This window comes from Leucopleurus acutus (assembly GCF_964270905.1).
Source record: "Leucopleurus acutus genome assembly, chromosome: 7".
Taxonomy (NCBI): domain Eukaryota; kingdom Metazoa; phylum Chordata; class Mammalia; order Artiodactyla; family Delphinidae; genus Leucopleurus; species Leucopleurus acutus.
In genome coordinates, this window is record NC_139150.1 from 44,280,229 (window position 1) to 44,352,317 (window position 72,089).

A 72,089-nucleotide genomic window follows, 5' to 3' on the forward strand; every position below is an offset into this window, starting at 1 on the left:
AGAGAAGAGCTAACACCTATCCTTTTCAAACTCTTCCAGAAACTTCAGAGGAAGGAACACTCCCAAACTCATTCTACGAGGCCACCATTACCCTGATATCCAAAAACCAGACATAGATGTCACAAAGAAAGAAAACTACAGGCCAATATCACTGATGAACATAGATGCAAAAATCCTCAACAAAATACTAGCAAGCAGAATCCAACAACACAGTAAAAGGATCATACACCATGATCAAGTGGGATTTATCCCAGGGATGCATGGATTTATCAATATACGCAAATCAATCAGTGTGATACACCATATTAACAAACTGAAGAATAAGAACCATATGATCATCTCAATAGATGCAGAAAAAGCTTTTGACAAAATTCAACACCCATTTATGATAAAAACTCTACAGAAAGTGGGCACAGAGGAAACCTACCTCAACATAATAAAGGCTATATATGACAAACTCACAGCCAACATAGTTCTCAATGGTGAAAAACTGAAACCATTTCCTCTAAGATCAGGAACAAGACAAGGCTGTCCACTCTCACCACTATTATTCAACATAGTTTTGGAAGTTTTAGCCACAGCAATCAGAGAAGGAAAAGAAATAAAAGGAATACAAATCGGAAAAGAAGAAGTAAAGATGGCACTGTTTGCAGATGACATGATACTATACACAGAGAATCCTAAAGATGCCACCAGAAAACTACTAGAGCTAATAAATGAATTTGGTAATGTTACCGGATACAAAATTAATGCACAGAAATCTCTTGCATTCTTATACATTAACAATGAAAGATCAGAGGGAGAAATTAAGGAAACAACCCCCTTCACCATTGCAACAAAAAGAATTAAATAGCTAGGAATAAACCTACCTAAGGAAGTAAAAGACCTGTACTCAGAAACGTATAAGACACTGATGAAAGAAATTGGAGATGACACAAACAGATGGAGAGATATACCATGTTCGTGGATTGGAAGAATCAATACTGTCAAAATGATTATTCTACCCAAAGCAATCTACAGATTCAATGTAATCCCTATCAAATTACCAATGGCATTTTTTTACAGAACTAGAACAAAAAAAATCTTAAAATTTGTATGGAGACACAAAAGACCCTGAATTGCCAAAGCAATCTTGAGGGAAAAAAACAGAGCTGGAGGACTCAGACTTTCTGACTTCAGACTATACTACAAACCTACAGTAATCAAGACAATATGGTACTGGGAGAAAAACAGAAATATAGATCAATGGAACAGGATAGGAATCCCAGCGACAAACTCACGCACCTATGGTCACCTAATCTATGACACAGTAGGCAAGGATATACAATGGAGAAAAGACAGTCTCTTCAATAAGTGGTGCTAGGAAAACTGGACAGCTACATGTAAAACAATGAAACTAGAACACTCCCTAACACCATACACAAAAATAAACTCAAAATGGATTGAAGACCTAAATGTAAGACCAGACATTATAAAACTCTTAGAGGAAAACATAGGAAGAACACTCTTTGACATAAATCACAGCAAGATCTTTTTTGACCCACCTCCTAGAGTAACGGAAATAAAAACAAAAATAAACAAATGGGACCTAATGAAACTTAAAAGTTTTTGCACAGCGAAGGAAACTATAAACAAGACAAAAAGACAACCCTCAGAATGGGAGAAAATATTTGCAAACGAATCAATGGACAAAGGATTAATCTCCAAAATATATAAATAGCTCATGCAGCTCAATATTAAAAAAACAAACAACTGAATCAAAAAATGGGTGGAAGACTCAAACAGACATTTTTCCAAAGAAGGCATGCAGATGGCCAAGAGGCACATGAAAAGCTGCTCAGCATCACTAATTATTAGAGAAATGCAAATCAAAACTACAATGAGGTATCACCTTACACCAGTTAGAATGGGCATCATCAGAAAATTTCCAAAGAACAAATGCTGGAGAGGGTGTGGACAAAAGGGAGCCCTCTTGCACTGTTGGTGGGAATGTAAGTTGATACAGCCACTATGGAGAACAGTATGGAGGTTCCTTAAAAAACTGAAAACAGCATTACCATACGACCCAGCAATCCCACTCCTGGGCATATACCCAGAGAAAACCATGATTCAAAAAGTCATGTACCACAATGTTCACTGCAGCGCTATTTGCAACAGCCAGGTCATGGAAACAACCTAAATACCCATCGACAGACGAACAGATAAAGAAGATGCCGTACACATATACAATGGAATATTACTCAGCCACAAAAGGAATGAAATTGGGTCATTTGCAGAGATGCAGATGGACCTAGAGACTGTCATACAGAGTGAAGTAAGTCAGAAAGAGAAAAACAAGTATCGTACATTAATGCATATATGTGGAATTTAGAAAAATGGTACAGATGAACCAGTTTGCAAGGCAGAAGAGGGACACAGATGTAGAGAACAAACGTATGGACACCAAGGGGGGAAGAGTCAGGGGGTGTGGTGGTGGTGGGATGAATTGGGAGATTGGGATTGACATATATACTCTAATATGTATAAAATAAGTAACTAATAAGAACCTACTGCATAAAAAAATAAATTAAATTTAAAAAAATGTTTTCTTTTATTTGGTCTGCATACCAGTAAGGTATTTTGTCTCTTTTCCTGTCTGTATCTAGAAATAGGTCTCTTAATTAGTTTTGCCTGGAGTGAGCTTGTTCAATATATAGCTGTTCCCTCAACACAGGAAGGACTTTTTTCTGCTATTGCATTCATTCTAGGCTCTACCTCTTCATTTTTGTACAGTAGTCCCTCCTCCCCCCACAGCTTCACCTTCTGTGGTTTCAGTTACCTGTTGCCAAGTGCAGTCTGTAAATACTAAATTGAAAATTCCAGAAATAAACAATTCATAAGTTTTAAATTGTGCATCATTCTGAGTATCATGATGAAATCTCATGGTTTCCCGCTCCATCCTGCCCAAGACGTGAAATCATCTCTTTGTCCCACATATCTGGTCTGTTAGTCACTTAGTGGCTGACTTGGTTATCAGATTGACTGTCACGGTATTGCAGCGCTTGTGCCCAATTCACCCTTATTTTACTTAATAATGGCCCCAAAGCACAAGAGTAGTGATGCTAGCAATTCAAATATGCCAAAGAGAAGCCATGAAGTGGCTTTAGCAGAGGTTAGTGTGCTCTTGAATTCTGTTTACCATTCTTCTGGTTTTTTTAATTAAACTTTTTATTTTAGAATGGTTGTATATTTACAGAAAAACTCTCTGGATAGTACAGAGAGTTCCCACATAGCCCCTTGCTATTTTACCTAACATGCAGCAATTTGGATTCTCTTTACCTAGTTTAGGTTTCTTTTTCCTTTAATAGAGTTTATATCTATTCATATTTTACAAAGGATGCTAGACAGTTCACCAAAGTTTTCATCTGTGCCTTTCAGTGAATTATTTTTAGAGTATGCTTTTCTTCTGAGCCCTCTGGATGGTGATATTTTCTTTTAAACGTGGTAGTTGCGACAGTAGACTTTTCTTTTGAACCTTGCTCTTTAGAGTCTATACTTTGCATTTTAATATTGTTGGTAATTTGAGAACTAAGAGTTTTCTTCTTTTAAGCAGCCGTCAATTGGGAAAACGAATTAGCATTATTAATGCCTTGTAACAAATTATCACAAAATGGGTGACTTAAAACAGCAAAAATGAATTCTCTCCCAGTTCTGAAGGCCAGAAGTCTGAAATCAGTACACTGGCCCAAAAGCAAGGTGTTGGCAGGGCTGTGCTCCCTCTGGAGGCTCTCGGAGAGAACAGTTCCTTGCCTCTTCCAGCTCTGGCGACTGCTGTCATTCTTTGCCTTGTGGTCGCATCATGCCAATCAATTTCTGCTTCTGTCTTCTCATCTCCTTTTCCTCTGTTTACGTGACATCTTCCTCTGCCTCCTTCTTATAAGGATAGCAATTACATTTAGGACCTGCAGGATAATCTCTCCATCTCAAGATCCTTAATTACATCTGCAAAGATTCTTTTTCTTACAAGGTAAAATTCACAGGTTCCAGGAGTTAGGACCTGATATCTTTGGGGGGCCTTTACTCTACCTACCTCAGGCATGATCTACTATGATTCAGCAATTCTACACACACACACACACACACACACACACACACACACACACACACACACATTTTTTTTTCTACCAGAAGACATGTAAAAAAAAAAGTTCATAGCAGCATGACTTGTAATGGTCAGAAACTAGAACATCCATCAACAGTAGAGTGGATGAATAAGCTGTGATAGTTGTGCAGTGGAATACTTTACATCAGTGAGAATGAAATTACAGAAACTACGTGCAACAACATGATGACTCTTGCACACAGAATAGGACTGAAAGAAAGCAGATAGAAAAGCAGATAGAAAGAAAGCAGATAGAAAAGCAGATAGAAAGAAAGCAGATAGAAAAGAGTACACCCTAGAAGAGTCTGTCTGTCTGTATGTATGTATGTAATGTTATGTATGTTATGTCTGTATGTCTGTATGTCTGTCTGTCTGTATGTATGTATGTATGTATGTATGTAATGTTAAAAATAGGCAAAATTAATCTGTGTGCTAGAACCTAGGATAGTGGTTACCTTGGAGGGGGTAATGACTACAGGAGGGTGAATTGAGGTGATAGTAGGATACAGGGGTGATAGAAGGATTTTCTGATCTAAATTCTGAGTGAGAATTCATTGAGCTGTCTACTTTTGATTTGTGAACATTACCAAAACAGGATATTCAGTGAAAAGAAAGCTAACAGTTTTCTTAGGGCCAGGCAGAATCTTCAGGACAATGTCCAGATGACTGGAGCTGGAAGAGGAAGGGGTCCCAATTTCCGGTCAAAGTCAGGCTTTCAAAGTTTGAGATGATAAGAACTTAAGAACTGGTAGGTGAGGTGATGATATTTAGAGGAGTGTCAGCTCCCTCACATTCTTGTATAAATGAATATTGTATAAATAAATCAGTTGATAGAAGGGACAGATGGATCAATAGATAAAGCAGACATTTGGTCTGAGTTCAAGGAGTTGGGTCAGTTAAGCCAAGTCGTTTACTCTCAAGAACTACACTGTCCAATATGTGGCCATCAATCACTTGAAATGTGGCTGGTCCAAACAGACATTCTGTACATCAGATTTCAGACACAGTACAAAAAAGAATAATTTATTTGTATGTCGATCATATATTGAAATGATAACCTTTGAATTATTGGGTTAAATAATATCTATTATTAAAATAAATTCCATCTGTTTCTTCTTAAAGTACGGCTACTAGAAAATTTTAAATTTATTATATGACTAGCGTTTGTGACTTGCATTCTATTTTTATTGGACAGTAGTGATCTAGACCGTGATAAATCTGCTAGGCAGTTACTAGGCATGCGAGCTATCAGCTACTTACTTTTCTTGCATATGCAAGACTTGGATAGGGCCTGATCGAGTTTGGTCTCATGACAGGAAGAATGAAGTGACTGAAGTTACAACTGAACTATTACAACTGAACTATTATTTCTGAGTTTTCAAGTCTATGGGAAACCTAATTGTTCTAAACAATGAGTTCCAAATTAAGGTACCACTGCTCATCTGGTAGTTACATAATCTCTTAACAGACCCAGTGTCTAGTACCATGTAAGTGGCTTTTTGGGCGATGGTGGTATGACAGAGTGGGCAGAGAACAGGCTTTGGAGTCTGACATTCCTGAATTCAAGCAGGAAGTCTGTAACTTATAGGCTGGGTGGCCTCAGTTCAATGACATAATTTCTCTGGGCCTCAGTTTCCACAGCTATATAATGGGCTTATTAATATCCACCTAGTAGGGTAGGTGTTAGATTTGAAGTAATATATAAAGTATACAGTGCATAAATGACACTCAAAATATGGTAGTTGTTGTCATTCTTGAGTTCATTAAGAAGTGTGAGGAAAACACTAAACATTTTATAGGCTTTGATGAGAAAAATTCTAAAGATTTTTCTTTGTACATCCTTATAATACTTCAGACCAACTCAGGCCATTCCACACCTTTGGTTTCTATAGCAAATAATGAGGACAAGCTCACACACATGGAAAGCCAGGCCACAGGAAGCCTCCTCTTTCTCACTGTGTACATTTAGCTTCAAGGATGTAATGCCGGGATCACAAAGAATTACTCTGCATTCAAAACACTCAGCAACGTCAATCTGCTCCTTTTAGTACCAGATGCTGGCGGGCCACCCCATCAATCATTCTCACAGTCACCCATCAGCGTGTCATCGCTGTGTCAGAGATATGTTTCGGCAGGCTCGCTGCACGGTACACGTAATCAGCGGAGATGCCACACTTAACTGTGATTGATGCCTGTCTTTTGACAATTTCTCCTGCCAGACCCCTCCATCACTCCATGGCAATGTTTTCCTGAATGCTAAATAACTTCTCTGAATTATCACAGACGCTTTGTAGACTGACTTGCAGAGATTGTCTTTTTGTCACAGCTGCATTTGGAAGGATTTTTATTTTGTATGTCCTTTTTTTTAAACCTCTGATGATTCTTTCCATGTTTCTATCACTTTCTTCATTCATCACAGCAGGACATTTTTTTGAGGTAAATAAAAAGGACATTATATGCTGGAGAGGGTGTGGAGAAAAGGGAATCCTCTTGCACTGTTGGTGGGAATGTAAATTGATACAGCCTCTATAGAGGTTCCTTATAAAACTAAAAATAGAACTACCATATGACACAGCAATCCCACTACTGGGCATATACCCTGAGAAAACCATAATTCAAAAACAGTCATGTACCACAATGTTCATTGCAGCACTATTTCCAATAGCCAGGACATGGAAGCAACCTAGGTGTCCATCGACAGATGAATGGATAAAGAAGATGTGGCACATATATACAATGGAATATTACTCAGCCATAAAAAGAAAGGAAATTGAGTTATTTGTAGTGAGGTGGATGGACTTAGAGTCTGTCATACAGAGTGAAGTAAGTCAGAAAGAGAAAAACAAATACCGTATGCTAATACATATATATGGAATCTAAAAAAAAAAAAAAAAAGGTTCTGAAGAACCTAGGGGCAAGACAGGAATAAAGACACAGACATAGAGAATGGACTTGAGGACACGGGGAGGGGGAAGGGTAAGCTGGGACAAAGTGAGAGAGTGGCATGGACATATATACACTACCAAATGTAAGGTAGATAGCTAGTGGGAAGCAGCCTCATAGCACAGGGAGATTAGCTCAGTGCTTTGTGACCACCTAGAGGGGTGGGGTAGGGAGGGTGGGAGGGAGGGAGATGCAAGAGGGAGGAGATATGGGGGTATATGTATATGTATAACTGATTCACTTTGTTATAAAGCAGAAACTAACACAACATTGTAAAGCAATTATACTCCAATAAAGATGTTTAAAAAAAAAGGATATTATAATCAGTCTAGTTGGGCAGATGTCTGAAATCCATTTTAAATTCTTCATTTGGCTGGCAGCATGACCTTGAAAATATAATTATTACTATGCCTTTGCTTAAACTATGCCCTTGTTATTACTATGTCTCTTCTATTAGAGGTTATGATTTTTAAGAATCTGAGATGTCAGACAAATCTAAGTAAGGGTCCCACACCTCCCTTATAATCTGGCATCTGATGTTGGGCACAGAGGCCCTTTTTGGCCAAATCTGCACTTGTGTGAGGTGACCTCATTGCTCCCTGTCCTCCTCCTTCCTCTCTGCTACCCGCATCAAGCCCTAGCTCTAACCCAGATGCATAACTGTCATGGAATCATTAGTAGGTGACAAATACAGATGGCCCAAGAAGCTCCTCTGTTACAAGAAGACACCTGTAACTGAAACCTAACGTTATGCCAAATGAAACACTTACTTGATCCTCTTTAAGGAAAAATGAACAGCACTTTCATTTGATGATACCCAAAGCGTCATTGAAAAAGAGGAATAGTCATGTTCAAATTCATAGGACACATTCTAAAGACGAAAAGGCAATAGGTGGTTAACTTCAGCTTCCACTCAAGATCAGCCATGGCTCCTCTCTAACACACTCTTCCTTGAAATGGAAAATATCCTAAAGGATTATTTCCTACAAATGCCCAGTTAGTGACCTTTTCTCTTGTATGCCCTCCTGTAAATCCCAACGAATAAAATAATACCAATAAAAAATTTGGGGGAAACATGGTCTTATCCGTTTAGTTACTTTAAGGAATAAGTAAAATCTGTTTTCTGCTCTTCTTATATATTTACCCAGTTTATTTGTATTCTCACCATCATTTTTGGAGAACTGGGCATTTTAGGTAATACATTGTAGCAATTTTGGATACTAATTCCCTTCCCCCATCTTCAAGGCTTGTTTTTCTTATTAGCTTGTCTATTACTTTAGTGACTTGGCTGGACTATTTTAGGGAAATCTGTTTTCCCTACAGTGTGAAGCCTTTGATGTTGTTCCTTAGAGAACACAGTTGACTGTGTACAGTCAACCTGGGATAAGAGTTATATTAGGGCTTTCATTTTAGAGCTTTCTAGACTGCCTCTTCCCCCGACCTCTCTGCTGTCTGATAGGTTTGGTATGACACTCAGCTATTAAGTTGCAGTAACTGCCAGCCGACAATATTCACTATTTGACAACACCCTGGCATACACTGCTCCACGGTGTGATCCAATTAATTTCAAGGCCTGTTGCAGGAACAGATCTTGAGGCCAGTCTCGCAGGTCTGTTCTGATTCCAGGAGGGCTTTTCCTAGCTGTATTTTCCCTTGGTTCTCTCTGGTAAATTAGCAGGCCTGCGGCTTAGCTCGTTGTTCTCCTAGAGCAAGCAGCTTCCTCTTAATTGTATGCCACCAAAATCTCCGTTGTTTTTGAGACTGCCCTTATGCTTGAACTTCTCCACACTCTGTTTCAAATAAAGTAAGCTTTTGGAGCATGCCAGAGCTCTATGTTCTTACGGATTGCTTCTCCCCTTGCACAAAGCTCAGAGATGCTGTTTTAGAGCTGGGGGCAGGAATAATACTTGTGCTTTACAATCAGGGCTCTGGGCAGTGATGGGAGCCTCTGGTATTTCAGTTTGTCTCTTATGGCATGGGAGCTCTGCCCCAGAGGTGAAGTGGCCTAACATGCCTGGGGCCTGGGCCCTACGAGTGGGGACTGGGTAGAGAAAGGGAGCCCTGACCTCTTAGCCACCCTTACCAGGAATTTAGTCTCTGCAACATGGATCTGGAGGAAATGAGAGTTACTGATGGCCTGTCCCTCCTGGAGAGAGATTGTATCCCTTGATTGATGAGGGGAGAGGGACTTGTCTTCTTGGCCATAACCGCTCAGAAGGAAATGTCCATCAAGCTGAGCTGGGGGTATGGAAGGAGGGTCATAGCTGAAGTGCCATAAGTTCTTGCTGTTTTTACTAAGATTCAGTAGATTTTCTTGAATAAATGCCCATCCATTTGTTGTATGCCCTTAGGATAGTTTCCAGCAACTTCAAAGGTTTGGGGAACAGGTCCACGGAACTCCTCATGCTACCATTCTAGACATGCAATCTCCTAAGAGCCTCATTTTCACTTTATATACAAAAATGGAAAAAAAACAATCCTTAGCTCACAGGCCATATAAAAACACACGATGGGCTGGATTTAGCTTGTGTGCTGAATTTGCCAATCCCTGCTCTATGGTAATAATGCCAATTTACATGTCACATGCCTCAAAATTTTACACTCATACATTACATTTGGAATTTTAAATATGTTTTTCTGCTGTGCTATTGGTGATGGATTTCATTCACCTGGGCATATACTCTGTTTGTTATTCTTAGGGTTATACAATTCTGGCCTTACTAGCTGTACCTGTACTATTCTTGGTATCTTTTACTCCTTGATGTCTGGGTAGGGAGAAAGACAAAGGAAGGTAAAAACTAAGTCCTTACAGGCCTGTTCTGGCAAGACTGATGTTCTGCCGATCATCACTGTTGATCTAGCTCATTGTCTATAAACTCTACAAGACTTAGTCATTTCTTTGACAAGTCCTGATCACTGAGGACTAATTCTCAAATGGTTCTCTTAGGGACTGGTGGTCCCCTGAGAACCCTGATATCCATCTGGAGGATTTACATCATTGTCCGCTGATGCTTGCACCCCCCCTTTTCTATGCTATGGAGGTTCTGAGCACTCTGCAGCCTCCACACTCGTCAATCCTCTGTGGCTCCAATTCTGGAAAGCATGAAGGAAAAAAGATTTATCTTTTATACTTCTCGAGAACATAATTTATCGAGAACATAATTTATCTTTTATACTTCTCGAGAACATAATTAAATTTGCAGAAGGCAGGCATCTGCAAGCCAAGGAAAGAGACCTCAGGAGAAGCCAACCCTGCTGATACCTTGGCCTTGGACTTCCAGACTCCAGAAACGTGAGAAAATAAATTTTTGCTGTTTAAGCCACCGGTCTGTAGCATTTTGTTATGGCAGCCCAAGAATACTACAATAGGTAGCACTCACTGCTTCATTTTCTGTCCATACTACCATCCCACACCCTCCCCAGTGTTCTTTGCACTGCTCTGGAAAACGTTACCAGTCCCACTAGTTAGGAAGACATAACATCATGGAGTAAGAATGTACCTCTTCCTTGAAGCAACTATCAAACGTTAAAACCAGTTATCTTGTGTGTCCTTCCCCTTATCTTCAAGGCAAGTGTGTGTGCTGAGGTGTGGGCGTGGTTACTGAGAATTCACTCACAGCCTGTGAAGAAAGGAGATGCTGCACTTTCTCCAAAAGCTGTTTTACCTCCCCAGCCATTCTGCATATTGACGAGGTTGTTGGCTCTGGTTGTAGTGGGAGTGCTCCTTCTGCCAAAATGACATCTCTTGATAAAATCTCTGAAGCAGTGTCTCATAGCCCAACTTGAGGACTTATCCGGAATTATCACGAGGTATTTATTCCTTGTTGTTTTCAGCGGCAGGACTGAGTCATTTTCCAAAACAACAGGGATGATCTTTCTCATCTACCATATCACCCTGTCTCACAGAATTCCTAGCATTTTCCTAGAAACATGGTAATAAATCTATCAAAATTACTGAGGGCTGCTTTGGTATAAAACACATATGATAGAAATTATCTCTGTTGTCTGGTTAATCATTAATCAAAGCAACAAGGTAAAGTCCTTTGATAGCCAGATAAAATATCTAAGGTTAATATATTTCAATGACTAAACTAAGCTGAGCAAATCTCTCTCTTAATCATCTGGTAAAGATTTCTTGCCATCTGATTAGGAAACAGATTGTGCTCATATTACTGACTGGTTCCGTATCATTGTTCACTCCTCGGCCCTGGATCACTTCTTACTTTGCTGCCAGTCACCTCATGGATTTTCAAGACATCAATTTCTCCCTGAACAGCAGCCACAATAATGGTTTCAGAAAAGGTGGAGTTAAGGAATGGAAGTGAGGGTAGGGAAAACTGTTTCTGCCTTTATCCACATGCTAAGCATGGACACAGCTAATTCCACACTATGCTGCCCAAACCAGGCCAAAACCTTTAGCAAACTTTACTGAAAACTTGGGTATAACAGGAGAGAATTACATTTCATAGATGCTCAAGCTCAGATACTAGATATGACTGATCTCATACTCACAAGGGTCCAACCCCTTACCTTGTGATCCTTCTTGGACGCTTCACAGTCTAGCTCTGAGCCCGCTTCTACACAGAGGAAGTCCGCCATACTCTCTAGAACAGAGGGAGAGAGAGAGAAAAAAAGCGAGAACCTGAGTTCCAGTGCCTCCTCCCTACGGTGCTCTAGGCCACAGTCACCTGCTCCAGGTCTGCTTTCGAGTCTTCATGTTGCATCCCAGATCCCTCACCTTCTGAGATGATTGGCTTTTGGGGTGCTTGATACTTTCATTAAAAAAAACAGCACTTCCTACCCTTGGCAGTTACCCTTGGCCTTGCCCTAGAATCCCCTTCAGGATTTTCTGTCATATCACAAATATCTACTATCAGCATGTTCATCAATATCTAGGACATTCAGTCTATAATAACACTGCTGAGACCAACAACTTTAACATATGTTTCTTGTTGGGTGTCAGCAATCAAAGTCTGGTGTCTTTATGCATCTTCCACTAGCATGAAGTGAGATTATGTCCCAGAACTCTTACTCTCATCTTCTGGTTTCCAATCCTATTTGTCTGTGGATAACTGCTTGAATGAGAAAACAAGCACACACTCACACACACACACACGTTTTCAAAAGCAATTTTCAGGTGAAGTGCAATCTTAATCTATAATTTTGGGAAAAAAATTCTTAAAAGAAGTGATATCTAGAGATCAAACTTTACCACAAATAAGATAAATTTGATATTTTAACGGAATTAGACTCTTTTTTTCTCCTTGCTTTCCTTTTTACCACGAAAAGTTGATAGAAATGGACTTTTCAGAAAGAACTATTTGTCCTAAAGAGCAAATCCAAGCCCCCAACGTCTCATAACACTTGAAAGTTTGAGATTTCAATTTTTTCTGTTAAGATTTCAAAACTCTAATTCATAAGGGTACAATTTCAAAAATGCCCTTATCCTTAGCGGTCTCTGTAAGAAGAAAGTTTCCCAAATGTAAGAACACTGAGTCCTAAGATGCAGACAGTAGATCAATCTCCACCTTCCACAGCAAACCCCAGGGGAGAGAACCCTCCACTGGCAGCCTGGACAGAAGTAAGATCCCTTTCAGCTACAGCCAGATTCTTCTGCCACCCTCAATCTTCAAACTTAAGAGAAGTGGCCAGCATAGAATGATCCAGGCCCAGCCTTCTAAATGTATTATAATTGTTAACCCTGTAAACCAGGCTTGCGTAGAGAAACACGATCCAGTGCATGAAATATTTCTCTAACCATGACACCATCTCTTTAAAAAATAACTTAAACGCCAAAAACTGAGATATTTTAATGAAGTGAGTCCAGGCAATTTTTTCCAAGCCTGTTTAGCCCAGCATCAAACCCTGAGTCTGACAGCACCAAGCTACATGGCTCTTGAGGGACCTCAATGCCTGAGTGAGTCTCCCAAGGTGCCTCACCAACTCCCAGGGCAAGACTCAGGCCCAGGGGATGAGAGCTCCATTATTCCAAGTCCGCACAATCACACATTTTTTCCATAAGTCCTTGGTCTCGAGGGACTACCTTGCAAAAAGGAAAAGCCAATTTACCATTAAACATTTAATAAAGAAAAGACAACAAAGAAAATCCTCTTTTCATCACACCGTATGCTCGAGACACCTTTCATGGTGAGAACTGCTAAACTGAAACCACAGATAAAGAGGTCTTAAATTTTTTCTTTATGGAAGTAAGGGATTTGTCCATTTTTTCCCCAGTAAGCATCTAATAAGTTTCCACTCTTCACCAGACACTAGGCAAAGCTCTGGGGCTACAGTCAGGAAAGAGCCTTGCTCTCTGCCAGCAGTGCACACTGCTCTGGAGGAAACGCACGTGTAGTTTCCTCCAGTATCGGGCAGAATAAAACACACATCAAACATAAAGCCCAAGCAAAATACTACAGGCACCCAGAGGTAATAATGACAACAATAATGATGCTAGGGGTAATAATAAAATATTACTAATATAACAGCTCCATATTTTTTTTTTATTTTTTGCGGTACACGGTGCCTCTCACTGTTGTGGTCTCTTCCATTGTGGAGCACAGGCTCCGGACGCGCAGGCTCAGTGGCCATGGCTCACGGACCCAGCCGCTCCGCGGCATGTGGGATCTTCCCGGACGGGGGCACGAACCCGTGTCCCCTGCATCGGCAGGCGGACTCTCAACCACTGCGCCACCAGGGAAGCCCTAACAGCTCCATTTTTAAAGAACAGGTCCTCTGCTAAGTGATTTATATACATTGTAGTAGAGTCTTCGTGACAGTTCTATGTGACGGGTACTGTTTTTGCCTCCATTTCACAAATATGGAAACTGAGGCACGCAGAGCAAGGAATGCCCAAGTGGGTTTCAAGCAGGCAGGACAACTTCACAGAGGATATAAGCCCTAGCCTAGGAGGATAAATGGGATTTAGATAGATGGAGGAGGAAGAGGGGAGAGACGGAAGGCAGCTCAGGATGAGGAAAGAAAGAGTACATGAAGAACTAAGTTAAGCAAAATTAAAGAGATGGTTGTGCTGAAAATGGAAGGAGGGCAGTGTTAAAAGTGACATCCAGTATTTAAAACAGTTGGAACCGTACCACACACCCAGCAGACCCTCAGCAAATGCAATGTTGTGAGGTGAAGCAATGAATGCACTTATCAGCACGAGCCTCACTTCCAGTTCTATGGGGCTGCGTTAAATGACACTTGCTTCTTGCCCATGCTGCAGGCAATTTTATTATTATTTTTGATTTCTTAACCTGTCTCATAATTCCTTTCCTTTCTCCTCTAAGCTGAAGGGAAATGCAATCACAGGTGAGCAACAGGCTAGGATACGAAACAAAAGTTTTAAATGTGAAAGAGGAAAAAAATCAACCTTGTCAGCACATCGGCAAAATTGAATGAAAGTTGGCATGCAGTGACAGGAAGAGAACGTGGAGGGTAAATGAAAGACATAAAACATCCTTCCAGTGACAGGAGAAGTAAACTAGTCTTTGGTGAACATCTACTTCATGCCAGCACTTTCCCTACATCGTCTCTCCAAACTCTACCTACAAGGCACTATGATTCCTATTTTACAGACGAGAATACTCATACTTATAAATGTGAAATTCTTACCTGAAATCACTGCAGTTAGCAATGGCAGATTCCACTTATGAAACCTTGTCTACCTGATTCCCAATCCTATGTTCTTTCTACTATGATGTATTGTATCCACAAGAACTAACAGTCAATCAGGGTCTTATTTTAATTATCTCAATGTCTCTCTCTCTCCCTCTCCCCCCGCACCTAAATATATTATATAATATGATGCATTTGATAAATATTTTTTACTTACTCAAAACCATGAATAAATATTGCATCAGTCAAGCTTTATGATCCCATAGCAAGTCTTCATGCGTAAGTACCTGAGAAACAGTCATGAGAAAAACAGAGATATAAGAATGGCTCTGAATGGCTCTATTTGCCAATGTGTTGGTATATTAAAAGTATGAAAACAATTGTAAACACTAATAATAATTAAATAATTTTAGTACTTTCAGTATTTTAAAGGGTTGTCTTTAAGTTAAAGTGGTTAATCTTTCAAAAAACTGGAAAAGGTGTTTGATGGTGGGGAAAGAACCAAAGATCAAAGCTGAGAAATACAGAATTTCCTGACTACATGCAAGCCTGCCTATGACCTTCCAACCACTGCCTTCTGAGCTGTCACTCTTCCTACAGATTCTAGTGATTAGCCAAAATGTTATTTTCAGAAGATAGAGAAAACTAAGACTTTATCTAAATAGAAAGCTTTGCCACTGTTTGATTTAAAATTTCACTCAAAAGCATTTAGAATTGGTTTAACTTTGTAACTGGAAAAGCAGCAAGAGTGTGATGCGATTGATTAACCATATGAACAGAAATGATAGATTTGCGCCCTTCATCTGATACTAATCATGCCTTATGTCAGTGCAGGGCTCTGTAAATTTCAGAGCGGTTATATATATTTATCTTTGCAATGGATTTGGTCAACATTCCTCTGGAGTAAATAATATAGGAAAAAGAATCAGCATTTTATGTTAAGAAAACTTGAGGCCTGGAGATATTAAGCAGCTTTCCTACAGTCTCAGAGTTTGGGAGAAGTTAGTAAGGACTGAACTTCTTGTCTCCATAAATCCTAGCCTGGTGTTTGTTCTGCTGCTCTAGTATCTCACGACACCAGTAAATGCACTACAGATCCCACATTCCTCTTGGGGATTCTATAGCAACAGAGAGGATTAGGACCTGAGACTCTGATTCCTTAAATGTGCCAGGGGATTCTTTGATCAGAAATTTGGGGAAACTCCAACCATTTGGTAAATATGGAGCAATATATTGCAGAATAGTTTTCTTTGGAAATTCAAGCCCACATTAATTGCAGTTAACATTTCTTTAATATTCCTAGAGATAGTGTAAACAATTGAATCAAAAGATGAGTTATTTCAGCTCATGGTTCCAGGGCAAATAATAGAATATGATTAAAATGTTGTTTAAGAGTAATGTTTTAAAAAACAACATAGTGTGATCATAACTGCAATAGGTAGAGAAACAAGTCAAGAGAAAAGTATTATTCTGGGTGAATGGATTAATACTTTACTTACAGTGAGTATACATATAATTAAAAACACAGTTACCTTTAATTAAATACCATCAAGCAAGAGAAAAAAGTAGGACAGATAGCTACAGAACTGTAAACTCTCCTAGAGCGACACTTAAAAACTCAGTTTCCACCCTTGGCACCTCCTGACGTGATTCTCTTGGTGACTGCCTAGATGTTTATTTGATAATGATGAAAATCAGGGAGTCATGAGTTGTGCATAATGGCTTCCCACAATTCACTTATTCACTCATTCAGCAAGTATTTGTTGCATTCTTACCACATAGCAGGCCCTGTGCTAGAAGCTAGTTTTACAAGGTGATGCAAACTCAGGATCTTTTCTCCCAGGGTTTATAATCTAACGGGGGTTGTAGAAGAGTAAAGTGATAACAGGAAATAAAGGAGCTATGAGTACATAGGAGGGGAATCTACTCAAATCTGGGGGCCAGATTTCAAGTACCATTTCAACTTAGAACCGAAGATAAATAGGAGTTGGTCAGGTGAAGAGTGAGGGAGAGACTGCTCCAGGTAGAGGAGATATTTGTGCAGCATCCTGTAAGTGAAACAGAGCCTGAATCTTTCATGGAACTAAAAGAAATTTAGTGTACGAACAGCAGTTCGTCAGGAGGAGAGTGGAATGAAAACAGGCTTAAAAGATAAGCAATGCTAGATCATTAGTATTCTGGACATAAGGATTGTAAGCAGTACAGAGAGATATGATCAGGTTTGTGTGTTTCAGACACATCACACTAGCTATTATATGAAGAATGATTTAAGGAAGGAATATATGGAGTTTCACCAGGAAGATTTTTTCATAGTTCAGGTGAGATATGGACTGGAATAGTAGGAGTGAGGATGGAGAGAAGTAGGTATTTTCAAAAGAAACACCAGGACTTTGTGAGTGATTATACATAGGAGTAAGAGAAAGGTGGGGACCAAGGAGAATGTTTAACTTTCTGGCTTGAGTAACTGAGTCAGTGATTGTTCCATTTCCTATTTCTTGAGTAGGGAACATAGAAGAAAAGCATGTTTGAGGAAGCCGATAGTGATCTTGAGGGACTCATGGTATATCCAAGTAGAATATTCAGCAGGCCGCTTTATATATATATGAGTCTCTGGGCTGGAACCATACAATTAAGAGGCATCACAAGAATTCTATGCTGCAGCTAAAAAGAGATAAGTTTCACCCTTTTAAAAATTGTTGATCAAATGGAAGAGGCTGCAGTAGACACATGGTTGTACAATCTAAAAATAGGCCATCCCACTCCCAGATTAAACTCATCAACTAGAAAGGGGAAGTTTCGTTTGAATAGCTTGACTTTAATCAAAGGGCCCAGGCTGATGGAGGGAGAGCTGGTCCTGAGTATAGGGTCTGGGTCTCTCCTGACCCCATTTACCATGGCACTCTAGGTATGTCTCTAGGGAAAGAGCTGCATAAAAGCTTGAAATGGAATTGTTGGTTATTAATAGCTATAGAATGAAGATCCCAGGCCTACTCTGGCATAAGGCTCCTGAGACTGAGTGTAATGCTAGGAAGAGTAAAGACAGTCATCAAATTACAAGAGAAGAGAAAAAAGAAACAAAAAAGAACTACAAAAACAACCAGAAAACAGTTAACAAAATGGCAATAAGTACATACCTATCAGTAATTATTTTTTTATTTTTTCACATCTTTATTGGAATATAATTGCTTTACATTGTTGAGTTAGTTTCTGCTGTATAACAAAGTGAATCAGCTACACGTATACAAATATCCCCATATCCCCTCCCTCTTGCATCTCCCTCCCACCCTCCCTATCCCACTAGGTGGTCACAAAGCACCGAGCTGATCTCCCTATGCTATGCAGCTGCTTCCCACTAGCTATATATTTTACATTTGGTAGTGTATACATGTCAATGCCACTCTCTTACTTCGTCCCAGCTAACCCTTCCCTCTCCCCATGTCCTCAAGCCCATTCTCTATGTCTGTGTCTTTATTCCTGTCCTGCCCCTACGTTCTTCAGAACCTTTTAGATTCCATATATATGTATTAGCATACGGTATTTGTTTTTCTCTTTCTGACTTACTTCACTCTGTATGACAGACTCTAGGTCCATCTACCTCACTACAAATAACTCAATTTCCTTTCTTTTTATGGCTGAGTAATGTTCCATTGTATATATGTGCCACATCTTCTTTATCCATTCATCTGTCGATGGACACCTAGGTTGCTTCCATGTCCTGGTTATTGGAAATGGTGCTGCAATGAACATTGTGGTACATGACTGTTTTTGAATTATGGTTTTCTCAGGGTATATGCCCAGTAGTGGGATTGCTGTGTTGTATGGTAGTTCTATTTTTAGTTTTATAAGGAACCTCCACAGTGGCTGTATCAATTTACATTCCCACCAACAGTGCAAGAGGGTTCCCTTTTCTCCACACCCTCTTCAGCATTTATTGTTTGTAGACCTTTGGATGACGGCCATTCTGCCAGTGTGAGGTAATACCGCATTGTAGTTCTGACTTGCATTGTTCTAATTATTAGTGATGTTGAGCATCCTTTCACGTGTTTGTTGGAAATCTGTATATCTTCTTTGGAGAAATGTCTATTTAGGTTTTCTGCCCATTTTTGGATTGGGTTGTTTTTTTGATATTGAGCTGCATGAGCTGCTTGTATATTCTGAAGATTAATCCTTTGCCAGTTGCTTCATTTGCAAATATTTTCTCCCATTCTGAGGGTTGTCTTTTCGTTTTGTTTATGGTTTCCTTTGCTGTGCAAAAGCTTTTAAGTTTCATTAGGTCCCATTTGTTTATTTTTGTTTTTATTTCCATTTCTCTAGAAGGTGGGTCTAAAAGGATCTTGCTGTGACTTATGTCATAGAGTGTTCTGCCTATGTTTTCCTCTAAGAGTTCTATAGTGCCTATCCTTACATTCAGGTCTTCAAAGCATTTGGAGTTTATTTTTGTGTATGGTGTTAGGAAGTGTTCTAATTTCATTCTTTTACATGCAGCTGTCCAGTTTTCCCAGCACCACTTACTGAAGAGGCTGTCTTTTCGCCATTGTATATTCTTGCCTCCTTTATCAAAGATAAGATGACCATATGTGCCTGGGTTTATCTCTGGGCTTTCTATTCTGTTCCATTGATCTATATTTCTGTTTTTGTGCCAGTCCATACTGTCTTGATTACTGTAGCTCTGTAGTATAGTCTTAAGTCAGGGAGCCTGATTCCTCCTGCTCTGTTTTTCTTTCTCAAAATTGCTTTGGCTATTTGGGGTCTTTTGTATTTCCACACAAATTGTGAAATTTTTTGTTCTAGTTCTGTGAAAAATGCCATTGGTAGTTTGATAGGGATTGCAAAGAATATGTAGATTGCTTTGGGTAGTATAGTCATTTACACAATGTTGATTCTTCCATTCCAAGAACATGGTATATCTCTCCATCTGTTTGTGTCATCTCCAATTTCTTTCATCAGTGTCTTATAGTTTTCTGCATATAGGTCTTTTGTCTCCTTAGGTAGGTTTATACCTAGGTATTTTATTCTTTTTGTTCCAGTGGTAAATGGGAGTGTTTCCTTAATTTCTCTTTCAGATTTTTCATCATTAGTGTATAGGAATGCAAGAGATTTCTGTGCATTAATTCTGTAACCTGCTACTTTACCAAATTCATTGATTAGCTCTAGCACTTTTCTGGTAGCATCTTTAGGATTCTGTATGTATAGTATCATGTCATCTGCAAAGAGTGACAGTTTTACTTCTTCTTTTCCAATTTGGATTCCCCTTATTTCTCTTTTGTCTCTGATTGCTGCAGCTAAAACTTCCAAAACTATGTTGAATAATAGTGCTGAGAGTGGGCAACCTTGTCTTGTTCCTGATTTTAGTGGAAATGGTTTCAGTTTTTCACCATTGAGAATGATATTGGCTGTGGGTACGTCATATATGGCCTTTATTATGTTGAGGTAAGTTCCCTCTATGCCTACTTTCTGGAGGGTTTTTATCATAAATGGGTGTTGAACTTTGTCGAAGCTTTTTCTGCATTTGTTGTCATATGGTTTTTATCCTTCAGTTTGTTAATATGGTGTATCACACTGATTGATTTGCGTATACTGAAGAATCCTTGCATTCCTGGGATATACCCCACTTGATCATGGTGTATGATCCTTTTAAAGTGTTGTTGGATTCTGTTTGCTAGTATTTTGTTGAGGATTTCTGCATCTATGTTCATCAATGATATTGGCCAGTAGTTTTATTGTGACCTCTTTGGTTTTGGTATCAGGGGGATGGTGGCCTCGTAGAATGCGTTTGGGAGTGTTCCTCCCTCTGTTATATTTTGGAAGAGTTTGAGAAGGATAGGTGTTAGCTCTTCTCTAAATGTTTGATAGAATTCGCCTGTGAAGCCATCTGCTCCTGGGCTTTTGTTTGCTGGAAGATTTTTAATCACAGTCTCAATTTCAGTACTTGTGATCGGTCTGTTTATATTTTCTATTTCTTCCTGGTTCAGTCTCGGAAGGTTGTGCTTTTCTAAGCATTTGTCCATTTCTTCCAGGTTGTCCTTTCTGTTGGCATAGAGTTGCTTGTAGTAATCTCTCATGATCCTTTGTACTTCTGCAGTGTCAGTTTTTACTTCTCCTTTTTCATTTCTAATTCTATTGATTTGAGTCTTCTCCCTTTTTTCTTGATGAGTCTAGCTAATGGTTTACCAATTTTGGTTAACTTCTCAAAGAACCAGCTTTTTGTTTTACTGATGTTTGCTATCGTTTCCTTCATTTCTTTTTCATTTATTTCTGATCTGAAAGTTATGATTTCTTTCCTTCTGCTAACTTTGGGATTTTTTTGTTCTTCTTTCTCTAATTGCTTTAGGTGTAAGCTTAGGTTGTTTATTTGAGATTTTTCTTGTTTCTTGAGGTAAGATTGTATTTCTATAAACTTCCCTCTTAGAACTTCTTTTGCTGCATCCTGTAGGTTTTGGGCCATCGTGTTTTCATTGTCGCTTCTTTCTGGGTATTTTTTGATTTCCTCTTTGATTTCTTCAGTGATCTCTTGGTTATTTAGTAGCATACTGTTTACCCTCCATGTGTCTGTACTGTTTACTATTTTTTTCCTGTAATCGATATCTAGTCTCACAGCGTTGTGGTCAGAAGAGATACTTGATACGATTTCAGTGTTCTTAAATTTACCAAGGCTTGATTTGTGACCCAAGATATGATCTATTCTGGAGAATGGCCCATGAGCACTTGAGAAGAAAGTGTATTCTGTTGTTTTTGGATGGAATGTCCTATAAATATCAATTAAGTCCACCTTGTTTAATATGTCATTTAAAGCTTGTGTTTCCTTATTTATTTTCAGTTTTGTTGATCTGTCCATTGGTGAAAGTGGGGTGTTAAAGTCCCCTGCTATTATTGTGTTACTGTTCATTTCCCCTTTTATGGCTGTTAGCATTTGGCTTATGTATTGAAGTGCTTCTATGTTGGGTCCACAAATATTTACAATTGTTATATCTTTTTCTTGGAATGATCCCTTGATCATTATGTAGTGTCCTTCCTTGTCTCTTGTAACATTCTTCATTTTAAAATCTGTTTTTTCTGATATGAGTATTGCTACTCCAGGTTTCTTTTGATTTCCATTTGCATGGAATATCTTTTTCCATCCCCTCACTTTCATTCTGTATGTGTCCCTAGGTCTGAAGTGGGTCTCTTGTAGACAGCGTATATCGGATCTTGTTTTTCTATCCATTCAGGCAGTCTGTGTCTGGTTGGAGCATTTAATCCAATGACCATTAAGGTAATTATTGATATGTATGTTCCTATTACCATTTTTGTAATTGTTTTGGGTTTGTTTTTGTAAGTCTTTTCTTTTTCTTGTGTTTCCTGCCTAGAGAAGTTCCTTTAACATTTGTTGTAAAGCTGGCTTGGTGGTGCTGAATTCTCTTAATTTTTGCTTGTCTGTAAAGGTTTTAATTTCTCAGTCGAATCTGAATGAGATCCTTGCTTGGTAGAGTAATCCTGGTTGTAGGTTTTTCCCTTTCATCACTTTAAATATGTCCTGCTACACCCTTCTGGCTTGCAGAGTTTCTGCAGAGAAACCAGCTGTTAACCTTATGGGGATTCCCTTGTATGTTATTTGTTGCTTTTCCCTTGCTGCTTTTAATATTTTTTCTCTGTATTTAATTTTTTATAGCTTGATTAATATGTGTGTTGGCATGTTTCTCCTTGGATTTATCCTGTATGGGACTCTCTGTGCTTCCTGGACTTGCCTGACTATCTCCTTTCCAATATTAGGGAAGTTTTCAACTATAATCTCTTCAAATATTTCCTCAGTCCCTTTCTTTTTCTCTTCTTCTTCTGGGACCCCTATAATTCGAATGTTGGTGTGTTTAATGTTGTCCCAGAGGTCTCTGAGACTGTCCTCAATTCTTTTCATTCATTTTTCTCTATTCTGCTGTGTGGTAGTTATTTCCACTCTTTTATCTTCCAGGTCACTTATCCATTCTTCTGCCTCAGTTATTCTGCTATTGATTCCTTCTAAAGAATTTTTTTTTTTTTTTTTTTTTTTTTGCGGTACGTGGGCCTCTCACTGTTATGGCCTCTCCCGTTGCGAAGCACAGGGTCCAGACGCACAGGCTCAGCAGCCATGGCTCACGGTCCTAGCCACTCCGCGGCATGTGGGATCCTCCCGGACCGGGGCATGAACCCGTGTCCCCTGCATCGGCAGGTGGACTCTCAACCATTGCGCCACCAGGGAAGCCCCTAAAGAATTTTTAATTTCATTTATTGTGTTGTTCATCATTGTTTGTTTGCTCTTTAGTTCTTCTAGGTCCTTGTTAAACGTTGCTTGTATTTTCTCCATTTTATTTCCAAGATTTTGCATCATCTTTACTATCATTACTCTGAATTCTTTTTCAGTTAGACTGCCTATTTCACTTGTTCGGTCTGGTGGATTTTTGCCTTGCTCCTTCATCTGCTGCGTATTTCTCTGTCTTCTCATTTTGCTTAACTCATGGTGTTTGGGGTCTCCTTTTCGCAGGCTGCCGGTTCGTAGTTCTCATCGTTTTTGCTTTCTGCCCCCAGTGGGTAAGGTTGTTTCAGTGGGTTGTGTCAGCTTCCTGGTGGAGGGGACTGGTGCCTGTGTTCTGGTGGATGAGGCTGGATCTTGTCTTTCTGGTGGGCAAGACCATGTCCAGTGGTGTGTTTTGGGGTGTCTGTGAACTTATTATGATTTTAGGCAGCCTCTCTGCTAAGGGGTGGGGTTGTGTTTCTGTCTTGCTAGTTGTTTGGCATGGGGTGTCCAGCAATGGAGCTTGCTGGTCGTTGAGTGGAGCGTTGAGACAGAAATCTCTGGGAGAGCTCTTGCCAATTGATATTACGTGGGGCCGGGAGGTCTCTGGTGGTCCAAAGTCCTGAACTGGGCTCTCCCACTTCCGAGGCTCAGTCCTGGTTGGAGCACCAAGTCAGCCACATGGGTCAGAAGGAAAGGGAGGGAAAAAAAAGAAATAAAATAAAAATAAAATAAATTTATGAAAATAAAAAAATTTAAAAAAATATTAAAATAAAATTTTTTAAAAGTAATAAAAAAGAAGAGAGCAACCAAACCAATAAACAAATCCACCAATGATAACAAGTTCTAAAAACTAAACTAAGATAATCATATAAATCAGAAACTAGTCAGTCGCATATAGCAAACCCCAAGTCTACAGTTGCTCTCACAGTCCACCGCCTCAATTTTGGGATGATTCGTTGTCTATTCAGGTATTCCACAGATGCAGGGTACATCAAGTTGATTGTGGAGATTTAATCTACTGCTCCTGAGGCTGCAGAGAGAAATTTCCCTTTCTCTTCTTTGTTCGCACAGCTCCTGGGGTTCTGCTTTGGATTCGGCCCCGCCTCTGCGTGTAGGTTGCCTTCTGACATCGGTTCTTCGCCCAGACAGGAGAGGGTTAACGGAGCAGCTGATTAGAGGACTCTGACTCAGGCTGGGGGAAGGGAGGGGTATGGAATGCAGGGCAAGCCTGCGGCAGCAGAGGCTTACATGACGTTGCAATAGCCTGAGGCGCGCTATGTGTTCTCGTGGGGAAGTTGTCCCTGGATCACGGGACCCTGGCAGTGGCGGGCTGCACAGGCTCCCAGGAGGGGGTGTGTGGATACTGACCTGTGCTTGCACACAGGCTTCTTGGTGTCAGCAGCAGCCTTAGCGTTTGATGCCCGTCTCTGATGTCCGCACTGATAGCCACGGCTCGCACCCATCTCCGAAGCTCGTTTAGGTGGTGCTCTGAATGCCCTCTCCTCGCGCACCCTGAAACAATGGTCTCTTGACTCTGAGGCGGGTCCAGAGTTTTTCTCAGACTCCCTCCCGGCTAGCTGTGGCGCACTAGCCACCTTCAGGCTGTGTTCACACAGCCAACCCCTGTCCTCTCCCTGGGATCTGACCTCCGAAGCCGGAGCCTCAGCTCCCAGCCCCTACCCGCCCCGGCGGGTGAGCAGACAAGCCTCTCGGGTTGGTGAGTGCTGGTTGGCACGGATCCTCTGTGCGGGAATCTCTCCGCTTTGCCCTCTGCACCTCTGTTGCTGCGCTCTCCTCCATTGCTCCAAAGCTTCCCCCCGCCCATCCCCCGTCTCCGCCAGTGAAGGGGCCTCCTAGTGTGCGGAAAGTTTTCCTCCTCCACAGCTCCCTCCCAGAGGTGCAGGTCCTGTCCCTATTCTTTTTTTTTTTTTTTTTTTGCGGTACGCGGGCCTCTCACTGTTGTGGCCTCTCCCGTTGCGGCGCACAGGCTCCGGACACGCAGGCTCAGCGGCCATGGCTCACGGGCCCAGCCGCTCCGCTCCGCGGCATGTGGGATCTTCCCAGACCGGGGCACGAACCCGTGTCCCCTGCATCGGCAGGCGGACTCTCAACCACTGCGCCACCAGGGAAGCCCCGTCCCTATTCTTTTGTCTCTGCTTTTTCTTTTTTCTTTTGCCCTACCCAGGTACGTGCCTTTTGGGAAGTCTGAGATCTTCTGCCAGCATCCAGTAGGTGTTCTGTAGGAGTTGTTCTGTACGTAGATGTATTTTTGATGTATTTGTGGGGAGGAAGGTGATCTCCATGTCTTACTCCTCCACCAACTTGACCGTCCTCCTCCAGTAATTACTTTAAATGTAAAATGACTAAATGCTTCAATCAAAAGACAGAGAATGACTGAATGGATTGAAAAATGTATATATGCTGCCACAAGAGACTCACTTCAGATCTAAAGACAAGCACAGACTGAAAGTGAAAAATGGAAAAGGGCACTCCATTCAAATGGAAATGAAAAGAAAGCTGGGATTGTAATACTAATATCAGAGAAAACAGAGTTTAAAATGAAGACTGTAACAAGAGAGAAAAAAGGACATTATATAATGATAAAGGGATTGATCCAACAAGAAGTACAATTGTAAATATATATGTACCCAACATAGGAGCATCTAAATACATAAAACAAATGTTAACAAGCATAAAGGGAGAAATGGACAGTAACACAATAATAATAGGGGACTTTAACATCCCACTTATATCAATGAATAGTTCATCCAGACAGAAAACCAGTAACAAAACACTGTCCTTAAATGACACATTAGACCCAATGAACTTAACAGTCATATATATATATATACATATGTATATATATATATATATGTAACATTCCATTCTAAAACAGCAGAATACACATTCTTTTCAAGTGCACATGGAACATTCTCCAGGATAGATCACATACTAGGCCACAAAAGAAGCCTTGGTAAATTTAAATTAAAATCATATCAAGCATCTTTTCTGACCACAATACTATGAGACTAGAAATCAACCACAAGAAAAAAAAAACTGCAAAAAACACACATACATGGAGGCTAAACAATATGCTACTAAACACCCAATGGGTCACTGAAGAAATCAAAGAAGGAATAAAAAAATACTTGAAGACAAATAAAAATGGAAACACAACAATCCAAAATCTATGGGACACAGCAAAAGCAGTTGTAAGAGGGAATTTTATAGCAATACAGCCTACCTCAGGAAATAAGAAAAGTTGCAAATAAACAACCAAAACTTACACTTAATGGAAATAGGAAAAAAAGAACAAACAAAACCCAAAATTGGTAGGAGGAAAGACATTGTAAAAATCAGAGCAGAAATAAATAAAACAGAGAGTAAAAAAACAATATGAAAGATTAATGAAACTAAGAACTGGTTCTTTGAAAAGGTAAACAAAATTGACAAACCTTTAGCCAGAGTCATTAAGAAAAAAAGAGAGAGGGCCCAAAACCATAAAATCAGAAATGAAAGAGGAGGTGTTACAACTGACATCACAGAAAAACAAAGGATCATAAGAGACTACTATGAACAACTAAACGCCAATAAATTGGACAACCTAGAAGAAACTCATAAATTTCTAGAAACATACAATCTCCCAAGACTGAATCAGAAAGAAATAGAAAATATGAACAGATCAGTTACCAGTAATGAAGTTGAATCAGTAATCAAAAAACTCCCAATAAGCAAGATTCCAGACCAGAGTCTTCACAGATGAATTCTACCAAACATTTATTGAAGAATTAACACCTATCCTTCTCAAACTATTCCAGAAAATTGAAAAGGAAGGAATGCTTCCAAACTCATTCCACAAGGCCAGCATCAGCCTGATACCAAAGTCAAACAAGGACACTATAGAAAAGAATATTATCGGCCAACGCCACTGATGAACATAGATGCAAAAATCCTCAATATAATATCAGCAAATCAAATTCAGCAATACAGTAAAAGGATCATACACTGTGATCAAGTGGGATTTATCCCAGGGATGCAGGAATGGTTCAACATACCCAAAGAAATCAATGTGATACACCACATTAACAAACTGAAGAATAAAAATCATCATTATGATCATGTAACTATATCTTTGCTTCAGGCATCTACTTTAGGGTGAACCCAAACTGAGCAGAACCCAGGAAGTCTTTAGCATATACTAGAATTTTAGATTTTTCTCTATGAAAATTACCTGGGAGGTATCTATTCTATGGTGCCAATAAGAAATATAATAATAATAATAGTAATAATGGCTAGAATTTTAAGAGGGAGTACTCTATGCCAAGCACTGAGCCACACGCCTTACATGGATTTGCTCCCAAGACAAACCATGTGAGGTAAGAGCTATCATTACCCCTGTTTTACAGATGAGAAAACTGAGATTTAGAGGCCTGACACTATGTGTCCGAAGTTATGAAGTTAGCAAGTGTTACAGCAATCTATATCCAGGCAAGTTTTATCCCTGTATCTTAGGCAAAGGGGTAAGATTAGCACCCACGTAAGAAACTGGATAAGTTTTGGGGGAACCTGGGAACAGTCACGTAAGTAGGAGGCAAACCCACTTGCTTGACAGTTGGTTGACTGAGTGGGCAAGCCCACAGAGAGGAAAGGAGTACCAGTGTCCAGTTGGCCACCCTGGCCTGCGTTAAGAGCAACACTCTTCCCAGGGAGTCTGTGTTTAACATAAAAATAAATAATCCAAATGTAAATTGCAATCCCCACAGTGTCTTCCTCCTTTTTTTCCTTTTGGGATATAAAAAGCATCTACAAACATATGCTCCTGCTGCCTTGTTCTTTGTGGCCTGCTCCACAAAGACACTTTAAAAAACGACAGCCCACGGTCTTTTTCAGAGCCTGCATCTCTGGTTTGTCACTTGGCAAAGGACAGAAATATTCCATGCGTGGTTGAAGGTGGTGCCAGGAGAAAGCATGGAAGATTTATTCTTTGGCTGCTCAGGTTATATATTAAAGAGGGACTAGGGTTCAAAAAGGAGCTTGCAGCTCTGCACATCAGAGGTGTCCACTTCCGCCCAGTGTTGAGTTAAACTGAACCTTGTGTGGCCACAAGGGAGGAGTGTCACAGGTCACTTTTAGCAAGAGGGTCCTGAAGAGGGACCACTGTGCTTCCTCCCACACCACTTCCTGGCTCTTGGGCTACCGCCAATATAATTATTATTAATTACAATGCTGTGGCACTTCCAATGTCAATTTCAGTCTGCAACTTAAAGAAAAGCAAAACCCCACACATTAAAGCAGTTAGAAGAATTTTTAATTTGGTAAAGGGGTGAGCCCCTCTTTGAGGTTCCAGATCTCTGCTGCAATTGCTACTACAGCAGGAAACAAGCAAATGAATAAGAACCTGGGGTGTTTCCTTTCCTCCTTGGAAATCTTTATACCAAAAGAGTAGCTTTTTGGATACAGTTTAGGTACTGGGTCATACAGTGAATCCTTTTGGGTGGCTTTTTTGTGAATTCAGTATAATAACCTAAACAGACAGCAATATTACGATCTGAAAACAAAAGAGTTTATGCCAGCTAGAGAGTCAGCACAGGGTTTCTGAATGTATGAATGACGTACCTACAGCTTGCTGCCTCTCAGCAAGTCTTCTGAATATGAACTCTTGAAGCCTAGGAAGAATTTCCCAGAGAACTAAATGACGTTTGCATATTTGAGAAGGAAAATGCTAATAACTGAACTGAACCTAACTGAATTAAATATTAAGTCTAACTGGTAGCAGTAAATTATATTCCAATGTTTTCCAAAGATTAATGTATAATTTCACAACTATTTCTGCAGTGGACTCAAATAACCTTTAAAAAATATGGTAATCACAGTTTTCTTCCTGAAGCCACCTGCATTCCTCAGAAGAAAATGGTTTTTCTCCCCCTGTTTCTGTTGTGAACAGTAGGGCACTCAATGAAAAAATGAAAAAAATGTGTCTGGATTTACGGGGGACAAAATGTAAAATTCACTCAGATACACTGTGTTGTTTCCTTACCATCTTCTCTATTCAGAAGTCTTTAGTTAAGAAACAGAAGCTGTCACATTTGGCCAGGGCCCAGACTGTGTGAGATGAGTAAGGAAGGTGCTAGGGTGCAAAATTTAGGGCGGTTCTCCCTCTCAGAAGTACACAATGCTTGACCCAGCCACAGGGGCCTACCTCACTACAGGATGGCTCGGCCAAACCAGAGTGGAGGCTTTTGCTCTGGCCTGTGACCACCAGCACACTGTACTGCACTTCATTCATTCATCTATGAATTCATTCAGTAAATATGTGTTGAGTATCTGATACATACCAGGTAGCACTCTAGTTTTCAATGAACAAAATCAACAGAATTTCCTGCACTCACATTCCTGGAATGGAACACAAACAACAAAAAGCAAACATAATAAATAAGACATGGTACGGTATGTCAGAATGGGCTAAGTACTCTGGCTAAATAAAAAGAGAATGGATGAGGGAAACTGGGAGTGCCAGAAAGAGCTACAGTTTTAGATGGAGGTGTCTAGGTGTCTAGATCTATGAGGATCAGTGGACATCAGAGAAGACATTTAAGCAATTCCTTGGGGTAAATGTGGAGTAAGCCAGGCAGATATTGGATGGGAAAGCATTCCAGACATCAGGAACAGTCTGTGCAAAGGCCCTGAGACAGGAATGTGCCTAATATGTTTAAAAAGCAGTGAAGAGGTAAGGAAATACACTCAGAGAGGTAAGAGAGTACCTTAAAATGTACTTGCTGTACATTTTAAGGACCATGGATTAGATTCTGAAAGAAATGAGGAGCCACTGTGAAATATCAAGATTATCTGTTCCGAGTTTAGCAGGACCATTATGGCTGTCTTGTTGATAATGACTATAGGAAGGGGCAAACGTGAGAGCAGTGACACCAGTTAGGAGGCTATCATAATACACTAAGGCAAAGATGATGGTAGATTGGACCACCCTGGTGATGAAAAGTAGTTGTATTCTTGATATATTTTAAAGGTAGAGCCATCAGAATTTCCTGAAGCAATGGATACAGGGTGAGATAGAGGGGAGTCAGAGGTGATTTTAAGATACTTGGTGTGAGCAAGGGATTATGCCGTAACGGTCTGTAATTCAGTTATTGCTCAATATCTAGGAAACATATTTACTAAAGTAATCATGTTTTTCAAAAGAAGCTCCCAAGACAAGCAAACAAAGCAGGCATAAACTCATGACTACCACAACTGCATGCAAAACTTAGCTCAAATTTCTAATCTTGTTAGGGTGGTAAGAAATTCAGTCTCAGTCGTTCCTGGGGCTCCCAACTTCACTGGGGTTAGGCTGAAGCCCCTAGGGTAGGGGCTTACACAGTCCAGGTCTTTCAGGGAGACCCCATTATCTTTAGATTCATGGTGGTCTTTAGGATATGCTCATGCAGAAAAGTCAACATGGTCGAACCCTTTAAGATGTGTATTGAAGAGCATCTCTGGGGAGGCTAGAAGCTCATATAACTAAATGCATTAAGCTGTTTGTTTTTCTCAGGTCGGTCCTCTATTCTAGGCAGAGAAGTAGCAGGGTAGGGAGAGGAGGTGTGGGTCCCTGAAAACACAGTTTTTCCAGTGTTGGACAGCTTCTCCCTGCCCCAGGTTGACAGTTTCTGCCTCTACCTAAACTTACACACTTCTCCATCTCCCTTGTATCGGTTTATATAAGTTATACTGCAGAAACAAACAAACTCTTAAGGGGCTTACAACACAAAAGTTTATTTCTGCCCATGTTCATGTCAGCTGCAGACTGGAGATGGCTCTAATTCACAACTTCTTCATTAGCGGATCCAGGCTGTTGGAGCTGCCTTTAACTGGCCTCATGGGAAATAGAGCAATACCACATCATGAAATGACCCTTTCATTATTGTCTGAAAGTTGCATACATCAATTCTGCTCAAAATGTATCATCCAAAACACATCACATGGCCAAGCTGATGGGTAGGGAGGTAAAAACTACTCCCTGGGAGAAACATGGAAGAATTGGGGATAATAACATGACCTCCCATACTCCAGTTCCGGGGGCGTTTTACAGAAACAAAGTGTCAAGTTTCTTTCCTGGAGGTAAAGTAGCAACGAGAAAATCAAACCAGTTAGCATTTTTTCTTATTAACTTAGTTTGCTGTTTTAGCAAGCACTTTGTGGTTACATAGAGTTGAATGAGGAAATTTCGGAGAGTGGGGTCTATCAATTCTATAATATTGCCAGTCAGGCTCTGTTCAAGCTTTTAACACATACTAACTCATCTAACCCTTAGAATATTCCATGAGGCAGATATTTTTACTCCCTCTCCCCATTTTTATAGATATAAGAAGTTAGGTATAGAGATAAAGTCATGTTAAGAACAAGCAAGTGATAAATTGTGGCTGCAGGATTAGGACTCTAGGTGTTTAGCTCCAGGATCTGAGCTCCTAACTACTGTTCTACAGTATTATTGAGAATTAGACCCAGTCACAGTATTTATTTAGGGTGCCCTAATAAGAGAATCAGTGACAACTATCCAGTTTCATTCTATATAATATCCTTCTATAAAAAACTGGGAAAGGACTTTTTTCCCTCTGTGTTTCCTTTGAAACGCAAAGTCTTGCTGTACCATTTTCAGATTAAAGCCCAATTAAGGGAATAAAATACTTAAGCTATTGATCTTTCAGCAGGAAGGTTACAGCTATAATCATTTACTCCTAGGAACCAGTTATCTTTCCAGATGTTCCAGCTGTGACCTTTCATCCATCTATAGGGATTCCTGAGTCCATAGTCCAGGCCCTGACATGTCTTGCTGTATGCCAAGAATTACTACAAATTATTAAGGCTGTACATGCAGATTCCCACAGCAGAAATTTCTGCCAGTTGCCCACTTCCTTCCTTCTATCTCCCCTTCTTTTCCCTACATCTGGTAAGAGTAACTGGGGTGACCAGCTGAACTAATGAGTTTATGAAAGCAACAATCCCAGCATGCATTGCCACCAGGGCTCCTTCTCCGTCACCTTCCACTGTGCTGCAGCTGGGAAAGGGTACATTTTTCAGGATGAAATGCCACACTGCCATTTCTGTGTTTTTCCCCTTCATACATATGCAAACACACAAATCCCAACATAAACACACAAAGACATGTATGCATGCATGCAGGCACGCATATGCATTCCTCCTGATCTTTTGTTTTCTAGAAGTTTCACTTTCTGAATGTTAAGTGCCAAGTTGCTGGACATAGTGCTAGGTAGGACTGCCTCAAGAAGTAGCATCCGAAACATAGAGAGATGACTGGCAATTCTATACATAGCATTTCTTCTTAAGGAGTTTAAAATTTGAGTATTTAAAATTGGCCAGTTTTAATTTCTTTAGAAAATACTTAGTGTAAGTATAATAGAAAAGTGCTTTCTTCATTCCTCCACATCACAAATCATGGCAAGTTCTTCACAGAGAGCATCAGGGTCTTCTCTTGTTATTAAGCACCCCATGTTCTATCATTATGAAATAATATTCTGTAATTAAAATATCCTAAAACGAAAGGATTTTAAAGAAATGTTTCAGATCCATATGGAAAAAAAATTGAATCCCTACATCACAACTTTCACTAAAGTCAATTCTAGATGTATCAAGAGCTTAAATGTGAATGGCAAAACTTTAAAACTTTTAGGAAGAAATACAAAAGTATATCCCAGTGACTTATGAGGTAGGGAATGATTTCTTCAGAAACAAAAAGCACAAACTATCAAGGAAAAGACTGATAAACTTGATTCATTAAAATTAAGAATTTTACTCATCCAATGATTCTATTAAAGAAGGCGAAAGACAAGCCAAAAACTGGGAAAAGATATTTGCAATATCCAGAACTGAGACAGGATTAACATATAAAATATATAAAGAAAAAGGGAACTTACTTTGATAAGTTAACCGCGGAAGCCCTCTGTGCGGTGGAGACACGGAGGCCAAGGTCATACGACGAAAAAGAAGTGAAGGGTGGAAGAGCGTTCCAGCAAGAAGACTGAGTTCAAAGAGCAATGTGGCTGGAAAGCAGAGGAGAGACGCTCGGAGAGGTAGACGACGGCCGGAACACGCAGGATGGTACAAAAAGGATCCAATTGAGGGTTTAATTGAGCGCAGCTGGCTGCTATGCGGAGCGCGCACGCGCGGCCGAGATTACTCTTGGGGAGGCGTTGGCGCCTCTGTATTCTAATACTGTAGAGGACCTTTCACAGACTCTGAGAGAGACAGCCACAGGGACTTGGTTAAGGGCGTGAACTCTGTGGCCAGATTACCTGCGTTCCTCCCCTAGCTCTGCACCTTATAAACTCTTTGACCTTGGGCAAATTGCTTAGGCTTTCTGTGCCTCAGTCTCCCAATATGTGAATTGGGTAATGGTGCCCATTAGGTGTTCTTAATTTTTTCTATGCCTTGCACCCCTGGGCAGTCTGGTGAAGCCTATGGATCTCTTCTAAAAAAGAAAAAAATTTTTTTTCTTTTGTGGTACGCTGGCCTCTCACTGCTGTGGCCTCTCCCATTGCGGAGCACAGGCTCTGAACGAGCAGGCTCAGCGGCCATGGCTCACAGGCCCAGCAGCTCCGCGGCATGTGGGATCTTCCCGGACCGCAGCACGAACCCGTGTCCCCTGCATCAGCAGGCGGACTCTCAACTACTGCGCCACCAGGGAAGCCCCAAAAATATTTTTTTTAATGCATAAAATAACATACCAAAAGATTCCAAAAGACACCAAATATATTTTTAAAATAGTTATCAACATATTTAAACAGATATAGTTGACAGAGTTGTATGTATTTATATATATGTTTACCTACTAGATAATAAGAACTAAGAGGTATAATACCTACCATAATCTTGAGATTGTGATGAGTGAAAATAATATTTCAAGTTATCTACAACAATTATAATGTGATACCAAAAAAGCCCAACAATTTTTACAGGTCATAAAGTGACAGCCAATTCTACTGTGTGGTTTGGTGCCTACATTCCCAATTGAAGGATATATTAAATTTCAGTTACAGGTTACTGAAATTAAAGATATATATATTTAGATCTCTATATCTGTGTCTATCTAGATTTATCCATGTATCTATCGATCTGTCTACCTATCTATCTCCAAGTTGAAGGATTCTCTGAATTCTAACCACTTACCCCTGGTCATCCATGGATCCTAGGATAAAAAGCCCTTGCCTTAGTCTGTCCTGGCTGCTCTAACTGAATTCCATATACTGGTTGGCTTACAAACAACAGAAATTTATTTTTATTAAAGAGTTTCAAGTTTTCCAAAAGTAGAATGAGGGGCCATAAGCTCTCTGCTGGGATAAACTGTATTTCTTGACTTGCCTATAGTTCTTTATTTCATGAATATGAATAAGTTCCTCTAATCTCAGATAAAAGCAAATAATGAAACTGATGGTAACCCAATGCTTTAAAGCTTCTATCCTCAAATTCTATTCCTTTCAGAATTCTTTCAAGCTTTTCATTGGTGTTTTGGGTTGACTTCTTAGGAGCACCAGTAAGTGGTGGGGAAATGAGACAGGAAAGGGAAGAAAGTCAAGAAAACGTGTGTTATAAAGTGGATTTCCACTGTGGGCAATTGGAGCTTGGTCCCACTAGGGCACTCTGAGAGATACTAAAAAACGTGCTTTCCGCCCAGAAGTTGTCTCACCCAAGGAGCAAGGAAGCTAGGGTACTGACTCTCCCTCATTCATCAGTGATTCAGGGCTGCTCCCAAGGGCTTTAAATCCCTAGCACTTCCTGCCTTCTTCTCACCTATGGAGCAAGGGAAAGCACTCAGCTGCTTGTAGTTATGGGCATATACTGGAATTTTTGTGTTTTGAGGGGATATGGGCAGGGCACTGATAATGTCACTGCAGTAGGTGCAACATTATAAACAGACATCTGGTTAAATAATTTTGGAATATATAAAAAAGACAGCTAGGTTGCTTAGCTGCACATCTTTTCATGTCCTTTTATGTGTTAATATACATAGTGAATCTCTGAAAAAAGATTCAACAATTCCAACATACTTTACTCAAGAATTATTATTTTTCTCTTTTGTCACAGTATGTTCTTAATACCTAAATATAAAATGTAATTTGAAATGAAAAACACACTCAAAAATTTGGAAATTGAAATTCTCACTTCTCAAAAGAAGAAATCATAATGGAAATTTGAATTTTTAGAAGTCAACAACAATGAAAACACTATATATTAATATTCATGGAATGTAGCTATACTTAGAAGGAAATTTACAGCATATAATTATACATATTTGAAAACAAAAAGTTTGAAAATTGAAAATTAATAACCTTCCAACTCAAAAAAATAAGTTGGAAAAAAATAAAATGGTTAGTTTTTCTTCCTTATACATAAATTGTGAAATATTCACATCCTAGAAAAATTGATAACTCTGATGCTTAGGGTATCCTAGCTGCTGCCCACATGGTCCTTGCCCTTAGGCCGTGTCCATCTGAAGGTATTAAGCACCACTCACTATAACAACATTTGCTTAGTATTTGACTGGTATATACTTTCTATCCTTTTGTTTTTTCTTTTTGTCATCTTATGTTTTTAGATGTCTTCTCTAAATAGAATGTAACTACTTTTTTTTAAATTTATTTTTTATTTTTATTATTTATTTTATTGGAGTCTAGTTGCTTTACATTGTTGTCAATTTCTGCTGTATAGCAAAGTGAATCAGCTATACGTATACATATATCCCCTCCTTTTTGTATTTCCTTCCCATTTAGGTCACAACACAGCACTGAGTAGAGTTTCCTGTGCTATACAGTTGGTTCTCATTAGTTATCTATTTTATACACAGTAGTGTATATATGTCAATCCCAATCTCCCAGTCCATCCCACCCTCCCATCCCTCTTGGTATCCATATATTTGTCCTCTATGTCTGTGTCTATTTCTGCTTTGCAAATGAGTTTACCTATACAATTTTTCTAGAGTCCACATATATGTGTTAATACATATTTGTTTTTCTCTTTCTGACTTACTTCACTCTGTGTGACAGTCTCTAGGTCCATCCACATCTCTGCAAATGGAACAATTTCATTCCTTTTTATGGCTGAGTGATATGCCATTGTATATATGTACCACATCTTCTTTATCCATTCCTCTGTTGACACTTAGGTTGCTTCCATGTCCTGGCTATTGTAAATAGTGTGGCAATGAACATTGGGGTGCATGTGTTGTTTTGAATTATGGTTTTCTTCGGGTATATGCCCAGGAGTGGGATTGCTGGGTCATATGGTAGTTCTATTTTTAGGTTTTTAAGGAATCTCCATACTGTTCTCCACAGTGGCGGTACCAATTTACATTCCCACCAACAGTGAAAGAGGGTTCCCTTTCTCCCCACCCTCTCCAGCATTAATTGTTTGTAGATTTTTTAATGATGGCCGTTCTGACGGGTGTGAGGTGATACCTCATTGCAGCTTTGATTTGCATTTCTCTAATAATGAGTGATGTTGCGCATCTTTTCATGTGTTTTTTGGCCATCTGTATGTCTTCTTTGGAGAAATGTCTATTTAGGTCTTCGGCCCATTTTTTGGATTGGGTTGTTTGTTTTTTTGATATTGAGCTGCATGAGCTGTTCGTTTATTTTGCAGATTAATCCTTTGTCAGTTGCTTCATTTGCAAATATTTTCTCCCATTCTGAGGGTTGTCTTCTTGTCTTGTTTATGATCCTTTGCTGTGCAAAAGACTTTAACTTTAATTAGGTCCCACTTGTTTATTTTTGTTTTTATTTTCATTACTTTAGGATGTGGGTCAAAAAAGATCTTGCCACGATTTATGTCAAAGAATGTTCTTCCTATGTTTTCCTCTAAGAGTTTTATAGTGTCTGGTCTTACATTTAGGTCTTTAATCCATTTGGAGTTTATTTTTGTGTATGGTGTTAAGAAGTGTTCTAATTACATTCTTTTACATGTAGCTGTCCAGTTTTCCCAGCACCACTTATTGAAGAGACTTTCTTTTCTCCATTGTATATTCTTTCCTACTTTGTCGTAGATTAGGTGACTATAGGTGTGTGGGTTTATCTCTGGGCTTCCTATCCTGTTCCATTGATCTATGTTTCCGGTTTTGTGCCAGTACCATACTGTCCTGATTACTGTAGCTTTGTAGTATAATCTGAAGTCAGGAAGCCTGATTCTTCCAGCTCCATTTTTCTTTATCAAGATTGCTTTGGCTATTCAGAATCTTTTGTGTTTCCACACAAATTGTAAAATTTTTTGTTCTAATTCTGTGAAAAATGCCACTGGCAATTTTATAGGGATTGCATTGAATCTGTAGATTGCTTTGGGTAGAATAATCATTTTGACAATATTGATCCTTCCAATCCAAGAACATGGTATATCTCTCCATTTGTTTGTGTCAGCTTTGATTTCTTTCATCAGTGTCTCATAGTTTTCTGAGTACATGTCTTTTGCCTCCTTAGGTAGGTTTAGTCCTAGGTATTTTATTCTTTTTGTTGCAATGGTAAATGGGATTGTTTCCTTATTTTTCTTTCTGATCTTTCATTGTTAGTGTATAGGAATGCAAGATATTTCTGTGCGTTCATTTTGTATCCTGCAACTTTACCAAATTCATTGATTAGCTCTAGTAGTTTTCTGGTGGCACCTTTAGGATTTTCTATTTATAGTATCATGTCATCTGCAAACAGTGACATTTTTACTTCTTCTTTTCCAATTTGGATTCCTTTTATTTCTTTTTTTTTCCTCTGTTGCCATGTCTAGGACTTCCAAAATTATGTTGAATAATAGTGGCAAGAGTGGACATCCTTGTCTTGTTTCTGATCTTAGAGGAAATGCTTTCCGTTTTTCACCATTGAGAATGATGTTGGCTGTGGGTTTGTCATATATGGCCTTTATTATGTTGAGGTAGGTTCCCTCTATGCGCACTTTCTGGAGAGATTTTATGATAAATGGGTGTTGAACAGCAATACTTTTTAAAAAAGCAAGCTGAGACTCTTTGTCTTTGAATTGGTAAGTTTAGCCCATTGGCGTTTATTGTGATTAATGGTATATTTGGATTTATTTCTTCCATATTACTTTGTAGTTTCTTTGAATAATGGTTTTTCTTAGGTTTCTTACCTGTTTTCTACTGGTTTGAGTATTCCTCCCTCCCATCTACACCTGACTCACTTAGGGGTTATACAACCTGTAACTGTTTTTGAATATGTTAGTTTTTCTTGGATATATGTGGCCTTGCTGGGAAAAGCACTAGCTGGATTGTGTCCACAAAGCTTTACCAAGGACAAACTTCTTTTGGTCTGTCACTCCTAAGATGGCAGTTCTACAAGGGTGAATGTAGGAAACAATTAAATGATACAGGTCCCAACCATAGAAGGCTATGAAATCATAAAAGTAATATTTGGAAACAATGAGAGTAGTATCTGATGATTAGTTATTTGTTATTTTGAGTAGAGGATAAACAGACTTGTTGAAAAGCCATTTGACTAAAGACTTTTTCTTGGATTTCTGAGTTTTTTATTTATTGCCTTACAAAAAATAATCCTATAATTGATTTGAATATTGGCATAGAAGAGAGAGGCTGTCGAGACTTTGGCCAAAAAAATCCCTTAAAAGAGTGTGGATTTATATTTTTTAAACTCCTTGGGCTGTGTATGCATTCCACCTGAAAATACATGTCTTTTGCCTGTTCTAGAAATGTAGTCAATCATCGAATATTGAATATCATATTGAACCTTGCCAACAAGTATTTTCTTTTCTTTCCTTCTGAACTCCTATTAGATAATGTTGAACCTTCTCACCACATCCTCCATGGTGCTTAGAATCTCTTTCATTTGTTCCATTTTTTCATATCTCTGAGCTACTGTCTGGAAAACTGCTCAGATCTCTCAGTTGTACCAGTTCTCTCTGCCACCAGGTCCGATCTGCTAATTAGCCTGTAGATTGAGGTTTTAATTTAAATTGTTATATTTTTCATTTTTGCAAATTCAAGTTTGATTGTTCTTTTCTTCACATATGCTTGTTGTTTTTTTCACAGTGTCTTGTTATTTTCCAATGGGTTCTATCTATCCAAGTTTTGGGGACTATAAATCCTGCTGTTTATTGTGTCTGATAACTCCGACACACGTGGATCTTTTTCAAACAAATTTTTCAGTTTTGACTGAGAATTAAACTTCAACAAAGTTTGTTTTCCAAATATGAATCCTTCTTCTTTGCTTGTAGCTATATCTTTCCTGTGTGTGTGTGTGTGTGTGTGTGTGTGTGTGCGTGAGCATTCATGTGTTATGTGATTTCCTGTTAAGCGCCTCAAGGATATCATATTAAAAATAATTCATCCAGCTCTCCAAGTAGTTGTTACATGAGAGTTTCTCAATTGGCTTAGTTTGCCAAGTTACCAGAATTGGAAGTCAAATTAAACTATTGTCTTTGCATTTTTCAGTCAACTCTCTTAATATCAACAGGCATTACTTGGAGCCATTCTGTGGACACTTCAGTTCTTTAACTTGGCCAGTAAAAATACTTGGTTACAGCATAGTGGTTAAAAAAAACAAGCTTTGGAGTCAGATTGTCCTAAATTGGAATCCTCGTTCTTTTATTCACTAGCTTGGTAACTGGCTGAGTTATTTAATCTTCCTGATCCTTGGCTTCTTTGTGTGAAGGAAAAAGAAAGATAAAAGATATACCTGAATGAACAGTAGAAATAATATGTATATAAAACACTTAGCATAAAGCTTGGCACATAGTATAAATTCAAGAAATGTTAGCTCTTCTTCTCAACAGAGATGACTTTATGAGTCATCTTAAGCATCTGTAAAGTGATAAGTCATCTTTGTTGCACTCTGAGCTAGAGTATATTCCAATTCAATTAAATTAAGCTAAAACTGATTGAGCACCTATTCCATACCGCATATTGTGCAAAGTTCCTATTCAGGCTTTCTACCAACTAACTGGCAAGTTATGCCACCTCCTATGGCCAGAATTTCCTTATGGTAAAGTTAAGATGATTTTTCAGGCCTCTTCTAACTCAAACATTTTATGATTCAATGTACTGTCACAAAAGTGTAATATTCACATTCTATTTACAATGGTCACAGCTATTTCATAAATGGATTTAGGAAGATATAAAAATCCATGTCGTTCCTTTTTGCGTAAATTCCACAGACTCAGGCTTGGAAGGAATTGGTGTTGAGAACACAGAGGAGAGGCTGGGGAGCAACTATGCAACTGAGTGATTGCAGAGTGTCCAGTGCAATCTGACAATGACATTTCAAAAATCCATTCAACAATTCCTATCCATCCTTTATCTCCAGGGAGGTATACTTCTTGTCAGTTTTTGCTTTTCAAAGAGGTATTGCTCAGATTTTTATAAAAAGAATGAGATACGTTTGAATTGTCATGACTGAAAGAGCTCGGATCAACTGGCACTTCACTGTAACAGGAGTTAATTCAAAACAGACATTCGTCACCTTTATCACTTTGCTCAAGAGAACTGCAAAGCTACAAAACAGGCTGGCAAAATCCCTACCCAAAGAAACAACTGTTCTGCAACCACTGAATTATTTGCTGATGTTTTATGCATTGAACACAGAAATATAATTCTACTTTCAATATCCCCTGGACTGCAATATGTATTATTTGATTTCAACGTAGCAAACCTAATCTAGAGGCTTCTGACAAGAAGATGAACCTCCTGCAGGCAGAGTTGTCTCTGGTTTCTTTGGAACATCTGTGTTCTTTGTACAGTTGTTATGCCTGCACAGCAGAATAATATTTGCTCTCATTCTATTCCCAAGAAAATTTTAATTGTTTTTTTAAGTCTTTCAAGGGAGAAAGTAATAATAATACAGGTAATCAAAACATGAAACAAGGTTCAATTTCACTATCATTCCTCAAGACTGCTCCCAGTGTAATGTGTACCAAGAGGGACTAATTTAGTAGATAAACTCAGCAACTATATTGTGTTTTAGACACATCAAAACAACATTAGTTTGCAAATCACTCCTGAACCTTAATAACATTGTCTTTAGTAACAGAACATAGACCTTATGGTGGCTTCTGAGAAGAGTATGATTTTTGTCTATCCAGATTAAAATATTTCCCTAGTTAGTTGTCAGAGAGAATTAATTTATAATGAGTGTTACACAAAAAAAAGGTTGAAATAGCTCCTTAGAGAGGACTATTTTATGGATTTGTAACGAGCTCAACAATTCAAGGCCTTTGCTAGTGCATCAGATTTATAATAAAAGGCAAGAGACAGCCTTTTGGTTCCCAGTATTTCTCAGCTTTGATTGGAAACATATTTCTATGCAGGATTCATTTAACTTCTGCTAGCAGTTTTGTTCCTTTCTAAATCAGGGCTACACACAAATTTCATTTTTCTGTGTCAGTTTTCAATTCTGTATTTAGCAGTGACCAAATTAAACAAGCACAAATCCCTAGTCAGCTACACAAGTGAATCAAAATAGGCAGACTTACCATCAACCCCAGGGTCACGTGGTCCCATTCCAAATTTCTGTTCACCTAAGTATGTGTGTGTGTATGTGTGTCTTGGGGGTGGGAAGACAGGAGACAGAAGTATTTCAAGCAGATATAATGACAAACACAAAGGTTTTGAATGCAAAGAAACTAATGGTGTACTTTAAAAATTGAAAAATGTTAACTGAAGTAGAGTAAGGCAAAATACAATTTGGTAAAGGGGTAAAGCAAAGCTGGAAGAAGTAAATTTGCACCAGACTCTGGAGATGTTATATATATATCTAATTTTAGCAAATGCCTATCTATTTCTACTAAGGATTGAGGGATAGCTATTCTCAGTCACATTTTTGTGATCATTTCCTCTATGAATTATGAAGTATTCATATTCCAGAAAAGTTGATGAGGACCTCTGATGTTTCCTCTATCCTAGCTGCTGCTTCCAATACTCTCTGGCCTGGGGCTTCCCTCCATCTGAAAGCCAGCAGCATCTCTCCATCCATTATGAGCACTGCAGAGACAACCACGTTTTCCATGGATTCCAAAATGCAGGGCTCAGGGGCTAGCATCCCAGAACATATGTGTATCTGAGGTCCTGCCACCCACTATGGCGTAAATATAAGCAGAGTCCTGGTGCCTGCCGCTCATGAAACCCACAACTCACCTGTATTTCCAGTTTCACAGGAACCAAGAATTGGTTCTCCCTCTAGGATTGGGTCACATGCCTTTTCTTCTCAAAGTACCCTTTTCTATACTCTCTTAGGCCTTCTAAACAAAGGCATTCAAAGATATCTTTAGTGATATTCTGGAAAAACAAAGGAATTATTAATCTCCACTATTACTAGGGCAAGAAGTCCAAAAGACAGATGCTTGGCTGTCCTTCCAGGATACAAATGGAAGGAATGTTTAGCTTTTCATTCTTTGAGTCTCCTACAGGAGACTTAACGTAAGACAATAAGGTGACATCTAAATGAATTTTTGTGCCACACAGACCATGTTAAGGAGTTTGGACTTTATCGTTACGCCTAGTCTCAGTTGCTTACTGTCAAATGAGATGACAGGAAGGAGCAAAAACCTTGGCACTAGATCCATCTTTTCCAGGATCCATCTTTTCCAGAAAACTGCATTTGGAAGGTAAAGGATGGTCCAAAGTAATGACAAATGGAAATGAGAGCAAGGAGCCTGCATCAGGACCCAAGCCAAAGGAGAAGCAGGATCCAACAGAGGAGGACCAAGCACAGAAAGAAGGGATATAGGGGAAAGGCAACGAGAGGGCAGATAGACAAGGAGCAGGGAAGAAAAAGGGAGAGTTCCAACCCTTTAAGCTGACGAAGATGCTGGATAAGTTACTTAGGAATAAACAGGCATTACCTTTCTAGCCCAGGTTAGTAAAGACAGAATCCCACCACTTTAGCGCTCCACCCCAAGGTGGGCAAGACCTGGCAACTCTTTCTATACTTTCTGCTTCAAGGCAAGGATGTTTCTCACATCTAGGAGAGATGCTAAACCTACCTATGTCAAGTGGGGATAATAAGCTTTCACCACAGCATACTCATAAAAATAAGAGATAAGGCATGGAAGCAACATAAATGTCCATCCACAGATAAATGGATAAGGAAGATGTGATACATATATATATATGTATTTATATATAATGGAGTATTAGCCATAAAGGTAATGAAATAATGCCATTTGTAGCAACATGAACGGACCTAGAGATTATCATACTAAGTGATGTAAGACAGACAGAGAAAGACAAATATCATATGTGTGGAATCTAAAATATGATACAAATGAACTTATTTACAAAACTGAAACACACTCACAAACATAGAAAACGAACTTATGGTTACCAAAGGGGAAAGGGGGAGGGAGGGATAAATTAGGAGTTTGGAATTAACAGATACACACTACTATATATAAAATAGATAAATAACATAGCATGGGAACTATATTCAATGTCTTGTAATAAACTACAGTTGAAAAGAAGATGAAAAAGAATATATATATATATATATATGTATAGCTGAATCACTTTGCTGTACACCAGAAACAGACACAACATTGTAAATCAACTATACTTCAATAAAAGAAGAGATACTGTGTCTAAACTGCCTAGTAGGCATTTAATAAATGATAATGTTATTTTTGCTGTGTCAGCAACTCTCAAAACCCTGAATACATACACACAGGACCATCTCCAATTGTCACATAAAACACAATTGTCTTTTTCTTGTTTTCTTTATTGTTTTAATAACATGCTCTTCATTTAAATAGATTGGTCAGTAATACATTTCTTCACATTGAATACACTTTTTCTACCAACTTCCACTATGGAGGGCAGGTGTTTCCAGACCCCCACGTTAGCTGCACGAAAATTTTGCATCCAGCTAACTGGAGCATCCAGCTCCACATTCCACACCAGCATGATGAACGATCTGGGGATTTTAAACTCTTCCATGAATGAGTCATGAGTAGATTAAAAAAATAAACTGAGTGTACTGAATTTACTTCCCTTGACACTCAATTCAGTGATCTCCTGTGTGCTTTCTTCTGACCATTTATCTTTTTCAGGGACTAAGAGTTTTCTTGTCTGAGATAATCCTAGTGAAATTAACCAAAGAAGCTTGGAAACAAATTAGGGGAGGGGTGTGTTTCCAATGCCTGCCTCTGTGTGTGTGTCATATGACCTCAATGTGTGCCTTGGCCAGAAAGTGGTTCTCCACCTAGTTTCAGGAGCTGCTGGACCTTGTCACTTTTTTTAAAAAAAATATTTGATTTATTTATTTTTGGGTGCGTCAGGTCTTAGTTGTGGCACGCTGGATCTTCGTTGCAGCACCCTGGATCTTCGTTGCAGCATGTGGGCTCTTCCTTGTGGTGCGTGGGTTTCTCTAGTTGTGGTGCATGGGCTCCACAGGGCATAGGCTCTGTAGTTTGTGGCCTGTGGACTCTCTAGTTGAGGCGCATGGGCTCAGTAGTTGCAGTGTGCGGGCTTAGTTGCCCGGCGGCATATGGAATCTTAGTTCCCCAACCAGGGATTGAACCCGCATCCCCTGCACTGGAAGGCAGATTCTTAACCACTGGACCACCAGGGAAGTCACCCGTGTCACTTTTAAGGAGTGACTGACCTTCCCTTGCTTTTGTCAACTGCATATTGAGAAAGAACAGAAGTATTTGTTTGGAAGTCCCTCATGTGATCAATAAATAAACACTGTGAATGTTAGTTACAGACACAGAAGGCCTGACAGGAACAATCAGTGACATCTCCCCTGACCACCCTTCTTTAGGCGCCCACGGAAGCTTTCACCTCTTTTCACGGCACTTTCAAAGTTGCAACTTTTTTTTTTTTTTTTTTTTTTTTTTTGTGGTACGCGGGCCTCTCACTGTTGTGGCCTCTCCCACGGCGAAGCACAGGCTCCGGACACACAGACCCAGTGGCCATGGCTCACAGCCCCAGCTCCTCCGCGGCATGTGGGATCCTCCCCGACCGGGGCACGAACCCGTGTTCCCTGCATCGGCAGGCGGACTCCCAACCACTGCGCCACCAAGGAAGCCCCCAAAGTGGCAATTTTTTTAATGAAAAAAATTTTTTTTCATTTTTCCTGTGAAACATATCATACATACAAAAAGAATATATGATAAAAGTACATTTTAAAGGCTAATAATAAGGTGAACATCCTTGAAGTTCACCACCCAGGATGAAGCAAAAGACCATCGTCATGAACACTACAGTCCCCTGGGTGTCCTGAATGAATGAATCCTCCTCTCTGTCCTTAACAGATGTGACCACTGCCTTGAATTTGTTGTTAATCATTCTTGCTTTATTTTTTTTTTAAGGATGGTACATATCCTTAATGGTGGAGTTCTCTAGGGAAACAGAAACAATAGGATGTATATAAATATGGAAAACGATTTATTATAAGGAATTGGCTAATGTGATTACGGATGCTGGCAAGTCACGAGATCCGCAGGATGAGTCGGCGAGCTGGAGAGCATTGGTGGAGTTCTAGTCCAAGGCTGAAGGCCTGAGACCCAGGAGAGCTTTCCTGTCTGAAAGCCAGCAGGCTTGAGACCCAATGTTTCAGTTTGAGTTTGAAGGCAGGAAAAAAGCAAGTATCTCAGTTCAAAGGTCATCAAACAGATAGAATTCCCTCTTACTAGAGGGACAGTCAGCTTTTTTGTTCTAGTCAGGCCTTCAACTGACTGCATGAGGCCTACCCACATCCAGCGGGAAGAGAAATCTGCTTTACTCAGTCTCTTGATTTAAAGGTTAATCTCATCCAACAAAGTCCTCACAGCAACAGCCAGAGTAATGTTTGACCAAAAATCTGGGCACCTCGTGGCCCAGTCATTTTGACACATAAAGTCAGCCACCACAATGGACATACCACATATGAATGTATACCTAAATAGTATGCCTTTAACTTTGTCTCATTTAAAACCTTACGTGAACGGAATAATTCCACATGCGTTTTTCTGTGGTTTTCTTTTACTAAACATCATGTTTGTTCGTAGTTGATTCATGTTTATTCCTGTTTTTTCCCCACTATTTTATATACTACTGCTTGACAAACTACAATTTATTTACCCATTCTGCTCTTGACGGATATTTGAACTGCTTGCGGTTTTGTACAATTCTCAAAATAGCTTCTAGGACTATTCTTATGCATGTTTCCTGTTGCTTTTGGTTATGCTCTTCAAATCTATTCTATACCTATAGTAGTTAAGATATAGGCCAGTAGTTATGATACAGTAAAGGCCCAACAAGTCTGTGACTTAAACAAGGTAGAGTATTTCTCTCTCCCAAAACAGTCTGGGCATAAGCAATGCTGGATTGATATGATAGATAACTATTATGCCTACCCAACTATGCCAATGGACACCTCTCACTACACATAACACAACCTGTTCTCCCCAAGGACAACAATCCATCCCTGAAATCCCCTCCAGAAGTGTAGAACTGCTGGGAGATGCCCTGTTCACTCCATCAGGTCTGGCTCTGCAAGACCCAGACACCTACAATGAAGGCTATTAATATGCTCACCCTCGTCCCTCTCCTACATGGTCATGGAGTATGAATAGAATATTGGCAATAAAAAACTCCTCACTGAGAAGAGGGAACTTTAGTCACACCCAGGAGTCATTCCTCTATAGGAAAATCTAAACGCTACCGAGCATGTGGAGATATACTGCCCTGGCAATGGAGGAAAAGTCTTGCGTAGCCCATGTTGCAGTTACTGTTTCAGGTCTGGCAGGAACTCCTTTGTCCTTTGTCCTGTGGCTCTGCCATTAAGAAGGAGCTTCCCTACCTCTTACCTGCCCTGTGGCACACTGAAGTGGCTATTAGAATGTGTGCCTCCTTGGTGACCGATAGTATTACAGGCATTTCCTGCTTCTCCGGACTTGGGGCTTGGGACTGCTTTAAGAAGTCAACCAGCACGGATTTTTCAGGCTAGGCTTGTGGGTTCTTTGGCAAAACTCCCTTAGGCTTCTTAGGTTGCTTGCTTCTGGTCAGTTCCATGTTGGAGTTACTACAGCCAAAGACCTTATGTAAAACAGAGCTCTTCGAGCAGTGCACTGGGCATACTGTTTAGCCACAAATAGGTTACAAATACATCCAAGTTATTGTTCCCTTTGGGCTCTACTTGGGATGATCAGAGCATGCAGTCTGGTCACCACTGGCTATGAGTAGCTTCACTGATATACCCCTATGGGCTATACAAATATTATATTATATTTTGAGTGCATGAGTGAACACGGTTGGAAGGCACTAATCTTAGCAGTTTTTCAGTTCTGGACTTTTATTAATGATCTCTGTGCTCTGCCAGCCCTGCTCTGCTTCAACTTATTGGCGGCCACCTTGAAGTCATTCAAAATAAAGGAACTGAGAAGGAAGGCTGTGTCAGCACGTGAAAAACCTGCCAAAGTATCTGAGGAGACAGATTTACCAAGTGATCTGCGCAGGCCCCCAGATTTCCAGCCTGCCCTGTCTGCATTCTCAGAGTCTGTATTCTGAGTAGTGCGCCTTCCAAGCAAATGTCACCTAGATTCTGTTCCTGTAGCTCCACTCCCAGGGACTAAGTCTGTATTTGTTATGATGTAGATGTTGTACTGAAGACCCACAATAACAGTGATTTAAGCCAGACAGGAGTTTACTTCCCTCTCAAACAGCAGTTATCACAAAAGCAATGGAAGGTGTTTATAGTGTCCAGGGCCCTCACTCCTTGCTGCTCTTCCCCTCAACACATGGCCTCCATCTCCCAGTCCATCGCTAGCTCTTACCTTCACATTTCCATTCCAGCCAGTTTCCTTCTAAGGACATGATCCAGACGGTGTAGTTACCACTTTCACACTTTATCCTTTAGCAAGAATGTGGTCACACAACCGCACCTGGGTGTCAGGGAAGTTGGGAAACATAGTCTTTATTCTGGATGCTAAGTAAGTATTTAAAGGAAGGGAAATAACCCCAGATATTGAGGGAAAGTAGCTGTCTCTGCTGTAATCCTTATGATTTTTCTCTGATCTAGCAATTACTGAGTATGCTGTTAAAAATCTCCTTTTAGGCTTCCCTGGTGGCGCAGTGGTTGAGAGTCCGCCTGCCGATGCAGGGGACGCGGGTTCGTGCCGCGGTCTGGGAGGATCCCACATGCCGCGGAGCAGCTGGGCCCGTGAGCCATGGCCGCTGAGCCTGCGCGTCCAGAGCCTGTGCTCCGCAGCGGGAGAGGCCACAACAGTGAGAGGCCCAAGTACCGCAAAAACAAAACAAAACAAAACAAAACAAAAACTCCTTTTAAGCTAGTGGATTTGTCAGTTTCTCCTTGGATTCTGTTAAGTTTTGCTGTAAGCTATAATATTAGGAATATACAAAATTAAAGATGTATCTTTCCGGTGAAATTAACCATTTACTAATATGCTGTGATCTTCTTTATCTCTTATAATAACTTGTCAAATTGTTTTGTCTAAAATTGACTTTTTTACCCCTCCTTCTTGTGGTTTGTATTTGCTTTATATATCTTTTTCTATCACTTTACTTTCAATCATTTTAAGTTCTTTTATTTTTGAAATATTTCTTATAAACAGCATACAGCATATTTTATTGATATTCAGTCAACTTCTTAGTTCTCTATTACAGTAACTTATTCTTCTAGTGCTCTATGAGCATTTGCATTGTTTCTAGTCTTTTGTTGTTACAAATAGAGCTGCAATTTTTAGCCACTTCCTGATATCAACTTGTATATTTTTTGGCATACCTTTGGGATAGATTCTTAGAAATAGGGCCCATGTGTACAAGGGTAAATGTATATGTAACTTTACTAGATAGTCTCCTCCATGGGAGTTGGAGCATTTTGTAAGACCATCAGTAGTACATGAAAAGGTCTTTCTTCGGTATTTTTACCAGTTTGGTAGCTGCAAAGTATTATTTCAGTGTATTTTTATTATGACTGAGGTTTATTATCTTGTCCTATGTTAAACAGTCATTTGCATTCATTTTCTCTATAGACTGTCAGCAATGCCTTAAATTATGGTTTTGGTCTCCAGCCCCTTGGTCTTCACACTTAAAGTCAAGCCCCCTTGGTTTTCACACTTAAAGCCAAGCCCCAGTATCAGGTGATTGAAGGCTGTAGTAATGGAGTCTCAGAGGAGCCTGTTTTCATTTCATTTCATTTGCTCCACCCAGAGCTGGGGATGAGACTGAAATGATCTCATCTGTGGGATGGAGTTTGGCGGGTTCACTCCTGTGTGATTACTCCCTGGGGTCCACCCTCAGTAGGGTTTCTGACCTGATCTTTCTTCCTTAGCTCCTGGTTTGTTTCCTGTCCCCCTCTCACACGTGGCCTGTTGAAAACGAGCATCAAGGACTCCAAGGATGCAGACCTTCATGCCCATTATAGCTTATTCTAGAAAATTACACCATTTTTATACCAAGCCTACCCCATTTTTTTCCTCTTTATCTGCCACTCAGTTGTGGTTTTCTAAAAAAGTGTTTGAAAAACAATTTTATCCATCATTCTGAAGTCTTCTGAGTTGAATTCTTCTGAGTTGAATTCACAAATATGCAAATGAATATTTGAGTGACATCTGTTCCCTTTGTTATGCGGTCAGGTTCACGAAGACTGGAGCCACCGCTTCTCTGTTCACCACTGGTCTCCCAGGGGCCAACACAGGACTAGACTAGTGGATGTTCCACAATAATTTTTGAATGCATATGAATGCATATGAGCATCGTAAAGACCCTGGAGATGAATGGGACAGTGGAGACCCTAGGGGTGGCTTCCAGAAGCGAATTCAAACGCTGGGAACGCAGCTGAGACAGTTCGGCAGTTCTGGAGTGGGGCGTTTGTGCCAAGGAACAGTACTAAGCTGACGTGGTGGCTGATGCGGGGATCTGTAAGCAACAGAGATGGACTGAAAAAGTGAATTAGCCACTGTTACTGACTAGAAATAAAATAATAAAGTTATTCCCATTGCCTATGTATTTAGGAACTGGAGACAACGTGACAAGGAAGGAAATCGGAATCAGGCATGAAGGGACAGAAGGGACATTGAAAGAACCACCTCATGAGTGGCTGAACAAGAGGAAATCAAAGAGGCCAATGGCCTGCTTCCTGCCAAGGTGGAATAATGAGGGCTGGATCTATAGTCCCCCATCACACACTCTTAAAGAAACAGATAACCAGAAAAACATATGAAAAAATGTTTTTCAGGCAACAGACAACAGACAGTGCAGGGCAGTGAGTGGCCTCTGAGAAAGGGGACACAATAAGGAGAGAGCTCTGCTGTTGCCCCAGCTCACTGCTTGGAAAGCGTTTCCAGGCCCCAGTGCAGGAAAGGGAAACACAGGCAAGTCCTCCAGGTCTCCCTGAGTTGGGGAGATGCAGGTGGGAGCTTTTGAAAGCCCAAGCAGCTAGACCAGAGAGAAGTGCACAGAGCAGGCACTCTGGAGGTCTGCATACTAACCAGCTCTTACATGTGAAGAAACTAGCTGAGGCCAGGGAAGGAGCTACGGGAAAAGGAGCAGCTCGAGCCATCCCTGGAGCTCACACAGGCCTGGGATAGCTCCTGTTCCTGCCCGGAAGCAGACAAACCCTGTAGCCCGTGGAATGCTGGGCAGAGTACTCAACAGGATATCACCTTCAGAGCGGGGCAGCATCAGCCCTACAGTAAGGCTCCTCCAATCCCACTTTACAGAGCTTGTAGAAAGAAGCCCTCAAAAAGATCCAAGAACTTCCAAGTAGTCTATCTGGATGCTAGCACAGAGTTCACGGGTATTTTTTTAAACTGAAAGAAAACCCAGCGCCCAGTAAGGAAAAATTCAAGACATCTGGCATCCAATCAAAAATTATCAGACGTACAAAGAAGCAGGAAAATATGATGCACAACGAGTAGAATAATCAACTTATCAAAACTGACCCCTAAGTAACACAGACGATAGAATTAGTACCAATTACATTAAAATAGTTATCATGACTATAACTCGTATGTTCAAGAAAGTAGAGGAAAACACAAACATGGTAAGGAGAGCTACGGACGATATTTTTAGAAGACCCAGATTGAACTTCTAGGTATGAACAGCACGAAGTCTGAGATGAAAAGTACACAGGACGAAATTAAAATATCCTAGACACTAAAGAAGAAAATACCAGTGATTTTAAAGATACAGCAATAGAAACTGTCCAAAATGAAACACAAAGAAGAAAATATCTGAAAAATGATGAACACCAGTTATAGAACAACTTTATGTAGAGCTAATATATGTGTAATTTTAATGGAACTTTTCTATATCTTGAGTTTGGTTGTAGTTATATGATTTCATGTGTTTTCAAAACTTGCCAACTGGGGACTTCCCTGGTGGTGCAGTGGTTAAGAATCCACCTGCCAATGCAAGGGACACAGGTTCGATCCCTGGTCCAGGAAGATCCCACATGCTGTGGAGCAACAGAGCCCATGCGCCACAACTACTGAGCCTGTGCTCTGGAGCCCGCGAGCCACAACTAGTGAGCCCACGTGCCACAACTACTGAAGCCTGCATGCCTAGAGCCCATGCTCTGCAACAAGAGAAGCCACTGCAATGAGAAGCCCGCGCACCACAACGAAAAGTAGTCCCCGCTCACTGCAACTAGAGAAAGCCCGCGCGCAGCAACGAAGACCCAACACAGCCAAAAATTAATTAAAAACAAAAAAATCTTGCCAACTGTACACCAAAATTAGGGTGATTTTATGGTATGTAAATGACATCTTAATTTTTAAAAAAACATGGGGGGAAAAGTGACCAGTATCAAGAAATTGGACCAATCTGAACTTCTGTTAACATAATCTAGGGGGCATTTGTGCACTTGGTACATCCTCCTTCATGTTCAGTGTTCAATGTTCACCTCAAGGGCAGAAAGACCAAAGTTCCCTATCCTGACTCTACCCTTATTAATAGTAGAAACTTAGACACATGACTTAACCTCTCTGGGACCCAGTTTATTCACCTTGAAAATGGGGATAACATTGATTCACTCACTCACGCATCTAGTCCTGCATTGAACAATACTTATTGGGTGCTGACAACATGCCAGGTACTGTGCTAGACACTGAACAAAAGGGATGCACTGTTTGCCTTCAAGGTGCTTGATCACAAAATCACAGAATAAATGACAGCAACAGAAATACCCAGAAATCATCTGGTCCCACATCAGGAAATCGATGTCCTGAGAGTGATAATAACTTACTGAAGGGTTTTGAGTTTGTTGGTGGCAGAGCTGTGAGTACAACCCAAGTCTCCTTATGTAAAAATGCAGACCTATTGTTAAAAATATGGCTGATGACAGAAAGTTCTTCTTTGTTTCTTTTTCCCCTAGAAAAAGGTATTTCCTCTTTAATCTTGAGATGGAGATTTTAAATCAGTGGGCACTTGCAGAAGCCAGGCTTTTTCAATGATGATGATGATGATTTTACCTGGATTGTGCTTTCAAAAAAATGTAACCAGTCATCTACATTTTTAAAAGCAGGAAATTACATAAAAGTTGGGATGCTTTGCTGTCCTTAAAGAATTTTATAATGTCTGGCTGTACTGGTACTGAAATTCACATTCTAATGGAGCAACAGTCATTGAAAAAATGTTCCTGCTTCTCCATGCAGCAGGGGCCCCGGCTCGTCAGTGCTGTAGCCCTCACCCAGCCTACTTCTTTTATTTATGTTACCTTCTTGGCCCTTAGGAGACTATATGTATATACCTTGAATTTTATGAGATGACTTTCTAATGACTGGTTTTAGTTGCCACCCAGCACAGATTACACTGGGCATCTCGATCTTCAGCGGTTTTGCAAGGCAGCCATCAGCACGAAGTATCAATAATTCGGGCCCCAAGCCAGGCTGTAATAATACTCAGTGATCAAGGAGTCTCACAGCAATAACTAGAGGCTTCTCTGGCCACAGTCCATAGATACGGGATGTGACTCTTGATGTATAAATAAATGCTAAGGGTATTGCTCCTCTGTTTTGATTTATAAATTAATATTTAAAACTTGGATTTTGCTTGCATTTCCAATTCAGGAGTTCATACAGCAAGAGGTAATTTCTTTCGCCCTCTGTCGGCCTCCTCTTTGTGGCTTTGCCTTGGAGTTCATTCTAGTTCCGTAAATCAGCATTACAAGGCAGCCCATAAACACGGAAAGATACCAATAAGTCAAAGTCACTCTCAAGAACCAGGCTCTTCCTTTATTGGCACTACAGAAATGTTTAAACGCTGTAAAATATATCCGTCCACGTTCTCTGAAGTGTTTTATAAAAGGATAAACTGGACTGTGCCTTAGAGTGGATGTGCCATTTGGATAGCTAGCTGTCCTCAGTGAGCTTTAAACCCCATCGTTGCAACTAAATCAAACTGTTGAAGTTCCATGCCGAAGAATGTCCCCACAGCCTATGGGGTGAATGCCTTCCCGGAAAAGGTACAGCTGAAGTGTCAGAGCAACCTGAACGTCTAAGGTTGCATTTTAATAGCTGCAGCCCAGAGGGGTGGGGTGACATCTAACTCCCACGTCTATTCCTGGCCACAGGCTCGATCGGCAGTCTTGGGCTGGTGTGATGCCTTGGGTGAAGGGGAGAGGAAGCGCTTGTTGCATAGCCTTCAATTGTGTACTGGGTCGAACAGTGTCCTCCCAAATTCACATCCACCTGGAAACTTGGATGGAATTAGTTAAGTTAAAATGAAGTCATACTGGATTACGGTGGACTCTAAATCCAATTACAGTTGACGAACAACACAGGTTTGAACGTCACAAGTTCCCTTATACATGGATTTCTTTCACTAGACATGTACTACAATACTACACAATCTGTGGTTGGTTGAATTGATGCGGAACTATGGGTACAGAGGGCCGAATGTAAAGTTATATGTGGATTTTTAACTGCACAGAGGGTTGGCCCTCTAACCACCACAATGTGCAAGGGCCAACTATACTGGTGCCCTAATAACAGGAGTGACACAGAGGTGCAGAGGAGACGCACACGGAGGGGAGAGGGCCACCTGCAGATGGAGACAGAGATTGGAGGGATTCAGCTACAGGCCAGGGACACCAAGCACTGCTGGCAACCACCGGAAGCTGGGAAAGTGTAGGAAGTCTTCTTCCCAAAGGTCTTCAGAGGGAGCATGGCCCTGCTAGCACCTTGACTTTGGATTTCTAGCCTCCAGAACTTCGGAAGATAAAGTTCTATTGTGTGAAGCCAAGTAGTTGGTAATGCCTTTTAAAGCCACCCTGGGCAACGAATACAACATGGAAATGCAAGGCAATCTAAAGGAGAAGGGTTGCTGGAGCTCTCCAGTACTGGGCTGGAGACGAGTTCAGGACAAGATCAGGCCCTTAGAGCTTATGGGCTCATGGCGGAGAGGATGAGGTAGATCAAGAAAGACTTAGCAACATGCATTAGGACTATAAGATACAGCACACAGTAAGTGACATATAACATCCAAAAGCCAAAAATTTAAGATCAAATATCTGAGATCATGCTTTTCCTTTCATCACCATGGTCTAAATTTGTGGGGAGGATAATATCTCAGCCCTTACAGCCCATAAATCCATAAACCCACTTTAAAAAGCTGATAAGGAGGGAGGAAGAAGGGGAGAGGTTAGGAGGAGAAAAAAGAAGTGAGAAAGGAGTGGCAGAGACGTCTTTTCAAGGAGTGATATGAATGTTTACATACGTGATTCAGGTGGTTCGGTCCCAGAGAAAAGTCGCAGTTAAAAGAACACAGTCCGTATATATATAACTGATTCATTTTGTTGTAAAGCAGAAACTAACACACCATTGTAAAGCAATTATACTCCAATAAAGATGTTAAAAAAAGAAAAGAACACAGTCCGTGTAATCAGAAGCAATTTAGAAATAACTCAAGTCCTTTATATGTATCTCTTGAACACCAACAAGGGACACACAATTTCCTGCAATACTTGTTTAAAGCTCCCATTTTTTTTCTTGCTCTGAACACTGTCCTCACAGGCCACAGTTGCTTTCCTCAACTTGGGATTCCTCCCAAACCCCTCCGACTCTTCCATTTATGTGCCTCTTTCCATGCTCCTCTCTTCTCCATTTCCTCCAGATTGTCCGCTACAACAGTCTCAGAATCAGTCTATCAAAGCGGGACCTTCGTAGGGGTGGGAGGTGGAGGGCACTGTGGGGAAGTGGATAGACTGAGAAGGTCAAGCCACTGTCCTCTTGACTAAGCAAGGCCTTGGGGTAAGACTGGGAACACCCAGAAATGAATGATTTTTACCCCTCGGTACTGGGTTGGGGGGTGCGGGGGCAGATTATGTTTTGAAACTTTAACCCGTACTTTGTTTGCTGCCATATTCTGCTACTCCAGTTCTTCTTTCCCCACGGCCCCCAGTTCAGGGTAGAGTTGTTATAGCAGAAATACAAGAAGAAATAAAACGACAACGTTCAGCTTGTGAGTTTCAAAATATATGTTCTAAATTGTGATAGAGACACCAGCTTAAAAGAAAACGTTTTGACCTTTGCCACTGAAAAGTAGATATCCAAATACATGATGTAATACTGTGTTTAATCCTGTCTCTGAGGTGATAAAGGTCTTCTGGACTCGAGGGGATGGGGCTGGGGGAGTCAAAGGGAAAGCAAAGTAGCAAGGCGCTGGCAAATGTGCCCGAGTGCGCCTCCATTTGGGGCTTTCCCTGTGGAGCCTTGGGGCCTGGGGTCAGGTCCCCTCAGCTGGCCTCTGCCTTCAGGAGCACTTCTACTGAGCGGGCACAGAATCACCATACAGTGGTGGCGTCCTATGACAAATGACAAGCTTCCTCTGGTAGTCTTCCCACTTTCTGCCTCAAGGCTGTATCTCATGATGTCAGAAAACCAAAATTATAGGGAATTTAAACCTCCGGGGGCAATGTTCATCCATTGGGGTGGGAATGGGGAGGCGGGCAGGAGCCAGAGAAGGAACCCCGATGGTTTCTCCTTAAATGTTGCACCCTAAGCATTTCACCCTTCCTCATTCTGGCCATACTTAGCTCTCTCTCTCTCCAGATCCCCATCTTTTCATACCTCGCAGTGGTAAAGGTGCTCCACTGTGAAAACCTTCAAGATACTGTACTCTCTCTCAGGTTTCCCTGACATTCTGCCCACACCTATGGAAATAAGTAATCCTCAGTATTATTTTGGGGGGACAGCCTGCCCCCATGAACCACCCTGTGCTCCTATCATTTTTAAAAAGTGCTATTCAAATGATGAACTTTCCCAGTATGTCTTGATCAAGTAAGAGGTACTACGGCTGCCCTTCATGATGGAAACCTGATGCTTGTATTGTCTCTAAGTTGTATCCTGAAGAATTTGTATCCTATTGTAGGACAATCACAAAAATGACTGAGCACAGCATCAGTTCAGCAAATTAAGGAATGTTAAATCTCCCCAGATCAAGGTTGTTTTTTCTCTCTACCACAGAGTGTAAACTTCTGTCTTAATCTTAAGCAAATACTTTTAAAAGCAAGCTATATTTGATTAGGGTGAGAAAAAGGAAGAAAAAATTAACATTAGCCACTGTGGGATCCATTTTCTATACTTGCTCTGATTAGTAAACAGTCCAAGTAATGTCTTCCAAGGATGATTGATTTTAATTTTATTAATAAAGTTTCGGCTTTTATTATGTGATTTCTTAAGAAGCTTTTTTTTTATGGAGAAATAGCACTGTAAAGTTCACAGTCCCTGAATGAGACATCGCTCCAAATATGAAACAAGATTAAACTTGACAAGCTACTCCCCCAAGGTAGTTTGTTCTTGTTTTCATACATATGTAAAAATTATATTGTGGGAATTGCACACAAACATCAATAGAGCAAGTTCCACAATGTGATGATTAGAGTAAGGTTAAGGAAAACTTTTTGCTTTTCAATCTTAAATATATTGTAAGCAATTTAGAGAGGCCAGATTAGCTATATACATTTTGACTCTTACTGGAAAAAGAAATCTAAATAATGAATGGATTATACACTGAAGTAGTATAAAGTTGATAACACTTAACTGAAAAAGAGACAATCTCTCTGGGCGGCCACTCATCACGTGCACAGCGCTGGGTGGGTCCTCCAGTCCTTGGAGGTGAATACAGGTGAATACAGGATGGGGATGAAGCCCAGATCCATCAATCCTACCTCTTTCTTTTGCATTTTCTCCTTCATAATCTCCTTAATAATTGCTTTCCTCAGCTGTCTATGGTTGGCTCTAGCAGTAATGAAATTAGTTAATTTTTTTTTTTTTTTTTTTTTTTTTTGCGGTACGCGGGCCTCTCACTGTTGTGGCCTCTCCCATTGCGGAGCACAGGCTCCGGACGCGCAGGCTCAGCAGCCATGGCTCACCGGCCCAGCCACTCCGCGGCATGTGGGATCTTCCCAGACCAGGGCACTAATCCGTGTCCCCTGCATCGGCAGGCGGACTCTCAACCACTGCGCCACCAGGGAAGCCCGAAATTAGTTAATTTTGATCAGGAATATATCCGAACCCTAGTCTCTCAAGTAGTAGGAACAGAAATTGTCTTGTGATATCCAGCAGATCAGGCTGTAAGCTACATAGAGGGGCTGAATCTCTAAGTGCTGGCAACCGTCCTCAGAGGGCGGGAGTAAAGCTGGCATGAGAGGTGGTGAGTGAGAGCCTTGCGACATGATGCTCTGGGTTCCTATATCATCAGTGACACAAACCCCCAACCCTTGACATTTTGAGAACCAACCAACTCTCCTGTTGACCTAAACCATTTTAGTTACTTTTCTATAACTTCCAAGTGGTAGAATCCTGACTATTTCAGAGGAGATCTTAGTTGGAACTTAGCTTATTTACTCAATGATAGAGCTATGTCTCAAGTACGTCTGTTGTTCCAAGTACACTATTGAGGCTGTGCGGTTCCATTTCAGGCCCAGTATTCAGAAAGCTTGTTTCCCTGGGTGCAACAGCAAAGTAGCCTCCAAAATTTGAAATGAAGGTATTCCCTTGAGACCTGAGATAGAAACTCAAAACACAGTGGGCCAACATAGAGAAGAGTTTATATTTGAGATTATCTTCAATATTGAATTGGAGTTAATCCGACTGTAAAGGCAAAAGTAGAAAGAGAGATGGAAGGAGAGGTAGGGATGGAATGAGAAGTAGGGAAGTACATTCTAAACTTTAATGTGCACCCATATCCCTGAAGATCTTACTAAAATGTACAATCTGATTCAGTAGGTCTGGGGTGGGGCCCAAGATTCTGCATTTCCAACAAGTTTCCACGTGACACCAACGCTGTTGGTCCCTAAACTACACTTTTGAGTAGTGAGGTACTTTACCATACTTCAAAAAATGAAAATAGTCTAAGGAACAGACTAACAATGATGACAACAAAAATAATAATACCTCATTGATGTCATTATCATATCTAAAGAATACATCAATCAGAAGGGTAGGGAGGAAAGTCAGAACTAATACAGAGACAAGAGAGAGTCAGAAAAGAAAAAAAAAAAATCAGAAAAGCAATGTCTAAAAAAGAACGGTGTCTTGGCAAGAAGAGACCCACTTTGCAGTTAATCCCTGTTGTGAATATAGATGTACCGGGCTCTACATTTCTAATGACGATGAGCTTTTTTATTCCATATTTGGGGAGCAACCTTTTGAATTTTATTTGCCTCTTTGTATGGCTTTGCCATAGGAAGACAATGGGCTCTCCAGGTTAAAATGAATAATCTACTCCTCACGCGAGTTATGCTATTCCTTGTAAATCATTAAACTGTCATTATGTTTATAAATAACAGCCTCTGTGAGTTTAGTTTGTGTCACTCAGCATCCCTACCTCCAACTGTATTTGCAGCATCGAAGAGCTGGAATTTCTGATACTCCAACCAAATAAAATAAAATAAGTAAAACTGAGGGTGTTTAAATTAGCACATTGAAATGCCACCACTTGAGGTCTATTAGCAACAAGATGTACCTCCTCACCTACATCTGAGATTGTCAGGTACTTTCTTTGAAATTTATCATGTCCTATAAGACAGTGGGTCAGAATACTGATCTTTAATTTGTTAACTGGTGTCATTTTGTGATTTTCTTTGTTTTTAATATAATTATTGGTTTTTTTTTACTCATCGAATAGATCCTGATATTGGAAATAGCCTTTCTCCATCTTCTTCCCCATTCTCTCTTGATGGTCTTGGGGGCCCATTGCTTTATTTACAATTTGCTTTTCTTTACCGTTTCAGAACATTGTCTTATTCACTATTCCACTGTACTTTATCCCCCAATTGTTCTTTTCATTCTTCCTTTTCTATTCTCAACAAAACAGGAGTGTTATTTGAACACATTTCTACATAACTGGTTGTGTGTATTGTATTAGAAGGCCAGTCAAATTCACCTTTTCCATTAATAAACCTCATATCAGTATGTCACACATAAATTAGGAACCGTTAGAAAGGGATGTATTCACTATGTGAAAAGCAGACGTACTTTGGCTGACGGTCGTCACTGAGCTTCTTGGTTTTGTGTCCACGTTAATACTATTCTTTTAAACTGAGCTGCCTTGGTGGCATCTTGTCAAATCATTCATCAGAGAATACAAAAAGGGGTGGGATGGACTTTAAATCACTCTCGTGTTAGTTGACTATTTAATCCATGCAACAACTAGACCAAATTAGTTTAGATGTCGATGGTATTTTCCTCTATTAATTTATGAAAATACGAGGAGCAAAAATTGGGAAGATGAGTGGAAGAAAAATAATGGTTTGTTATAGAGTCTCTCAGGAGAAAATAAGAAAGGATCAACAATTTATTTTCATCTTTGTAGGATTACTTTTTTTGTGACTTGGATTCAGCTCAGCAATTTAATTTCAGGTGTACAGACCTGCCGTCATGTGAAACTGTTACTCAGTTTTCAACACATGTACACCACTGGGGCATCTGCTGTTGACTTGATTCCTCCCCAAACACTGGAGAAGCTAAACATGAGTTATCTGAATTTTCTGTGTCTCTTAGGAACCAAGCCAAATTTGTATAAAACGTTTCAGACATCTGAATTTCTGTCCATAAACCAAACTTTTGGGCTGCATGTTAAATATGTCATTCTACCTTATTCCACATCTATTCCTCATTTCCTTTTTCTATATGCATGCATAATCCCTTTTAGATTAAGATTTATTCTGGTTTGTGGCATTCTTAATTTAACAGAATATTAATTGTTAAACCTTACTATCTACTAACTGTATCTTTAAAAAAGGACATAGAAAAACATTTCATTAAATGACTAAATACATTTCTCCTGCTTGTTAAGTTCTCACTAGATCAAACCTTGCTGGAATGCAGACATGATGACTGGAGCTGAAGCAGCCATCTTGGATCATATGAAAGAAAGCAATGGATGGTGAAGCAGCAAGATGACCATGGAGTGAGATGCCAGCTCTTGACTACTAAAATCTTTGTTTTTTTACACCTCAGTTCTGTCCCTGGGTATCCTCTTTGTGTCCAGTGCTCACGTACCTCAAGGTCTGTTTCCTTTATACCAGACATCTCCACTTGCTCAGTGCAACCCTCCTTAGCTCTGAAGTGGCAGTTTCCCTGAGGTAAGGCTGAGATTTCCATTTGGTTCCTGATCCTGCAGGGCAAAGTGACACTGTGGTCTCTCCTGCTTTGAAAGTCACAAGTGGAGAGTGAAACAAAAGCCTCTCTGCTCTTGGATTTCCCCTAGTTTTATCTACACTACCTCCCTGCTACAGAACTGAGGCTAAGGGTGGGGACGACAAGATACATATATCTCATAACCTGTTTCCCTACCCCCAATTTCTTCTTCCCATAATTCACTGAGACTGCCAGGGACTAGAAGTGTCCCTTTTCCTTACACTGTACCTAGAATTTTCTCCACCCTATAACTTATAAAAGGGCTCCATGATTAAGCCAGCTAGGCCTCAGGTGCTAATGAGAACATGAATTTAGAAATTCCAATTGATCATCTTGCAGTGCACTCAGAAAATACTCTAATTTTCTAGAAAAAGGGGAATTCACCTTTCGTATAAAGCACTAAAGCCCACTGTTTTAGTTGGTGTAGAGACCCCAGGGCAACAGAACTTGGTTAGAAAGATACACCTGGAAATTTAAAAGAAAGTCATCCAAGTAATATCCTTGGAGCCAAGCTCGGTGCCTAGCTGCATGTTTGTTGAGAGTGAACCACCAGCCATTGTAAGCGTGGCGCCGCAGACACAAAGAGCTAGAACCCAGGGTCACTCTCTTCAAGAGCTTAGGATCTATTTGGGGAGACAGCTGCTAAATGCCAAATGAGCTAGGCAGTAGGTGCTTCAGAACAGTGCTTCTCAAAATTAATGTTCATATAAATCTCCTGGGGTTCTTTTAAACAGCAGCATCTGATTCAGTAGATCTGGGGTGGGGCCAGAGAATCTGTACTTCGAACAAGCTTCCACGTGATGCTGATACTGTGAGCACATGGACCTCATTTTGGGAAACAAAGTTAAAGAGGGCCAGGGAAAGAGGAGCCTTCACAGAGAAAGAGGGGATTGAGCTGAGCCCTAAAGAGTAAAGACAATAGAGAGAAGCAGAGGACATACAGAGAGACGGGGGGAGAGGGAGAGGGAGAATGAAAGAGGCAGCCCAGGTAGGAGTGATGTTGTGAACCAGTGTTTGGAGGTAGGAATGTCTCCAACATGCCTAAGGGCTGGTGAGCAGATTAATGGAGAAAACGGTTGGTGATGGGCCTAGGAGAGGAGGTGGGAAAATAGAAACCAGATTCGGAACAACTCATGAATTGGGTGAATGTCACAAGCTGGCTCTGCCATCAGACTGAAGGCTATCAGTAGGTTTTGAGGCCTTAGCAACATCTGGACAAAGAATGTATTGACCTGATACAGACAGAATCCATACCAGAAAACCTAGCTATTAACAACTTCGTCCTCAGCCTAGCTAAGGAGGCAGGGTTCCAGTAGTCCCGTAAATGAAAAGGAACAAGGCCTGCTCTGGTGCTTCAGCACTGACCAGCCTTTCTCACTCCCAGGTGACCACAGGGCTTCAATAAATTACTTGCATCTTGGAGTCACAGTGATAGCCAGCCCCATAAATCCATTGCCGGTGCTTCTGCATATCTCTTCACTTGAAACACAGAGCAGACAGACAGGAGGGGGCGGGAGGAGTAGAGTTCTCTGTAGGGAAATATAATACTGAACTTGGAAATCTAAATTCAGGCCATTTTGATCAAAACACAGGAAGCACGAGTCATTATTCTTACCCAGTCTCTTCCACTAATAGATGGCAGGCAGCTGGCCATGGGGCTCTAGTAGGGAGTCAGGTAGTTTTATTTTTAGCTCAGCACAGAAGGGGAAAAGATCCAACCTGTTTACACCAGAGGGGCTGTGCTTGCAAAGCCCTGGGAACGGCTGCCCTGGTGGCATTTGCTACCTCTCACACATGTAGGTAAGATGACAGAGGTCTTCACCTGCTCCCGGCCTTACCACTGGAGGGCACATTGTTTCTGTTTGGCGCGGCTGAAAGTTACCTACCGGCATGAAATTTGGCTGCCAAGATGTGCTGTCTAAAACAATCCTCGTTACTAGTCTGTTGAAAAATCTGAATATGCAAGAATTTCTCTCTTCTATTTTTATGTCCCTTTCGTATGTTTCCAAGTACCCTCCCCAGCTTCATTCCCTTTGGGTATCCTCTACCCTCCTCTTACTGCTTTTCCTTTGGTGTAGAGAAAATAAATCCATAGTATAGGAAACTAGATGTGCTGCTACCTCCAGGTGGAAAAGTTTGGTTTGCAATCTAGGCCCTGCCTTTACCAGCTTTAGGTCTTGGGCTTTGACATTAAAGCTGTGCTTTTCGGTACTTAGGACTCACATGTGGTTCATGGGTCCCCTCTGTCACTGCACCACTGTCAGTACCACTCAGAAGAGGGCATCCTTGGCAAGTCACATCCTTCCCTTGCCCTTCCAGCAGCTGCACTGGATAGTAGTGTTATTTGGGAGAGTACAAAAGAAGCAGCGATGGGCAGCGGAGGTGTGCGCTCCTCAAACTGGTACCTAAAAGGAGTCAGGATGGGCAACTGCCCACCCAATGCAATCAAAGGTCCTCAGAGGGCTTCCAAATGCCTCCCGCAGTGGCCTGCCCTCCAGAGAGCAGACAGGAGAGAATAAGACCCTTTTATGGGAGGCCAACACGTTCCCTGAGAAAGGATAATACGTTAACTATACATACTCATTGCTAGGATAATTTGTCATAGTAGCTAACGTGAGAGATAAGGATTGTGAGGGAATAGGCCATAGGATATGTAAATTTTGTCAGTGAATAAAGTTGGACAACCAGGAAGCAGCATGGGAGCTCTCAGTGTCTGTAAAAAAGTGGCACTGACTCTTTTTGGAAGTGTTGTAAGAAACCTTGCAGAAGCCAACTCCTTTCATGCAGGAGACAAATTACTCCCATTTCACTAATAACTGATAGGTAGTTACAAGGTCCTTGTGCCCCACTTAGAGCCTTTTTCATCTCACTTTGCTTAGTCCAATACACTTTGAAGTTAAAAGAGGCTACTTTTATTTATTGCTCCCCTCTTATATCCCTCACTTCCTGCTGCTTCTACTGGTCATTTCTGGATTTGTCTGTCCACCATGGGGCTCGAGCAGGAACCTTAAAGCACTAGACATGAAAGGGAGAGCAAGGGACAGATGATCAAACATTCCCAGGGACAAAGACAGCCAGACATGAAGAGCAGAGGTCTTTGGGGGCAGAGAACGTAGAAGGCAGTGGAGAAATAAACATGCATAGTATAATGGTGAATACATCCATGTTAGAGTAAACAAACTTGGAATTAACAGTCATTTAATTTTAGAATTTGAATGAGCCCCCAGAAACACTGAGGTCTAAAATCCCACCACCTTCTCTCATACCCTTGAACAGCTGGTAAATCGTCATAAGGTTCACGTTTATATATCTCCCATTTTAAGAAAGTTCTCTCTTATGCTTTCACTGTGTAAACATATATAATGTGATGCACACGTGGTTTTAATTTTACATCTAACATCAAATTTAAAATCCAAAAATAAACTATAGCATATCAAAAGGTCACTTGTAGAATGTTGTTCAAACCCAATCTATGGGGCTTCAGTTACTAAATAAAGACACTCACTTTATCTTGCTTATGCTGATGTCCAGGAGTGTTGTTAAGGTTTATATTTGAACCTTTTAAATTCAGAATGTAAAGACAGGAAAGCTCTGCTTTCTCCAAACTACTTTATCAGCTCAAAATATTAACTATTTATTCAACTCTATTCTCCTCAAATAAAACTAAAAATGTATAGGTAACAAAGATGAAATACCTATAATCCCATGTTTGAAAAAATTCTGCACTAGGGGATACTTCACAAAGAATTCACGCTTAATAAATATATTTTACAGACTGTGGGCAGATATCTAAAATAAAATAGATTAAATGTCTCTTGCTATTAAAGAATATCTCAAAAATTATTAATAAATAAATATTTTCTCTGGTTTCCCAGGCATTTTATATATTGCTCTCCATTTTTAGAAAGTTTCAACATGTATTTTCCTTTCAAAACCAGCTGGTTTATGAAAAAGGAGGAAATCAGCCACGAGAAAGAAGGAAATTCTATCATTTGTGACAACATGGATGGAACTTGGTGGCATTAATAAAGGGAATTATTTGAATCATTCAAATAATTCCATTTTAACTTATTATTGGCATTGCAACTCTGCATTTTTTTAGTAGTTGTTCCAGGAATAATAGTATATATCCTTAACTTTTCACAGTCTACATAAAGTTAATGTTGTATTACTTCACATAATACATAGAAACCTTAAAATCATATAGGTTCCTTTAATTTTGGCAAACTGGGTGCTATAGTTGTTATCTATATTATATTGAAATACATTTTAAAATCACAAGACAATGTTCTGATGTTTTGTTTTAAACAGTCCTATTTGTTTTTAAAAAATTAAATAGAAAAAATGTTTTATATTTACCAAGATATTTACCATTTCTAATATTCCTTACTCCTCAAAGATCCACATTTTCTTCTTGTATCATTTCCCTTCAGGCTAAAGGAATTCTTTTAGCGTTTCTTGTACTGAGGTTCTGTTGGCAATGAATTCTCTTAGCTTTATTTAATCTGAAAGTGTTTTTATTTTACCTTCCTTACCGGAAAGTCATTTTTTGTTGAATACTGAGTTCTAAATTGCCATATGTTTTCAGAGATGTTCAGTAAGTATCAGCCCAGCTAATCCCTTTGGTTTTCATGCCCTGGCCATATGATTACTTCTGGAATAATTTACTGATTGTTTTCAGTTTTTAAAAAGTGCCCTACCCGATTTCCAAAAGCCAGCACCTGCATCTCTTTGCCTACTCTGCCCACGTGCACAGCAGATGGAGACAGACCAGGTATTACCCCTTCCAGGAGCGGTGCTACCGTACTAGCAGCCTGGGTATACAAACATCACAGCTCAGTCCCTCTGGGGTGGGTGACTTAATGCTGAGGCATCTGCTCTATACCAATGCTTCTCAACCCTCAAGTTGTGAGGTACCAGTTTTTTGTTTGTTTCTGACCAATATTTTTGTAAAATACCATAAAAATCAATGTGTATTTCATGACAATGTCAACTTGCTATAAGCGTTTATAAACATTTGGCCTCAACTTTTGGATTTATCTCACTGTTAACTGGTAACAAGCAGTTCGTGAAGTAGCACCAGGTTGCTCACTGTAGTAACTGGCTTCATAAACACACCCCTTATTGGATTTATTTCCTTCCCTGTCTCACTTCTCCACTTCCCTACTGGCGTGTTTTGGGATCACCTCCCAAATAAACTATTTGCTCTCAAATGCTTGCCTCTGGTCTGCTTCTGGAAGAATCCAGTCTAAGACACAAGGAAATCCAGCTAAAGTATCAGATATAACACTAATTGGAGTGGTTAGTACTGTCAATAAACAAATTAAAATGTTCTCTTCTACTCAATGAAAAAGAAACTCATAAATTTGAGATGTTAAACCGCCGACTAGAATCGCTGAAGTTGAAAGAAGAAAGAAACTAAATACAAACGTGACTCAGACCCATAATTGCATTCCAAAGTGGGGAAAAGATCTGATCTCAGAATTCTGATTATATGCTGCTACCGTCCATCTGGTAAAAGAATGCCATCTTCTTTGTGAGTCATGTGATTTGATGATTTCCTTCATAATGTCATAGTAAGCCATCAAAACAATAATTTTTTTTTTCCTTTGGCTCGAACAGTAGCTTATAATTGGACAGGAAATGTTTCTACATCAGTTAAAATAAACATAGTCCCTTCCTTTTTGTCCTAAGATGACCTTTTTCCTTGTGCTTGACTGTGATCCTTCAGCTGGGAAAAGAATGAGTGTAAGGACCAGAGTGCCAAAATATAATTTGAATTTGAGTTTTTAAAGGTAGAGCGCCCAAGGCAAGTTATTGGTATAGAAAATATCTTTTTATTAGTCGTGTGTATTATATAGGGAAACTCAGCAGGATTTTAGCATCAGGTAATAGAAAGTATATGACTTTTGAGTTTCAATCCTGACTGCTCTGGCTTGAATTCTAATTTTGCCAGTCACCACGTATGTGATGTGTGTAAGTTTCTGTAATGGATCTAGCGACTATATCTATCTCTTAGGAATATTGAAATTTAAATAATATAATGATGTATTTGAAAATATCTGGCTCAGTGGAAGAGATAAAGGAATCAAAGATTACTTCAATGCATAGTTCTCTGATTTTCATAAGTGGGAAAAAAAGCATGTGAAAGAAAAAGTATCACATGATATTGGGGGTTAAGGAGTATTCCGGTAAAGGTAATAATTGTCTAGTGTTGTTTATCATTGTTCTACCAGATAAAATTTGCCAGCCCAAATTCCCCCTTCTCTGTCAACCAGAAGGGAGCTAGCGTAAATGGAGTACAGTGCATTGAACAGGAGCCTCTGTGGCTTTTTTTGATTGTGCTCTGTGGAATGAAATGAAGCTCGAAAAAAAGAAAATCAAAGTAATGGCTGCATATGAGGCCACAAGGACACTCAATGTAACCATATCATAAATCATCAAAGAGAAATGCCAGGGAAGATCTATGCTTCTAGGACAGCTCGCTTCATTTAATATATCTGATGCTGCCATAATAGCGACTCTTTAGTTCCCCCTTCCCTCTGTTCAGTGGTAGTCGTCCTTCTGCTTGACCATTCATCCCTCGGAGAGTCGTCTCCTGACTAGGAGATGCGTACAACTGTCCGTGAGTTATGGGTTCTTAGCCTGGAAAGCCTTGTTTCAGTTCAGTAGTGTTCAAAGTGGCAGTGAAGATCAACCAAAAGCACAGAAGGAAAAAAAGGACCCTTGGAAAAGCTGGTTGAATAAAAGAGTGGTTGCTTGATAAGAATTCCTTCACTTTCTGCTGTGTTTCTTTAATAAGGAACAAATAATGAAAGAACTAGTTTTGGAGAATAATTAAAAGAATATGACAATAGTGATATAAATAGTCACGAGGATGCCAATTTAAGAGCCCAAATGTGGTATGTCACCGTCTTTTACAACCATAAATGGGTCAGGATGAAATCTTCATAGTGTAGTTTGAAGCCAGTGAGTTGAAACGATCAAATATATTTTCACCTGAGATCAGAGTTCTAAAACAATATACAACCTACAAAATTCCTTAGGATTTGACGAATCCATTAGGACTACTCACAGCCATGAAGCCGTACCACAAGTTTAAAAGCTTTAGTCCTTCTCAAGTTGGTAGCTACATCTCCCACTAGAGATCTATTCATGCACAGAAGAGATTAATAAATTTAGCTGCGAATTTGAGAGCAAAACTTGATCAAAATACAAAGGCTCTGCCCAAAAGAAAATTATGAGTGAGTAAAAATAGAATAAGTAGCATTAGTATTCTGATTTTACTTCACGCACTACTCACAAGTCCTTCACAAAGAAACATTCCAACAACAAAAGGGATCCAACGTAAGCCTACAAAAGGAAAACAATTAAAAGCTGAGAACAGAAAGCATTACAAGAGGGTAACGGAAGCAGCCAGGGTAGCTGGTTAGAAGCAGCAGGTATAATAAATATATTTCTTGATGAGGTGCACAGTCAAACCTTTTTCTTGATTTGTAGCTACAAAAGCAAGGTAGATTTACTTATTCTCACTCAAAGCATTCACTTTATCTTCCAAAGGACCAAGACAGCAACAGCAGAAAGCAAAACAATGCTCTGAGGATATGAAGCATTCAAGTTCCCTTTAAAATTCATACAGCAGCTCCTGAAATTTTTACTATTTAAGTGATTCCATCAAAATTCTCTTTTCCTGTCTGCTTGAGTTCATTTAAATCGATCGCCAGTGGAGTTAATCATCACAAGTCGGAACTTACACTCTGACTGTAACATGATTTAATGCTTACTCTTGACCTCCTCTCTTCTCCTTTTAAAGGACACACCTGGCCCCATAGTTGGAAAGCCCGTGAGGATTCCTTCTGTCTCTTGAGGAGGAAGCAGAGCAATGAGCCTTGTTACCGGTAGCTTGCAGCCAGTCTCTTCCGGCCTGCTGTAGTATACTGGGGGACCAAAGTCAACAAAACTAGAAAGCCCCAGTTGGGTGGCAGATGTGAAGGTTAGCCCTTTTAGCCTTTGCACGCCACTAAAGTCTCTTCAGACATTCAATCGCAGGCATTACCTTCACGCCACAAGTTTGCATTTGCTTTTCGGAGCTGACAACGCGTCAATTCCAACTCCATGTAGAATCTCCTATCTTATAGGCTACATTTTTTAGCATATCCTAGATTACTGACATTTACGTAGAGGTAAGACTTTAGAGAAACTCAGTTCATGGTAGGACACAAAGCCCATGCCTGAGTGGTCTGCTGTTTAATTCAAAGTCCCCAGTTAGTACCGAAGCCTCGGTTCCATTCTCACCGAGATCTGCGAAGGAGTTGACTATTCCCTGTAACAGTCATGGGAACATAAAGCCAGCAACACACAGACCTTCCCTCCAGCTTCTTTGGTCGCATACTGCTTATAATTCAGGGAAGCTGGCCGCGTGCAGCATACTAGCCAGGAGAGGCAACTTCCAACAGATAGAAGATTTGGTTCAGCACTTTCGTATTTCTCACCTCACACTTAGTCACTGAGTTTAGCAGGAACCCCCCTGCTGAGTATTCAGAAGAAAAGATAGAGGTGAAAGCCCAGTACTCCCAGGACTAATCATTTGTTCATGTACCTCCACCCAAAGTGCTAAGCCAGACAACTATGATGATTAAAAGAAAGATACATCAGTCTCCACACATACAGGGACTAAATGATCGAGGAGGTTACAATAGGGACAACAAACCATCCAACCTAGGGAAAAAAAAAAAGAGACAACGTAAGACTATGGCCTCAGAGGATTAGCAGAGAGGAAGACTGATGTCTCTGAAACTAGTCAAGAAAACTCGGGGAAGTCCAAAGAGTTTGCATAGATCTGGTCCAAGTTCTGGTTAGGCCATGTCTTGGCTATGTCATTTTTAATAAATTGTTTAACCTCTCTAAGACTAAGTTTCTTATTCTGTAAAATGGGGGTGATAATACCTACTGCAGTGTGCATAGAGGAATAAAATGATGATGCATAAATGTTAGCTAGAATGACATAAATGTTACCAGAGCAGGGATAATGAAGACCTAAACAGAAGCCACATGTTAATCTAATGGGGTCAGAGGTTACGACACTGAGTGATGACCTTAAAAATGGTATAATGAGGCCTATTAAGAGTGAGCCTTAGATATTCAGCCAAAGAGTTTGGGTTTGGAGTATGGAATAACCAAGATTCACAATCATGTGGAAAATATAAAAGAAGAAATGTTTTTTACGGTTAGGTTGGAGGTGATGAATAACGGTACCTTTTATGATACTTACTATGTTCCAGGCACTGTTTTAAGTGCATTAAGCATTATCTCAGTTAATACTACAGAGGAAGAGCAGGGAATGGCTGGCTCAGGGAAAGCTGAGAGGCAAAGGGAGGAATCTAGTGGTGAGGGAATAAGAAGCTTAAGTATCACAGTGGCTATATAGAGAGAAAGAGAGAAATATGGTAGACACTGGGAATGGGGACAAGAGAGCAAAGGGTCACAGTGGTTGACACCAGAAGGCTAGAGAATATGATTCCTCAATTAAGATGAAGAGTCATGGAAAGCAGTTGTAAGAGAACATTCTACTGACAATTCCCTTTTCTTGTCAACCTCTATTCAGTTCTTCAGCCCCCTCTACTCCTTAGTTTTTCACACATTTTGTGTGACTGTTGGAAGGAATCCAGTTGAATCTTTTACATTTTTTTGACCATGTGCACATGCTTCAAGGTCCTCTGCTACATTTTCGGTTGTTGATTTCCTCCACTTACCCTAAAAACTGATATAGTTGCTCTTTTGATTTTTCAATTTGCACCATATCTTCAGGTACTAATTCCACAAAGTACATGAGAAAACTCCAAAGAGGCAAAAAAAGATTTCATGTGTGACTTATTGAGAAAACCATTAAACTAAGTCATTCTCAACTTCCCAGGAGGAGAAATAATGAGAAATAGATACTACAGTATAGAAAGAGTGGGAAAAAAATGTTTCTGAGCTGAGAGACATTCCGGGCTTCTCATTCCACAATAATTCTTTTACAGAAAAGTCATCAAGTGCTGAAAATAGAGGTTTGTTCATAGATATGTGACAGACCCTTCCTAAGTGACAAGATGGGTCATAATTTTAATGAATATTGTGACACACCCATCAATTATCCTTGAATATGAGTGTGACCGTGTGAGTGTGCAAAAGCTGGAGAGTGGGTAATTTCAGTCAGCATATTCCTGCACATCTGTCAACAGTTGTCAGGAATCTAAATGACCCATACTAGATAAAATTAATTTTGTGTCTATAAAGAATCTCACCTGCACATTCAAAACACCTTGGGCTTAGAACCATATGGAGAAAATTACAGAACAGCCCACAGTAAAATACTGCATTGAAGTACAGTAATGGGGAAGCAGGGGGGACAACTTGGAATTCAGAGCTAAAGAAGTTAAAACTATCAACGGAAGCTTGTGTTGTCATGGAAACCTAATGCAACTGAGGAGCCAGGGAAGCCATCACTTAGCTGTATCACACTGAAAGGTACAGATGCTCTTCAGAACTGGAATTGACTGGACAGATGACTCCAAGAAACCAGTAACTGAGTTAGTGATGGGTCTAAAAATTACAAATAAAGGATTGGCATAATGAAGGTAAGGAATAGAGAACTCAGGTGGTCCCAAGTAGAAAAAAGAAAACCCCTTCAGGCACAGGTAGAGTTGTATAGGAAAAGAAGAGATGAGAAAAAAGTAATTAGGATTGGTTGGATGTTCTAATAAAATTAAGGATAACCATTTAGGTTATATAATAAAGGAGGAAAATTGAAAAACAAGTAAAGAACATGCTTTCATTACAGTATTAATCACATTATAATGTATTAATTGCTAATATATTGACTTTCTATAGACTATGAGCTTCTTTAGCAAGAGTCTGGCTGTGTTTTTCATTACCCCTCCAGCCCCCCACTCTTAGTAGGCCCAGCACAGTGTAGGCACTCAACCAATGTTTGTCAAATGGTAATAATGCTACTATTTATTTAAAAGTGGACTGTGGTACGGTTACTGTAAAAGTTGTATTCATTTGCTATGGCTGCCATAACAGAATGGCATAGACTAGTTGGCTTTGACAACAGAAACTTATTTTCTTACAGTTCTGGAAGCTTGAAGTCCAAGATCAAGGTGTTAACAGATTTGGCTTCTTCTGGGGCCTCTCTCCTTGGCTTATAGATGGCCGTCTTCTTTCTGTGTCCTCATGGCCCTTTTTCTGTGCAAGTATCCTTGGTGTATCTTCCTCTTCTTATAAGGACACTAGTCATGTTGGATTAAGGTCCCACCATAAGGGTCCCATTTGAACTTAATCACCTCTTTTAATACCTTATCTCCAGTGTAACGTGGTTACACTCTGAGGTACTGGGGGTTGGGACTTTAACATATGAATTTTAGGTTGAATTCAGTCCATAACACAGTACAGGTGACTCAAAAAACATGAGTTTGAACTACTTGGGTCCACTTACACACAGATTTTTTTCAATAAGTACTACATAACTACACAATTAGAGGTTGGTTGAATCCAAGGATGCAG